We start from the raw sequence: 72089 nt of genomic DNA on the forward strand, positions 1-72089 counted from the left end.
ATCAATTTGGAGTGTAGGGTGTCTTTGATGATGTCCTCCTATTTGGTATTAAAAGGGGTATATGTGTAAAATTTTGGTGTGAGTTTGAAGGATTTTTGGTCTGTTTTATTGTTAGGGTATTTGTTTCTTTTGTCTTCCTCTCTGCTAGGGTTAGGTCTTTTGCTTTTCAAATTCATCAGAGTTCTTCTATTTCGATTTGGCTCGTTGACTTTTCTCGGAACTTAGCCAATGTCTTCGATTTTGTAGCAATGATAGTTTTCTGGAACTTCCCAAGGTGGAGCCCACTTTTTAGTGCATGTAGGTGGACTTCTGGTTTGAGGTTAGGTATCTCCATGGTTGCCTTTGCGAATCTTGTCATGTGGTCTTTAAGGCTTTCATGTTGTCTTTGCTTTATGGTGCTGAGGTAGTTTGAGTCATGCACATAGATTTTTAATGCGACAAAGTTGTTGACAAATAGGTCGGCCAGCTTATCAAAACTTGATATAGATCCTGCAGGCAAGTTAGAAAACCAGATCAAGACAGCACCATCTAAAAAGGTAGGAAATGTATGACAAAATATTGGATCGGATGCACCATTCATGAACATCATTGTATGGAACTTGGTGACATGTATATTAGGGTCGCCGATTCTGTCATAAGATTTCAGCGTTGTTGGCAGGATAACATCTTTTGGCATTTGAAAGTTCATAATGTCTTTTGAAAATGGATTAGTCCTTTTCACTAGGCTTCGGGGTGGTTGTCACCACGGGTTTAGCCTCCAACGGGTGCTCATCCTCGTCATCTTTGTTTTCAGGATTTTTTTGCTCTTCCGCCTTGCCTCGGCTATTTTGTCGCTGATTTAATAAGTCGGCCATCTGCTTGTTCTTTACTCGTAGAGATTCGTTGATGGCCATTAGCTTGGCTTGAATTAGGGGAGGAGTAGGGTTGCTCCGCTCTTCTTCCATAAGTTGTAACCTGTAAAAAAGAGGTGAGAGTAGGATAGAAGAGATGATGGTGGGGTTAGTTTAAAACTTCGGCCTCACGGTGGTTGCCAAATATTCCTACATAGATAGCCGGCTTCAAGGTAAAGCTCATCCTGCTTAGTACTTAAACTCGCTTTTCCTTGGACAGAATGAGGTATACGTCGGCTTCTTAAGAACGACGGCAGTGGGCACCTACAAAGGCACTAAAACGCTCAAGTTAAAAAGAGAATGAGATAAGTATATTGCAATTCAGAGTGAATAGCGTACCTGGATATCCTTGGGTTTCTTCCTTTATAGATTTTTAATTTGAATGTGCTATAATGCCGTTATGTTACTGGCCTATTTTTTAGGTGATTCTCGTAAGGTTTTACCGAAAACGTGGTATCTTTCTATAACTAAAATGTGCACGTGCTTTGTGTGCCGATTTATAGGGAGTGTTTCGGTCGAATTGTATGAAACGGTCAGGTTTGATGCTTTTGATTTAGCCTTCTTGAAGTGAACCTAAGTGTACTTTGATTTATTATCTACAAATGTTAAAAAATATCTATAACCTTCAGGGGATAAAACGGAGATAGGACCCCATATGTCTACGTGAATTAACTCCAAACAAACAGATGAAATTTTATTGTTTGCTGTAAATTAGGAGTGTTTAAATTTAAAACAATCCAAATAAAATTGTTCATACAATCTAATCTAAACCGAAAATCAATCAAACCCACGTTAATTTATATTAGATCGGATTCTATTTGCAACAAAACCACATGGATCGGATTCAATCAGATTTCGAATCCACTTCTTAAAATTAAACCGATCTAATCCAAATTGTAAAATGTGATATGATATTGTTATTTTATTATTAAATTTAAAGTTTATATATAATATACATAATTTGACATATATTCTTATATTATTATTATTATTATTATTATTATTATTATTATTATATAAAATGAGATTCATTTATTTATTTGCTTTACCAACTTAAAGTTATTTCTATTTTTAATAATAAAATCCTAAAATTTTGTTTTTTTTTTAAATTGAACCAGTCCAAATCGAAACACTTTGGATAATTTAAACACAAAATCAAATCAATTCAACCTGAATTGCAACAAATTATATACTTTGAATCGAATTGATTTTTCTTTTAAAATTGATCAAAACTGTACTGCGAACATTCTTAAAGCAAATGAGTTTTACCATTCTTACTACTTAAAAAGTTATAAAATTTTACACAATTATCTAATCAAATTAAGGTAGTTAAATTTTTTTTAAGTTGTAAATTTTAAAATTATTTAATTTTGTTTATGTAATAAACAATAATATACAATTAGTTATCTATTAGGAATTTAATTTTAATGTAATATCATTGTAAAATTGTTTTACACTTGCATTTAATTATATAACATCATATTAACAGAAATAATTACCTTTTAAATAGTTATCCAAAAGAACAGTTGTGATTATACGATTGTATAAAATATTTTACATTGTCAATGCTTTAAAATTAAACTCTCCTTTAATTATTTATATTTTCAATAAAATTTAATAATTCTCTTAATAGTTAATACTACATCAAATCGGCAGCCTATTACGGCCGATGATAAAGTCTGAAAGGGACAAAACATTTTCCATTGACTTTATCCTTCTTTACTTCAATGTGCTTCTTTTGCTAGCTATATCCCTCTATATATATATATATAGCCCATTACTATAATTATCGCTCTGAATATAACATTAGTAGGAAAATGAGCAAGTTCTTAGTGATATTATATGTTGTATGTTTAGCTGCTTCTGGGTTTGTTAATGGATCTATCATCAAGAAGGAGAAAGACCAAATTAGGGTCTTTGAATTAAAGAAGGGTGACCTTACTTTGAAGGTCACCAACTGGGGTGCCACACTTATTTCCTTATTACTTCCTGACAAATACGGTATGCTTCTATATTTGTGTGTGTCTTATTTTTAATCTTCAAAAGAACTATTATAATTAAATCTTTTGGAATCAATTTGGGTTGGTCAAATGATCAACTCTTCGACTTAAATAAGTGTTGGGAGTTTGAATCTTATTTTGTACAAGCAGTAATTTATTACAGACTTTTAAATTGATTTCAGATTCGCAATTAATTAATTTTTGACCTGTCAGACCGAAGATTTCACGGGGCAACCAAAATAATTAAATCTTCTGGGTTTCTATATGTATTGTGCTTCATTATTCTTTCAAATGCTTTTCACTAACACTTCATTTTTCTTTTCCTGTAATGTTGTTTGTTTCAGGAAAGTTGGGAGACATTGTTCTTGGATATGACTCTCCCACGGCATACACTGTAAGTCCATTAATATAAGTCTATTTTTTTTTTAATATATGATTAAATTGTTTCTTCGGTTATAATGTCTGTTGTTTGATTTCTGAAAAGATATATAAATTAAAACCAAAAACAGTATAAATAAAATTTTATTTGTTTATTATTATTTCATAATGAATATAAGTAACAATGAAAGCATGTTTCAGCTTTCACAAAAAGAACACGCCTAAAGATTTCTCTGCCTTCTTCCTTTCATTTTCTGGGAAAATTATCAAGCTAGGAGGGAGGAAAGTTCTCAATAAAAATTTGAGATTTTTGCTTTTAATAAACTAAAAGATCTAAACTATTCGAATAATGGAAAAAAATTAGATTTAATAAAATAAACACAACATGCATATTTTTTTAAGGAGTAACCACAAATTCAATTAGGGAAAGTATGAGAAACCAATGGAATATTTGTACAATGTGTACAATGGAGGTTTATGGAGTATTAGAGATATAACTATTAGTGTTACATTTTTTTATCAGCTGAAGCTTTTGGAATGAGTGGTATCATAACATGGTATTAGAGTACTAAATCTGAAAGGTTATGAATTTGATCCTTGGTGAATTCCAAAATCAGTTTAATCTTTTGGAAAGATGTTTATTATCCTTAGTACTCGGATGGTTATTTTAGATAATATGAAGGATGTTTATTTTATAACTCTAACCTATTATACACATTGTACAAATAGTCAATTGTTTCTCTAAGAGGATCCATTTAATTATTATGAAATATGAAAATCATTGATTTTTTAATTGATAATTCAATGTTATATTTTACTCTCTAAGTATGAGAAGCCCAATTTGGACTGTGACAAGCATGTGATAGCTAATAATAAGATCTGGACTGTAGTTTACTATTATTTTGTCACTTAGCTTTGTCGCCAGCTTACTCTTCTTCTCACATGTTCTGTTACTCTGGATTATTTTAATTTATAAATAAAATAAATATTTTCTTTGTTAATATGTGTAATTGTATATTGGTGTTTGTTATGGTGCCTAAAAGGTATTATTTAATTACTAAAATAGATAAAATAATTAATTCTAAATTTAAAAATATAAAAGTTAAAAAATTTTAAATATTTTAAAGTTACTATTAAAGATAATTTAGACAAAAGTTAGACACCAAACAAAAAACACCATAAAATTGCCCTGGTGTATTATTAAGTGTATTATATTTTTACAGTATTATTACTGAGTGTATTTAGTGTTTACACTTATTATTATTATTATTATTATTATATACTCGAGATGTGTAACGCTTAAAATATATATATTTCAGATATGCACTTAGAATATATTTTTTTTAAAGGTATTACATATCTCAGATGTACAATATTTAATTTTCATGCTTTTGTCTTGTACCATGTATACTCAATATGTGTAATAATAGTATAAAAATAATAATATAAATATTTGATACGTTACATATTTTAATAAATAAAATATTTAAATAATTTAAATTAAAAAGTCCCAGTTACTCTATAGAATAGTTAGTCGACAACCAATCCCTTACGGCATAGTTGCATTATTTTTTTGGTAATTGCATAGTTGCATTATATATAACTAGTATATTAATTTATTTTTTATTTATTAGTTAAACGTGTATAATAATAATAATAATAATAATAATAATAATAATAATAATAATAAATAAATAAATAAATAAATAAAAATAATAATATTTTATATTCTAACCAATGAATAATAGCTCAAATAGCATAGTCTCCCCATATTTATCTAAGAAGACGCGGATGTGAGTTTTCCTATCTTTAGTAATAAAAAAATCTTATATTTTAACTAAAAGATCTTGGATTTAGGCCATCAATATATCTAGGAATTAAGTTTTAAAAATATAGGATGATCGAAGAATAGGGATAAAATAAATGATAAATTTCCTCAAAAAGGGCCAGACAAGTGAATGATAGAAATATGGGGTACACCTTTTTCTCAGGCAACCTTTCTCTGGGCTGAACTGCAATTTCGCAATTGCGAAAAAAAACACCATTTCTTTCGGCCTATTTCATACGTCACGAAAAGTGTATTTTATTTTATTTGAGTTTGATATTTTGCAGATTGTGAATTTTTTTTTTAAATTTAAAAGAAAGTCTTGGTTATAAAACGTTTAAACGTGTTGTTTCTTCAACATTGTAATTTCACCGTGAGTGTGGGTGTGTTAACAAAAAAATTCTGAAGGGGTACTATGTTGCTTCTGAAGTTCTGAGTAGCATACTGCTTCTGAAGTTGTCTTCTTTACTCATCATAACTTTTGAAGTTATATACTTTAATATGGTGAGAACTCATATGAAGTCGACTTTACATTTACATGAAGTTGATACCTGAGAATTGTTAGATAAAAATTTAGTCAAATCAGTTAATGGTTCTCAGGTATCAACTTTATGTAAAGTCAATTTTAGCTCAATTTCCACCCTTTAATATTTAGACTTTTTTAATTTCAAAAGACACTTAGTTTGCTTAACCGTCTAATTTTTTTCTTTTATCATAAAACAATTTACATATAGACTCAAGATCGAAACTCTATGCATATATGTGGTCTCAATGAGTTTGCATATTAAGTGAAGACAATTTGAGGAACCAAACCATAAACAATGTCAACTTGAAGAATTTGATTTCATTTTTATAAGGACAACATTGTCTGTGGTGATTAATTATCCGGATCGACAATATTAATGCAAAAATTGTTAGCTATTTTAATTTGCAGAATGATACACAATATTTTGGAGCTACCGTTGGCAGGGTCGCTAACAGAATCGGAGGAGCTCAGTTTACATTAAATGGAATCCATTACAAGTTAATTGCTAATGAAGGAAACAATACACTTCATGGTAAATATATACTAATACTAGTACTATATGTGTCTAATTAATTTTCCTAAATAAACACATATAGTTCTAATTTAATTGATTTCCGTGATGGGTGCAAACAAAGATCTGATGAATAAACATGTCACATAGAAAGATTATCTCATAATTTTGCTTGTCCTCAACTTAGGCGGACCTAGAGGATTTAGTGATGTGCTTTGGAAAGTGGTAAAGTATCAAAGAGATGGTGACAGACCCAAAATCAAATTCAGCTACAACAGTTTTGATGGTGAAGAAGGTAAAGTTTGAGACGTTGTCATGATTTCTAATTGGTGAATTTCATTAACTATATATACACACACTGTGTTCCCATATTTTAATTAATTTGATCCCACGCTAATATAAAATTTAAATTATGTTATTTTTTATTATACATGTTTAATAGTTTTTGTCCCATTTAATTGGTGACTACTGACTAGTGCAGAACATTTTGATCAGGAAGGCAAAAAGAGTATGGGTTTGTTTGGATGAACTTTTAAAAAAATATTTTTTTGAATTATTTTTTTTTATTTTTATGAAAAAGTAAAAGTAATTTTATGTTTGGATATTTTATACAAAAATATTTTTTATTTATTAATTATGTTTAGATATAATAATATAAAAATATTTTTGTTTATTTATTATATAAAAAATATCTTTTTTTAAAAAAATATTTAAAAAAAAGATGTAAATTACAATTTTTCAAAAAAAAGATATTTTTTATTTTTCTAGTGTTTTTATTTTTACTATTAAAAATTTACTAAACACACTAAAAATAAAAAAAAATTATTAAAATAATGACACCTAAATAAACACTATATACAAACCTCAAAAGGTTTTTCTCAGTTTTTATCTTAGTGTAGAGTCAAATTAATTTAATTAAGAGAGCTTAACACGGTAACAAATCTTCCATGAAAATAGTTAAAGTCGTCTTCATGCAAGAATATAAATTTAAATATCGAAACGTGTCATATAATTGGTTCAATAATTAAAAAGTATAATGGTTCAATTAAACCAAGATATAATTAAGAAAAAAACTAATCGATAATTTATAAAAAATAAACTGAATATGTTTCCCTTAAATAGATCATAAAATGCGTGTCAATACAATATTTAAACTTGTACGAGAATTTTTATATAAATTTTTATGCAAAATATATAACACTATTAATAAAAGAAAAAACTTAAAAGATTTATTAGAATATATTATTTTTTACTATTAATTAATTATTAATATTTAAAAATTTAAATTAAAATATATTATTGAATTATTAAAAAATATTAAATTAATAACTAAAAATAATAATTAAAAATAATAAATTCTAATATAGTTCTATAATATTTGACTATTTTACTTTTTATATAAAAATGGCCGCTGAGACGGTTAGAAAATTTGATAATATTTAACTAAATTATTTAACATAGTATATTAGAATATCTTGTTAAATGAGTTATAATTCAAATGATATAGTTTTTTTATACTCACTCAAGAGATTGTGAGTTCGAATCTCTCATCTTTAGTTTAAAAAAAAAAATATCTTAATAGCCATGAATAACTGCGTTAATAAAATTTCAAATTAAAATATTGAAAATTTGTGTTTCAGGATTTCCGGGTGACCTATTGGTAACAGTGAGCTACATCCTAAGTGAAGAAGGGAGTTTGAGCATAGTCATGAAAGCAAAAGCCTTAAACAAAGCAACACCAGTGAACCTCGTTAACCATGCATATTGGAACCTAGGAAACCACAACAGCGGCAACATCCTTAATCAAGTTGTTCAAATCTTCGGATCCAAATTCACACCGCTCAACGACCAGCTCATTCCCTTCGGAAACTTCTCGTCCGTAAAAGGAACCCCATATGATTTTCTTAAACCACAAGTTGTTGGCTCTAGGATTGACCAATTAACCAAGACCAATGGCTATAACGTAAATTATGTTCTTGATAAGAATAAGAATGACGACAACGAGGTTAAGGTTGCGGCTATTGTGACGGATAAGAGGTCAGGGAGAGTGATGAAGATTGCGACGAATCAACCGGGTTTGCAATTCTACACTGCGAATTATGTGAAGAATGAGAAGGGGAAAGACGGGTTTGTGTATCAGCCACGATCGGCGTTGTGTTTGGAGACTCAAGCGTTCCCTGACTCCGTCAACCATCCCAATTTTCCGTCAACTATTGTCACGCCGGAAAAGCCTTACAACCATCTTCTCTTCTTCAAATTCTCCACTACCCATGCTCCACATGGTTTTTAACGGTCTTAATAACTAATAAGTACTTCAGTTTGGTTATTATGAGTGTATTAGCATGCATGCATCTGTTTATTCAAAAATATTTAAAAGATAATAAAAAATTAATCTAAAATAAATTATTGTTGAAATAATTGAGTAATATTAAAAATAATAAATGTGTAATTATGAATATTACATATATAAAATTATAAATATTTAGTTAAATAAAATAATTTTACTTTATTATTTTTCAAACATGACCGTTAATTTTACTACTTGCATAACTCTTTGATGCGGGACTCCATCGGTTAGAATCCCTGACTCTGCCACTTCAGCTATATATTATTCTCTAAAGCATTGTAGTAACTAAAATTAATTAGATTATAATTCACTTTCATTATGTTTCACGTATAATTACATGATTATGCCATGAGAAAATGGATACGCAGTATGCTATGGTACACTAATGTTAGACTTTTTTGATATGCTATTATTGGAGCATAGGATACACTACGGTCTTGTATGATATACTCTAGTGTTCAATAAACACTAGAGTCGCCTAAGAACTTTTCAGGGAAAAGGAGAGAAAGAGAGAATGGAAGTAAAACCGAATATAAAGTGTATTTGATATTAACTGTTTAGAGTTATAAATATTCTGCTATTTATAATAAAGGTTCTTATACACTACAACAAAAACGGCAGACAGTGCTGGTAGTTTTGCAGCGATTGTAAATACCTGTCGCAGTTTGTAAAATAACGGTGGTTGATGCGGCAACTAAGTGTGGTGTTGTTATTCATTTACCATTTAGCAGCGGTTTTTAAAAGGACTTAATGATGAGAATGTCTGCCATCTGCTCCGAATCCAGGACATGAGTTATTACCACCAATTCTGTCATGAAAAATGGGATTATATGTAAAAGGAATAGTTGAGATATTATCACAGAACACAATAAGTAGAATCTTGTAAGGCTGATACAATTTATATAAAAATATTTCAGTCCATATTAATTTTATCAAGCTTCTACTTACAGTTGGTTGTTTGACACATTTTCAAGACAATTAAATTTAAACCAAAGTAGACTTGACCTAAACTTGATCGTCGATCATTTATGTCTGTAGTCCAATTCGAATATGAAAAGGTAGTTAAATGTAGATTATTAGATTTATAGAATTACAAATGTAAGATTACTAGTTCCTGCCAGATATCTCAAAACTCTCTTGGCTGCTATCCAATAATATTGTCTTGAGTTCACCATGAATTGACTTAGATTGTTCACTCAGAAAGAAAAATATAGACGAGTGATGGTCTCATATTGTAAACCCTCCTCCACTATTGAGTGAAATAGTATGGGGTCTTCAAATGGAGCACCTGCATTAGCAATTAATCTAAAAGAACTAACCATTGGAGTAATTACATGCTTAGCTTTATGCATTCCAGCTTTAATTAATATTTTTTTAATATACTTATTTTGATTTAAAGAAATTAAAGTGTCAGAGTATGTTATGGCTTCTATTCTAAGAAAAAAATTTTAAATAATCTAATTCTTTGAGAAGAAAGGTAGAGTGTAATTTCTTCATAATGCTATCAATTTCATTCTTATTATCACTTGTAATCAGCATATCATCAATATAGATTAAAATGTACATAATAGAATTAGGAGTGAATCTTGTAAACAAAGATGGGTCTACTTTGTGCAATTAAATCAAATTCTTTTAGTGCTGCAGTAATAATAGTTAGTTACTATGTCCTTGGGCCTTGTTTAGGGCCATATATAGCTTTATTAAATTTACAAACTAATTGAGAATTGACATGAGCGAAACTGGTGGTTTAGACATATACATAATCTGATAGAGAGGCGCCTACTACTAATAAGTTTCAGCTGTTACAAAAGGAGAGGTAAGTAGTGGTTAAATAGCTAGGTTATAGTTAGTTTAGAGGAGTGTATTTTTCTGTTATGAATTCTGTTAGAAGTTGGAGAGAATTTCTCCCCCTATGTTGGTAGTTCCAACTGTGTAGAACCTTTTAGGGAGTGCTAATTGGCTATCCCTGTGCATCAATAAAGCTCAACCGTTCTTCTATTGCTGGTCCTATGAACTGGTATCAGAGCTTGAGGATCCTGATGCTGAAAGGTGCAATCGAGTCAAGGAAAATGAAGACACGATTTGACACAATCGAGTCACGCATGGAGGAGATGTTCCGATCGATGCAAGAGACGCTGCAGCGCTTCGATTTCTGAATGGATTCGTTCGAAAATCGCGCACCTAATTGGAACGAGCGTGGTTTACTGGGATTGCACCTAGCTGCAGGCTTGTTGGCTAGAAGCCACGACGCGCCAGAGCAATGGCAAAAGATGGAACTTTCGATCTTCTACGGAGATGACGCAGTGGGTTGGATTGAATGCATGGAGCAATTCTTCTTGCTGCACTCAGTGCCAAGGAGGAATGGCTCATGTTTGCCACCTTCGCAATGGAAGGAAGGGCGTTCACGTGGTTCAGGTGGTGGGAGGCGATACCACTGGTGCTGCAGTGGCGGTTCCTCAATGCAGCGCTGCTACGACATTTTCAATCGGAACGGCTGCAGAGTCCATATCAGGCGCTGCTGAAGTTGAAACAGACAAACTCGGTATAAGACTACATTGATTAGTTTGGGCTTCACGTGTGACCCCTTCATGGAATTGCACCGGAATGGATAATGGACTCTTCCTGAATGGGCTGAAACCGGAAGTGGGGGAAGAATGTAAACTGTTCCCATACCAGTCAGTTGACGAGTTAATGGAACTGGCACAAAAGGTAGAAAACTGAAATGTTGCCTTGTGGGAGCATTAGGACACAGTAAACCACTGGCTCCCAACTTCGTCATTGCTAATTTAACTGCCACCAAAGCAGTGCACCCTGCTACAGCATCCAACTCTGGGCAAGCAACGACGCGGAGTTGACGAAGGATCCTTTGCGATGGTGCGGATTGAGACATCTTAGCAACGAGAAGTATAGGGCAAAGCGCGCCAGGGGGAATGCTTCCTCTGTGATGAACCGTACACCGCAGATCACATTTGTAAGAATAGAGAGTTCAAGCTTTTAATCATGGAGCCAGACTTTGAAGCGGATTGGTTACATCATGAGGCGGTTCCAGAAACAGGAGAGCAGGGACAATCGGAACTCAAAGTTATGACCTTGAGTGGACATCACAAGTCAATCAAAGCTTGGGCAGAGATAAATGGCCATCGTGTATGCATTCTCTAGATTGTGGAGCTTCGGACAACTTTGCGACACCGAAAATCGTCATCGAGTTGGGCCAAAGGATTGACAACACCCCTAAGTTCCAGGTCAAGGTAGCGGACAACAGCAATAAAGAGGGACAAGGAAGGTGTATGGGCGTCACTCTCCAATTCAAGGAATTGGCGATCAAGGAAGACTTATTCATCTTCCCAACTGACAAAGCTGAGTTTGTCCTGGAGTTGGCGTGGCTAGATAAGTTGGGAGACGTCATCACAAACATCAAAAATCATGCCTTTGATTTCGGAATAGGGACAACATGGTTACTTCGCAGGGAGACCCAGAGCTGTGCTATCGAGGCATGTACCTTCAATCTGCAGTTTTGACCATTCAAGAAGGGGGAGAAGGATTTATGGTCCAGCTATGGTCCATGACTTTGCAAGTGGCCGCTATTTTGTAGGTGCCGCAGGTGATACAATTGGTGTTAACTTCTCATGCTAAGGTGTTTCAGACATTACCAGGCTTGCCACCACACCGTTGCCATGATCATGCCATTCCACTGAGAGAGGAGCTGCAACCCCGAATATAAGACCTTATCGTTACCCGCACCATCAGAAATCAGTAATTGAACAAATGGTGCGAGAAATGCTGGCCTCAGGGATAATTCGGCCAAGCTCTAGCCCTATGCTAGCCCGATATTGTTGGTGAAGAAAAATGACGGCAGTTGGATATTTTGTGTCGATTATAGAGAGTTAAATGGTATTATGGTGCTGGATAAATTTTCTATCCCTGTTATTGATGAGCTACTCGATGAATTGGCAGGAGCTGCAGTTTTCTTTAAACTGGACTTGAAATCGAGGTACCACCAAATTCGAATGAGGGATCAAGACATCCACAAGACTACCTTTAGCACTCATGATGGCCATTATGAGTTCCTAATCATGCCCTTCGGCTTGACCAACGCTCCTAGCTCCTTCCAAACCTTGATGAATGACATTCTTAAGCCTCTATTGTGGAAATTTGTCTTAGTCTTTTTCGATGATATTCTCATCTATAGTTAGGATATGGCGAGCCATGCCTTTCACCTCTAACAAGTCTTCAAGATTTTAATAGAGAACCAGCTGGTGTTGAATGAGAAAAAATGCACATTTATAGTGAGGTCGGTGGAATATTTAGGTCACATTGTCTCGGCGCAAGAGGTCTCGGTTGATCCTGACAAAACCACAACGATACTAGAGTAGCCGACGCCTACGGACTAGCAGGATTTACGGGGGTTCTTGGGCCTTACCGGCTATCATAGGCATTTTGTGCAAGAATATGGGGTGATTGCCAAGCCGTTGATGGAGTTGACAAAGCTTAATACATTTGAATGGAATGACAAGGCTCAAGAGGCTTTTGAGAGATTGAAGAGGCTAATGGCAGACCTACCAATTCTAGTAGTCCTAGATTTCAATCGAGACTTTGTATTGGAAACTGATGCATCGAGTGAGGGATTGGGTGTGGTGCTGTCCCAGCAATACAGACCGATAGCATTCCTAAGGCAAGCACTATCTCCAAGGGCTCGACAAAAATCTGCATATTGATGGCCATTGTCTTTGCTGTCCAAAAGTGGCGGCATTACTTGTTGGGTCACCATTTTATTGTTCTCACAAATCAACGGAGTCTGAAATTCCTCGCGGACCAGTAACTCATGGACCCAGCTTACTTGAAGTGGACCACTAAATTGTTAGGCTTGGATTTTGAGATCCGATACCGGCCAGGCCTTGAGAATAAGGCAGCAGATACATTGTCACGACAAATGATGGTAAGGGCAATCTCGGTAGTACATATGAACCTCTAGAAAATGGTCGAAGAGGAGGTGGCTCGCGACCAAGAGCTACAAAATATCGTAGTCGCCCTGCAGTAGGGGCTGGATGACTATCCCAGGTATTCCCTACACAAGAGTCGGCTGTTTTATCAAGGGAAAGCAGTGTTGCTCGCAAATTCTTTTCAGATATCACTTTTGCCGGATTAGTCCCTTGATAGTGGGGCAGGAGGACATTCAGACTTCTTTCAAACCTATAAGCGGCTAGCAGCAGCGATTCATTTGTGCGGCATGAGATAGCGGATCAAAGATTATGTTGTGGGCTACCACACGTTCCAGCAAAACAAGCATGCCGCGATGAAACCGGCAAAGCTGTTGCAACCCCTACCAGTTTCGGAGAGAGTTTGGGAGCACGTTACCATACATTTAGTGGCGGCATTGCCAAAATCTAAAGGCATGGACACTATCCTGGTAGTGGTCGATCAGTTAACTAAATACGCTCACTTCATCCCCCTAGCTCATCCATTTTTATCCAAGGAGGTGGCCCTAGCCTTTATTAAGGAGGTGGTTAAACTATACAAGTTTCCCAAGTCAATCATATCGAATAGGCATAGGGTGTTCATGAGTAAGTTTTAGTCCGAACTATTCTAAGCCGTAGGGACAAAGTTGAAGTATAGCACGACATTTCATTCTCAAACCGATGGCCAAACCAAAGTGGTGAATTGCTGTTTCGAGACTTATTTGCGATGCTTTGTGAGGGGCTACCCAAAGAAATGGTTGGAGTGATTACCGTGGGTGGAGTTTTGGTTTAATACCTCCTAATACCTCATCCCAAACAACTCCATTTCAGGCACTTTATGGTGTTCCAGCACCCGTTCTTTTCCATGGAGAGACATTTCCATCGCATGTTGAGGAGGTGGCAGTGTTGACATAGCCAGGGATGCGGTATTGGCAGAGTTAAAGACGTACTTGGTGCAGACTAAGCAGCGGATGAAACAAGCTGCAGATGGGCATCAAAGGGATGTGGAGTTCAAGCCTGGGTATTGGGTTTATTTGAAAATGCAACCTTATCGGATGCTAAGCCCTTTTCACTATGGACCGTTTGAAGTGGTTGAGAAGATAGGGGTAGTGGCATGCAGGTTAGCATTGCCTCAAGGGTGCAGACTCCACCCGGTCTTCCATGTTAGCAAGTTGATAAAGGCCGTTCTACCGCAGCAGTAGGTATAGACACTTCCACCGAGGCTGGCTGAGGATGGTTAGCTGGTGATGCATCCGTCTCAGATCGTGCCATCGCGAACCGCAAAGGACGAGGCTTTGGAGTATTTGGTGTGCTGGGTGGGTCTCTCTCCTTGTGAGGACAGCTGGGAGCGAGCGGTGACATCGCGGACCACCTTTTCGATGTTCCACCTTGAGCACAAGATGGTTGTGCAAGGGAGAAGTATTGATAGAAGTGCCTACTACTAATAGGTTTGGGTTGTGTTACAAAAGGAGAGGTAAGTAGCGGTTAAGTAACAATTAGTTTTAGGAATTGGTTGCATGTCCAACTGCCTGATAGGTTGTTAGATTCTATTACTCACTGCCTATAAATAGCTAGGTTATAGTTAGTTTAGGGGAGTGTATTTTCTGTTATGAATTTTGTTAGAAGTTGGAGAGAATCTCTCCTCCTAATTTGGTAGTTCCAATTGTGTAGAACCTTCTAGAGAGTGCTAATTGGCCATCCCTATGTATCAATAAAGATCAGCTGGTTTGCTATTGCTGGTCTTATCATAATTTCATGCAAAGTCACATTAAGAAATGCCAATTGGAGTATAATCCTGATGGTAACAAGTTTAATCATTGGAGAGAAGACTTGGTCGAAGTCCACTCTAACTGTTTGAGTGAAACCACGAGCAACAAGTCTGGCTTTATGCCTAACAACTTGTCTTTGAACATTTTTTTTACTGTAAAAATCCATTTGCAGCTCACAACTTTCTCATTTGAAGGAAATTCCACCAATATCCAAGTTTTATGATAGAGAAGTGCTTTGTATTCTTCCACATTGCCTCTTTCCAATGAGGAATTTTTAGTGTAAGTTGGAATATTTTGGCAATTGGTGAGAATTATCCAATTGAAAAAGTTTGTGATAGCTTGAAAAGCCTTAGACTTCAAGAAACCTGTTTTAGAATGAGTTCTCATATATATGGTGTTGGTTCTTTGTAGTTAGAGGAATAGTTGGTAAGGTTGAAGGAAGAGGTGCTTCTGTATTAATAGATGAAGAATCATGATCATGTATAAAAATATTGTTGAGGTTTAGATTGGGTTGCATGAGTATTGACATCACTAGTGGTATTAGGAGCTACAGAATTAGGTAGAAGGATATGCATAATTATCTTCATGAAACACCACGTCTATGGATATAGTCAGTTTTCTAGAAGCATGCAAGAATTTATAAACATTTTATTCATTATATTAACCTAAGAAAATGCATGGTTGAGATCTCAATTCCAATTTATATTGACTATAAGGTCTGATTTTTAGGAAACACAAACAACTAAAGATGCTAAACAAACTTATTAGGAGCACAATGAAATAAGATAGAGTATATGGTCATCTATGTGATTTGGTCATGCAGCAAAATTGACAATATTGAGAACAATTAGAATCTTTAAAAATAGAATTAGTAGGTAAGCCACTTTATTAAGAATGGATTTTGCAATTTGTAAGGAGGAATGTCCAAATTTCCTATATTACATATCCCATGACACATTTGTCACAACAAGCCTAATATGGATAGATACAATTTTGGAAATATTAACTTTCTTAAATTTATACATGCGCTTTTCAACTTTTCCTCGGAGAAACACCGTCTTGGTATCTTATAATTTTACGAAGCAAAAATCAAGCCAAAATGAGAAGTATACATGATTGTCCTTTGCAAATGAGAGACACTTACTAAATTCTGAGTAATTGAGAGAAACAACACGCACAAACTATACAATTCATATTTTCTAGGAATGCAAGAACAATGTAATAGAGAATTACCAACACGTTGAATATACATACCTGAGCCATTACCAACATATACATGTTCATGTCCAGTATAGTCATAGGATTGTTGAAGATTATTTGGGTTTAGTGTATAGTGATGAGTGGCTCTTTTGTCTACAATATCAGGATTGATCGGCTACTAATGACAGGGTGGCAACCATAGCACGTGGATTGTGAAAGGAAGGTGGTGGTGAGAGAGCATTATGCATGAAAGTGGCAGGGGTATGGTGTTTTTCTGTGCATGATTGTATGCTTAATTAAACATGAAATAACAATAGCTTGCGACATGGTTAAGTTTGCCACAAATTTAACATTGTGGTCTATTCATCCCTTAGCTTGTGTTCTTCCAAGAAAGTTTCCATTTGCAAAAGAATAATGAAGCTTGTGAGAGGTGAACTTGTACTACGGATGCATATGGCTTCTTGAATCTCTCAACTATTTCTTCTTGAGCCATTAAAAGGTCAAAAATGATGTATGGTGGGTCATTTATTTGCAGTGATCATTATTGTGATAAAAGAATGATATTCTTCACTCAACCCATCAAGAATCACATTGGTGCGTTCTGAATTAGAGAGAGGTGCGCCTATAACTGCTAGTGATCAACGAGCTTCTTGATCTTAAGAAGATACTCTGATGCAAAACAAACTTTCTTGATGATTTTCAATTGAAGTTCGTACTTTTGTTTGTGAAGCAAAGTATATGTGAATTCTGTCCCACACTTGGTATGCAAATTGATAGCCAATGACTCTGTGTTTGAATGAGGCGTCCATTGATGCAAAAAGTCAAGAATTGACATTGATTGCTTTGTCTCAATTCCCATGAATTCACCGGCGATAGTGGCGAATCTAATTGGAACCTTCTCTTTCACCAAGTGATCTTGGCATTCTTGACCAACAATGATGAGCATAGTGAGATGTAAAGTGTATTGATGTTAAGTGTTTTTAGTTATAACTTATAAGTACTCTACTATCTATAATAAAGGTGTTCCCCCTTTACTTTGGGCGCCACTCACATAAAGACACAATAAACAACTTTTTTTAAAGATATATTAATTCTACCAATTAATGTTTGACATGTAGCATTGGTCAAATTAAAATACGGTCCACCTTTAACGGTTTTTTTTATTTGGTTATAACCAATTTTTTCATGGTTTTTCCCTCACCGGCATGCTCCTCCGCTCTTACTGCCACCGTCTCTCTCTCTCTCACAATTTCACCACAAAATCGTCGTCTTCCCGCATCTGAGGGATAAAGTAGAACCGTTGCCTTCCCTCGTTGTAGCCTGAACGACGCCGCCTCCAGCTCGGTCTTCATCGCCGCTGCAGAAGCATCTTCGCTGGTCTTAGTTGCAGCTCGTTCGTCAGCCTCTTCACGGCTCTTCCTTTCGGTAGTCTTCTGTGATTTTATTTAGTGTGTGTGTCTTCTGACCTTGATGGAGTGTGGTAATTGAAGACCAAGAAATGATGATGAAGAAGATTGGAACCATTGTTATAGCAAGAATGTTATTGAGAGTGCTGATTAGTTTTAGTGATTAATGATAATGATGATGAGATGATTGTGGGTGTTGTTGATGAAGAAGCACTTATTTGTATTGTTTTCAAATAAAGTTAAGGATGATTAAACAAAATGGCTCAGTGTATGTGCCTCTTATGCCATTGAATTTGAATTACAAAATTAGTGAGCTGTTGTAAACAACTAATCTTATGCCATTGTTGAATTTGAATTTATTGTTGACATGCATATTTGTATCTTGAAGTTTTTGTATATGCAATGTAGATATTAAAGAAAAACTTGCAGCAATCCATATGATTTGGTGTTGCATTGACTCATTTTAATATCTTTATTTTAATTATGTTTTTTTTTTTTAGTTGGTTCTTTTAAAAAAGACCAGTACTAATGTTGTTATTATAATTGAACCAAGTAGAAAAAGAAAAAGGAAAAGAAACCACCGGCTATTATGGTGGAAAGAGCTAAGGAAATGGAAACAGAGCAGGCCTTAGTGGTGGTAAGAACAGATGAAATGGAACCACGGCAGGCATTGGTGGTTAGTGAGAAAAAGTTAATATTTTACCATCAAGTTGGTGTAAGATGGAAGATGGTGCTCCCTTGTTGTTATAAACTTGTGTCTATCATGATGTAGTGCATGAAGAAGATAGGTTGCAGTTCCTATATTCTTTAACTGTAGGAAAGCATTGAGTAGCACTTTGTTTCTAGTTTGTATTTCTAAACTTGTACCTCTGATTTATTCCATCATCAATTTTTTTGTGCTTAATTTGTGACATGTTATGATATTTTGGTTTTGAAGTATTAAAGCAAAAAAAAAATGATTCACGAGTGTAACAGGAATAGTCTCACAATCTGAATTATGTAACAAAATTTATTTATCAATTAGTGCTTCTTCATTTTGAATACACTTATCTGGTGAATGAGCTAAATATTATTTCAATCACTGCATTGGACTTCATCTTAACCTTTTTGTATGTTCTTTTGTTTGCAGGAAAGAAGCTTTGCACCTTTACACGCGCAAGATGAAAGCAAGAGTGATTATTGAACTAACTATAGATAATTGTATTCTAAATAAAAAGCTCTAGAGTATTCAAGTAAAATGGCCTTGGAAAATAAGTTTAATTATAATTGCTTTATTTACTTGAAGTTGACTGACACAAAGTGACTTTTACTATGTTGATTTCTTAAAATTGAAAGTGATCAGGAAATGCACTAGGCATTGAAGAAGTAGTAAGGGAAAGGTACATACTGGTTGTTTGGGTATGATTACTTTACTTTAACACTTTCTTTTCCTTAAGTAAAACAAATCCTTTTCTTTTGATACTTAGTCATCGGCCTTACTTTTCTTTTGTTATCAAAATTAATGAGACTTGATGTAAAATACAAGAAATATTTGCATACACCTAAAGCTGTTATGAAAATATTCATAGCCAAATAAGACAATAAACCTGTCATGACAATTGAAAAGTTAAAGAAAATGAATTAGTTGAGCAAAGGCAGGGAAATAAATATAGATGGAGATGAGAGGCATGAACTGAAGCAGATAGGTCCCTGCCGCTCACAAAGACATAACTCAGTATGAAATTCATAACCATGAAAATTCAGTGTCTAACAGGTTTGTTTTCTTCAGATGGTCAGGCAAAATTTAAAGTCTAGCATCATGTACAACCACGATACAAAGTCTATCAGTAAAACTATTGTAATTCAAAATCCATAAATTGCAATAAATTTTCTGAAAACTTTAAGCTATAGAAGCTCAAGGCCAAGTTCTGATGGCTTCAACCCATTCCTTATCCAGTAGTTGTAAAGATAATAATGAAGCTTCCCATCACCTAGTCCAAATTTTAGTTCTTTCAAAAAGATTTCATTCTGCATGACATCCAATGCATTGGTGACACTGTAGCCCTTCTGTTTTGCTACAATGAGAGCATCATTCATCAGTTGAAGCAAGGGGTCTTGTTTGACCTCTGACAAGGGAGTTGGAGCTTCAATAGGGCCTTCAGGCAAACTGGTGTCCCTTACATCCTTGAACTGTCCGACATGTTGGGTTTCCCAAAATTTATACCTTCTTTTAAGGGAGAGGGATTCTTGAACTTTTTGTGCTAGATTGTCCAGTGCAAGATCATTTTTCTAAAATTCAACTCAGCAACAAAAGGATTTAGCTAAGTAATTATTTGAGTAGAACAGCAACACATTCAAAATTCAGTGAATGTTATCAATACCAAATTCATACAAAATGATTTTTCAGCAACAAAAAAAAACTTGCTCAGTGAATTTTTATCAACAAATTATTTAACAAATTCAACTCGGTGATTATTTTCAGTGATGAAAAGATATAGCTAAGTAATTATTTGAGTAGAACAACAATAAATTCAAAATTCAGATTAATAACAAATTTATTTCAATGATTTTTCGTCAACAAAAAAACTAGCTTAGTGAATTTTCATCAATAAATTATTCAAGGTTCATAATCAATGTGATTATTTTGAGCAACAAAGAGACTTATTAATTGATATTTTCAGCAAAACAATCAAAGACAGCAACAAAATAGAAAATGGAAGAACAGGAAAATTTGTTGAAACTCACCAAATTGGGACCAGGTTGTGCGAAGGAAGCCGACGACGGGGAGGAAGCTGATGGCGAGAGTTGCTGAAGACGAGGATGAAGTCCCGGGACCTGCTGCTTCTGTCTCCGGCGACGACGGGCGCAACGACAGCGTGAGACTGACTGCGAGGCAGTGACAAGACAGGGAGCGATGACGGCGTCCAGTCCCGGGAGCTGCTGCTATTGCCGCCGGCGATGACGAGGACAGGGAAGGAGCGCGAGACCGGAGATCGTAGGAGAGCGACGACGAGCTTGTTGGAGACAGTGAGAGAGACCGATGCCGAAAGAGGGAGAGAACTTGAGTTCGAGAGTAATGCGACACAGATGCACAGTGAGAGATGAGAGCTGCTGTGACAGTAATGTTGAGGGAGGAGAAGAGGTCGGTAAAACAACGTAGTATCATAGATTTAATGGAAAAAAAAAATGATTAGGATCGATTTATTTAAATCAGACAGATCGAACCAAAGATTAAAGTACCTAGTTTAAAGACAGATTTCATTAACCGATACACGTCAGCAACTTAAAAAAACTTGTTTTGGACATTTTTACATGAGTCTTCCCCTCCACTTTAACTAACCAATTATAATATATATAGCTTAGTATCGCTCTTTATTTCTATTTTTTTCAAGTTTTTTTGGTTCAAATATAAGCTTTTATTATTTTGATTAATATCACAATTATTATTTTTTACACATTTAATAAATAAAATAATAAATTACTGTAATTATTAATATATTAGTATTAAAATGTAGATACAATTGTGTAGTGGTATTTATAAGGGCTAAGTCAGGTCGAATTTTGTTAAGATTTAAATTTGATTATAATATTTTATTAGATGCATTTTAAAAAGTTAAATTGAATCATAAAATAAAAATAAATTAGGTTATTAAATTGAGTCAATTCGATATATAATTTTATAAATTTTATGTAATAAATTAATAAAATATAATATTTATATCAAACTAAATTATTTTAAAACAAAAATAAAATTATATAATAATATAAAATTATTACTATTATAAAATATAATTTTCGACCTAAATTCAATTTACCCGTAATATAACTCAAAAATATACTTGGAATCCAGACACAGGTATATAAAATGGCCACAGCCTATTACAACTGATGAATAAGTCTGAAAGCCACGCACATTTTACATTGACCAATTTGTCCTTCTTCCTTACTTCAATGTTCTTCTTTTGCTAGTTATATCCTTCTCTATAGCCCATTATTATTATTGTAATTATAATCAGTCTGAATATAACATTAATAGGAAAATGAGCAAGTTCTTAGTGATATTATATGTTGTATGGTTAGCTGCTTCTGGGTATGTTAATGGATCTATCATCAAGAAGGAGAAAGACCAAATTAGGGTCTTTGAATTAAAGAAGGGTGACCTTACTTTGAAGGTCACTAACTGGGGTGCCACACTTGTTTCCTTAGTACTCCCGGACAAATATGGTACATATGCTTCAATCTCTCTTCAGTGTGTGTGTGTTAGTTTTCACTTTTCATCTTCAAAAGAACTATAATTAAATCTTCCAGGTTTCTATGTGTTGCTTCGTTATTTTTTCAAAAGCCTTTCACTAACTTCATTATTTTTCTTTTCCTGCAATGTTGTTTGTTTTAGGAAAGTTGGGAGACATTCTTCTTGGATATGATTCTCCCGAGGCATACACTGTAAGCCTATTGTTTTAATAAATTATTTCTTTAATTATCAACAAAAATATTATCTTTACGTAAAAATTTAACTACTAACTTATATATATATATATTACCATACATATTTTTAATATTTTTATATTATTTTAATATGTATTTATACAAATAATTAATTTAGTAGTTAATTATATATTTATGCTTGTTTGTGAAAATATGTCTTATTTTTTTAATATTTTTTATTTTATTAATATAAATAGCAGTGAAAGTATGTTTTCACTAAAACAACAGTCCTAAAGATTTCTCTCTCTTCTTCCTTTCATCTCCTGTAAAAATTATTAAGTTAGGAGAGCCAAAGAATAACATGAATGATTATATATTTAAGTATTCTCTTAAAAAAAATTTTTTTTAAGTTTGTTTGATATTTTGTTTAGAATTTTTTTTATTTGTTTTATGTTATTTTTTTTAGATTCACTAATACAAAAATTAAATTCTAAATTTTTGAAACAAAATTTTAATACTATGTCATAATCCTATTTCTTTTAAAAGTTTAAATTTATAAAAAAAATAAAATAAAAGATTATATCTCTAATAATTCTCAATAAAAGTTTGAGATTGTTTTGCTTTTAATAAACTAAAATATCTAAACTATTCTCTTGATGGAAAAGAATGATTAAATTTAGAGTTAATGAACTATAAACACAACATGCATAATTATTTTTAAAGGAGTAGTTACCACATATACTAAATTATTATAAAATATTTAAATCGTTGATTTTTTAATTGATAATTCATTGTTGTATTTTTTCTCTCTAAATTGGAGAAGCCCAATGATGAATCGAACTGTATTATATTCATCTGTTGATAGCAAAATAATTTGGACTGTGACAAAACACAAACACAAACATGTGATAGCTAACATTTGTACTGTATAGTTTACCACTTGTCACACTTATTAGCTTTGTCGCTAGCTTACTTTTCTTGTCATCACGTGCTCTGTTACTCCATAAAATAGTTAGTTGACAACCAACCCCATGTATAGTTGCATTATATATATAACTAGCATATTAATTTTTTTATTTATTAGTTAAACGTGTATAATAAAAATGATAAATTAGTTATTAAAATAATAAACATCTTATATTCTAACTAAAAAATTATTGGATTTAGGTCATCAAGATATCTTAGAATTAAATCTTAAAATTATATGATGATTGATGAATAGTTTTAGTTAAAAAAATGCTAGAAGATCAATATTTTTAATGAAAAAAATAGAAAATTGGCTAAATTAAGTTGATTATTCATAAAATTACTTTCACTATGTTTACGTAAAATTTCTCTTATATTAAAGGAAGGAAGCCAAAAGAAAAATCCATAAAAAAATCTGACAATAAAAAAAAAACAGACATTTTCACAGCTGTACCGGAAAATGATTACTGGCAGATACTTTCATGTGGTACAATAATTGCATGCAATGTACTATTTTGTTCCAAAAACAATAAAAAAATAAAATATATTATATATTAATTAAAATCAACTGTTAAAATTAATTTTTTTTACAGTATATATATATATATATACAAGCAACGTTGCTCTCATTTGTAAAGTAAGATTCACCACTACATGATTGAATAAATAATTCAATATATATCTTTAAAGCATTTCTATGTACAAAATCAATAACTATATGTTTAATTTGCAGAACGATACAACATATTTTGGAGCTACTATTGGCAGAGTTGCTAACAGAATTGGAGGAGCTCAGTTTACATTAAATGGAATCCATTACAAATTAATTGCTAATGAAGGAAACAATACACTTCATGGTACATATATACTAGTGCTAGTACTATATATGTCTACTTTATTTCCCTAACTAAACACATATAATTCTAATTTAATTAATTTCTATTACTGCTAACAAGATCTGATGAAGAAAAACATGTCACATAGAAAGATTATCTCATAATTGTGCTTGTCCTCAACTTAGGTGGACCTAGAGGATTTAGTGATGTGCTTTGGAAAGTGATAAAGTATCAAAGAGACGGTGATAGACCCATAATCAAATTCAGCTACCACAGTTTTGATGGTGAAGAAGGTAATAAAACGAATGTTTTTCACTTGAATCATTATATAATTGTGATAATATTTAAACTTTTATGAGTATTTTTATATGAATTTCACTTACAATATATAACACAATTAATAATAAAAAATGGTCGTTGCACTGATATGAATATGTCTTTCTCTGTAAATATGACTTAAGAATCGTCAAATAGTTTATTATGTTTATTAATTAATATAATATCTATTAATATCTTAGTAATTATTTTCGGCGCAAAGACATCCTCAACCGATCTTGATAAAATTTCTAATGAGAATATTGAAAATTTATGTTTTAGGATTTCCGGGTGACGTATTGGTAACGGTGAGCTACATCCTAAGTGAAGAATGGAGTTTGAGCATAGTCATGAAAGCAAAAGCCTTAAACAAAGCAACACCAGTGAGCCTGGTTAACCATGCATATTGGAACCTAGGAAACCACAACAGCGGCAACATCCTTAACCAAGTTGTTCAAATCTTCGGATCCAAATTCACACCGGTCGATGACAACCTCATTCCCACTGGAAACTTCTCGTCCGTCCAAGGAACCCCATACGATTTCCTTAAGCCACAAGTTGTTGGCTCTAGGATTGACCAGTTATCCAAGACCAATGGCTATGACATAAATTATGTTCTTGACAATGACGAGGATGAGATTAGGGTTGCGGCTATTGTGACGGATAAGAGGTCAGGGAGAGTGATGAAGATTGCGACGAATCAACCGGGTTTGCAATTCTACACTGCGAATTATGTGAAGAATGAGAAGGGGAAAGACGGGTTTGTGTATCAGCCACGATCGGCGTTGTGTTTGGAGACTCAAGCGTTCCCTGACTCCGTCAACCATCCCAATTTTCCGTCAACTATTGTCACGCCGGAAAAGCCTTACAACCATCTTCTCTTCTTCAAATTCTCCACTACCCATGCTCCACATGGTTTTTTATTATTACTATTTGCATAACTCTTTGATGCGGGACTTAATCGGTTAGAATCCGTGAATGCGCTACTTTACCTATTATTTTTGAATGGGTAAAGTAATAAATTGATCCTATAAACGTAATTCTGTTTTAATCTTTAAAGTTTAAAGTGTTCTATTTGAATTCTATAAAGTTTCATTTAATATCAATTTAGTCCCACAGTGAGGTCAAACTTAAATAAATAACGGAACATAACAATAGTACAAGAACAAAATTGATAATTTGGAGAACAAGTACAAGCTCCAGAGGCACAAAATCAATCGTTGATACATCAAGTATAAGCTCTAGAGGCACAAAATCAACCGTTGATATTTTGATGTATCAACGGTTGATTTTTTTGTCTCTGGAACTTGTACTTGTTCTCCAAATTATCAATTTTATTTTTGTACTGTTGTTATGTAGGAGATTCCGTTAATTATTTAAATTTGACCTCATTGTAGGACTAAATTGATGCTAAATAAAACTTTTTTGAATTCAAATAGGACACTTTAAATCTTAAAGACTAAAAGAGAATTACGCCCAAACATAAGACAAATTTAATACTTTACCTTTTTGAAAAAAAATGCTAACTGTAGATTAAAATTATATATTAATATATTTATATATAAATATGTATATTATTTAATTTATTTTTAATATATATTTATATTTTATATTAATAATTAATTTTAATATATATTTAATATGATTGATTTTTAAATTGCATATTCTACTTTACTAATGTCATAGCTTTGTCTTATATAATATACTAACAATAAAAAATATATTATGTAAATATTATAAAACAATTACTATATATTTGTATATTAATATATATTACTTAAGTTTTTTAAATATATATTTTATAGATATAACTAATTTAATTACTGATATTTAATATATACATATTATAATTGTATTCTGTACTGGTAGCCCTGTTTTATTTTTTTTCATTCAATGTCTTTTAATTAAAATATAAGGTAAGGTATATGTCATTTTGATTAATTTTATGATTATTATATTTAATAAATTATTTTACTTGTTAGTACACTAAGTATATAAAAGCAGACACAATTGTATCTTTTTTAATTTTTTTTCTTTATTTGAATATCAGATGCAGTAGTTGTAACTAATTATATAAGAAAATGATAAAATAAAATCTTAAAACTTAATTTTGAATCAAAATTAGTTACGTCAGGCTTTATAGCCTTATAGGTATCTTACATGACTCACTAACTAACACTAACTGACTCAGCAAGTATAACTAACTTAAGCAGCTCCTTGTAACCAATTTACTAACTGTAACTAACAACTTGTACTCTCTGCAGCTATATATGTATGTATGTGGACTTCTCTTCTTCTACTGAGGGTCTGATCATATTCTCTTTCATGTGGAATGAGGTGAAGTTAGTTAGAAAGCTAGTGACGTGGGACACCAGTTTGTTTCGGTTTGTTACTGTTAGTTAGATAGTAGTCTCTGCATGCAATTATATGCAGTAGTTTCACGTGTTATATATGTGAAGCTACTATAAATAGCTAGCTTGTAGTTCAATCAAGCACCAAATTCAGTCATAATGAGAGTCACCAATTCTCTCACAAACCATTCTCTATGTTCTCTCTCTCATTCTCTCATTATTATTACACTACCCCCAAAGTCACCAAAAATTAAATTACCATAAATTAAGAGATCCGAATTTTTTCAGTATATAAATATAACCAAGATCCTAAGTCAATTTCTTCTCAGTCATGTATTAATGAGAGCTTTAAACAACTAAACGATTTTGCGTGGCTTCATAAGCTTGGTAGGTCAATATTCTAAACAATTTTTTTTGGGGTAGCGATAGAGTAAAGAAAAAAGAAAAGGACAAAGAAAGAAAGAAAAAAAAAAAGAAATAGAAAAAACCCAAGCTAAATGATGATCACAAAAGGGCCACCGCTTTCATGGTCACACGCTCTCGAACCTCATCCAGATAAACCATTCCATAGAGTCAACTGAGCCATTAACCCTTAATCTAGTAAGATTATCAGCCACATAATTTAACTTCTTAAGAACAACATTGAAATGAACCCACCCACTCCAAATGAATAAGATCAACAATTCGTGTTAGAATATCAGTGGTATTTGACCGACTTGTTTCGACAATTTGAGAAGAAATCAAGATGAATGCGTTAAAGCTATCAATTTCACAAAACACCCGCTACTAGAAAACTACTTATTATTATATATTAATATTTTTTGACAGATTTTATTTCATAGAGAAAGAGAGATTTTGCAAGGAAATTTTCGTCAAAACCAAAGAAAAATGAATTAGTATGAATTATAGACAAAAAAAATCTAATCTATCGATAATTCTATCCAAAAAATTAGTACTTTTGTGAGAAATGATTATCGATAGAAAATTCATCTGTATTTAAATGAATAAAATACTGTATTTTATTTAATTATTATAGATAAAAAATCTGTCTGTAATATAAAATATTCCGTCGAAAAATATAGAGTTAAATCTAACTTAACCCCACTCTCTCGATTTCCATTCATACTCCACACAAATAAAACACGAGCTTCTTCCTCTCTTCGTCGCAGGGCTGCTTCTTCTCTCCGTTGCACGAGCTTTTCCCGCCGATATCGCGGCTCGTATTGCACGTTCTCTTTTTGTCATCCCTTGCATCGCACAAGCCACTTCCGATTCGTTGCCGTTCTCATCGGGTTTGCTTCCTTCATCGCCATCGTTATAGAACTCTCTACGCCGCTCTTGTCGTGTCTGCTCCCTTCATCGCCATCTTCACAGAACTCTCTTCATTGCCGCTTTCGTTGCGTCTGCTCCCTTCGTGAATTTCAGGTATACTCTAATTTTTGTGATTCTATTGCTTATGGCTCAATTTTTTGTGTGCCAATTTTAGGTTTATTAATTTTTCTTTACAGTTTCTATCTTCTTGTTTCTGTTGATGCTGATTGAGCTTCTTGTTCCTATTGTAGCTTCTATCATATGCTGGTATCTCAAAATAGATGGTAGTTTTATCCTTTTCATTCTCTTTCTTCTGTTTAAATGTTTCTAATTTTTAGCTTAGAGATTCGATCACCTATTCTAAACTTCCATAATTTTACTCTATTTGTGATTTTTTTTATGTGGATAAATGCATTTGTTTTAGTTTGAAATGAACAATTTTTTATCTTAATTTGAGCTTGAACTATTTATATCAAACTATTACATGTATAATTGTAATTAGAATTCTTATTTCTTTAGTTGCTACTCTAAATTCTTAGTTCAGTTTATTGGTACTTGGAATTTATTGCAATTTTTTAGTATATGAATTTGTGAATTTGTGAATTTGATAAGTGTAGGCTCTAGATTGAGTTTGCTGATTCAAGTGTAGCTAAATTCTACGATTTTAGGTGAATTTTCAAGTTCGATAATGTTGGTTTTAACTACTAAATCAAGGAATAAGTGATTATTTTATAAGATTCCAAGATTTTGAAATTATCTAACTTTTACTTCAAATAGTATTAGGAGGATGTTTATGATTTTTTTTAAGATGCTATATTATTGTTCTTTATTTTATTATCGTTTTAACATATTTAGGTAGCATTATACTAATATTACAATGATTTTTCTGCCTATAGCTGTAAGAAGATTGTAGAATTGGTTTATCTGCTTTCTGTTTTTTATTCAAATATGTAAGTAACTATATATACATGGACAGGTCAAGTTGTTTGCTGAAGAGAGGAATGTTTGTAATTTGATATTTAAAGGCTTTGATTCACTTGCTGAACAGTATTTTGCTGAGATGACTATAAACAGTATCTCCATGCTACTTGGTATTGGTGAAGCAAATACCAAAATTATTAAAATATTTAGACTCGTATGAAACAATGTTACATCTTCATTTAGAGGTGTGGTTCCATTTACTAAAATTGTATATTTGGAATTCAAGTCAATGATTCTATTAAAGTTCAAACTTCAAAGTACTTGTCTTCTCTTAGCTATGTGCTTCATAAAGGAATTCATGTAGGAACTTTGGGTTCCATAAGGATTTTCTGTGCTATGAACAGATCAATAGAGAAAAAAAAGAGGTGAGATTAAGCATAGTTGTTTCCTATTTGCAAAGTTCTGCTAATAGGCTGTTGGATATCTAATAAGGTGTTGCTTGAAAATAATAAATTAATTTTAAAAAATATGAAAAAAATAAAGAAAGAATACAGGAATTGATTTGTTAATAGTCTCTCAAAGATTATCACTACTTTTGCAATTCATAAAAAAAACTCTGTTTTTCAAGTTGATAACCAAAACTTTAATGAGAAAGTTCTTTAATTTTTTGCCCTTTGTCCCAAGCACTATGTAGTAGTTTATGATTGATGAGTTTGAAAAACTCCATATTAATTTGATGATGATCAAATATTATTAAAACAATTAATTACAAAATTATTAATTTGATTTTTAATCCACACTTATTAATTAATAATTTTGTTATATGCAGATTTTATTAATGGACACAAAAAAATGCATGAAGCCCAATTTGATTGACAAAAATAATCAGTTTTATGCAAAATATTAATATAAGTGGCTGATTTATTAAAATGATAATTGGGCCAAAAATTTAAGAAGCAAGCCCAATTAAAATCCTTGCAAGATCAACAAGGGTTAGGTCCAAAATTGAAAATAAAGAGAAAGCAAAAGATGAATGCTTGCTTCCCACGGACACCAACTCATTCCATGGTTGGAATTCAAATTTTGAATTAAATAGATTTAATGAATGTCTTGGTATATGGAAAGAAAAAATCTGATTTGATGGCATTTATTGAGTTGGGCACGTTACAAGGCAAAAGCATGAGAATTTGATTTTAATTGATAACATTCATTGCTTCCATAGCTTTGCTTTTCTTTCTACTCTATCTTCTCTCTCTTTGCATTTGGTCACCTCACTGTCAGAGAAGAAGATGGTAGAAGCAAGTAATCTGAAGAAGGAAGCAGAGGCTAGGCATGGGTAATATAAATCTAACTCATTTTCATTTTCTTCTTTAATTACATTGCAAGTTTTTCTCTGTTCTCTCTCCTCTCTCTTTCGGTCTTGTCTAGCAGGAAAGGAGGGATGAAGCAAGCTATCAGTAAAAATCAAGATGAAGCTAGAAGCAAGCTACAAGACCATCAAAATGATGGCAAGAAAAAGCAAACAAAAAGTATACTGTGACTAAGATTCTCATTTACTTGTGGTAAGATTTGGTGATGAGATCTTGGCTTCTTCATACCAAAAATGGTTGAAGAAGATTTCGGCCAGAAAAGAGAAAATCTTTAGAGGGATGGCTTGTCTCTAATCTTGCTCAACCACCATAGGAGGTAGCTACAGTGGCTATGTAATGGAAGAGGCAGAGATAGGAACAGATGAAACTATCATCATTATGAAGCATCAAGGGCCAGAAGTTCATCTTGGAGAGCAAGGAAAGTTGAAGGGCTCGGGTTGATGAAGATTGGTGACTAAGGAAGGACTAGAGGTAATTGCATGTTGGATTTTGCATGGGTTATCTCTTCTCTCTCTCTGGCCGAACCGGTTCTGTTTTTTGAAGAAGAAGAAGTTTAGCTTGGTTTGTTTGGTTTCAACCGTGGAGGCTTCTTCCTATAAATAAGGGAGAACAGCCAGGGCTTGAAGTAAGGAAGAAGAGTGAGAGTGCAAGGCACAGAATTCTCAGAGCTACCTAAGCTAACAGATTTTCTTCTCCTTCAATATATTCTATTTTATAATTTTTCTGTTTAATTTTGTCATGTCTTGAGTCTCATGAAAACAGGCAAACAGTGAAATTTGTATGAAAAAGCCATAGAGTGGAAAAAGGCAGAGAGTGCAAAATTAAAAGAAAAAGCCATGGATGTCCTTAGAGTTCTTTTGTTCATCTATGTTGTGTTTTATGATTCTGTGGGAATCCCCTTGTAAGTTGGGTTAGCACTTTACAATTGAAATCTTGGCAGTGACCAAGTCAAGTTCAGTTTGGGATTAGATTCTGGACTTGTCCCAGATAGGAAGGGTAGTTCCTAGGGAGAATTGGTGCTTGTAATCAAGAATGATTATAGTGAAATTCCATCATCTTTGTGATGAAGACTGGATGTAGGGTGCACTGCACTTAGCAGTTGAACCAGGATATATTTGGGTGTAATTTTCTCTCTCTTTTACTCTATTTCTATTTCTGCTGCATAGAAGATAAAATCGAAAAATATCTCGTGCTAAGTGACGAGACAAAAAAAAAAGTCTCGTGGTTAGGGACGAGAAAAAAATAAAAAAGTCTCCAGAAAGTATTACAAAGACCAGCAAGTGTTCAGAAGTGAAAAAGAGGCTAAGATTCAACCCCCCTTCTCTTAGCCACTGAAACCATCAATGATGAATCAAATTTTTTTAATTAATTACTGTTTTTTACATATGCAGTCTCTTAAGATGGTATCCACTAGCATGGCCAAAGAATTCATTGGCATAAATGCATGACGGATATGATATGATATTTGGGATATCATCGAGAATGATTGACCTTGTTTTAATCACTTTTTCTGTGCATTTTTGTAAAAATTTCAATAAAATTTTGATAATTAATTTGGTACTATTGTCTTTGTTCTTGATACATTGTAAAAATCAAACATCGTGTTTGGTTCTATTGTTAATCTTAAATACTGATTCTTTTGAAATACATTGAATGTTTGAATACAAGTTAGATGAAAATTAGATGAAAATTTATATTTATTTTGTATGAAAATAAGTTTATTTTACAATGAAAAAATCTAAAAAAAATTATGTTTTATTTTAGTGACAGATTTATAGACGGATTTTTCGTCTGTATTCAGAGTTAGAATGCTTTTCCAAGGCTCCAATTATTGACAGAAGATTTGTCAAAAAATCTAACGCTAGTTACCAATGAAAAATCTGTCGAAAAAGTCGGACGGTTTAAGTGAAATGGAAGTGACGATTATCAAGAAAAAATCTGTCTGTAATAGATCATAGAAAAAAATTTGTTGATAAATTATCGACAGAAAATCTGATAGTTTTTTAGTGAAATAAGGGACCATTACCGAAAAAAATTATATCGATAACAGAAAAAAATATATCGGTAAATAATTTTTGACGAAATTTTTACAGAATAATAAAATCTATCAGTAATTTTGTCAATAACCAAAAATCCATTTGCAATAAAGACCAAATACTGTAATAAGCAATTTTTTAGTTTAATCTAAATATATATAATATCATATCCCTGGAATAGTATGATATTATTAGTATTTTAATTTTCTTTGTCCTATATTGACAAAATCAAAATTTATCTTCTAAGATATTCTTATGAAAGCAATGCGTTTACACTTCATATTTATTTTATGTTTTTTTTATTATTCTATTTCAATTTATGGCAAATTAATGATCATAAACTTATAGAAACCAATTGTTGATAATAAGGATTATATTTTTCACTTTTGACGTTTGTTTAAGATTTTGTAGTTTTTTAAATTGAAGTAATTAGTTTTTGAAATACATGATTAGATATATATTAATTAAATATTAAGTTGACATAATTATACAAATAAAAAAATAATTCAAATTTTGAATCGATATAATATAAAGAGAAATAATATTAATAGTTAATTAGTAAAAGAAAAACTCAATAATTAATTTTATTTTTATATTATAATAAATTTATTTATTTTTATAAAATTTAATTAAAATTTGTCTTAAAAGTTATCGATTGAAAATGATAATAAAAAAATATAAATTAATATTAATTAAAATATTATAATTTTATTATTTGGAGATATATAGGCATTTTTTTCGGTTATAATCTTAGAGAAAAACAATAACATATAGAAACAATCTAAATCCTGTGGCTAATATTTTAGTTTTTTTTGTGCAACAAAAGTCGGCTTCAAGTTAACCGCACTATCAACTTCAAACCATGTTTCTATTTAGAAAAATTATTCAAACTAAGCTATATATGATATTTTGGTAAGTGTTTAATTTTATCGTGTCTTCCGTTGAAAATGATATAATTGAAGTAATTTTTTTTAGGAATAAGTAGTGTTTTGGTCCCTAAAATTTAGGGTCAAAATCGAAATTGTCCCTCTTCTAATTTTGGATTTAAAATTATCCTTAATGTTTTTTTTGTATTAAAATTGTCTTTTTTATTAAAATTTTTAATTTAATTCCTAAACTACCCTTATTCCTATTTTAATAATAAAAATTATAAAATTAAAAAAAATAAAACGCGCGTTTGGGGAAGGGGAAGAAAACGCGTGGGTGGGAGGTTATACGAAGGTGCAGGGGCAGGGAAGGGGGAGGGGGATGACGCCGGGAAGGGAGCAGCTCGCTGCTGCTCGCGTTGCTTCCGTCAGACCCTGTCGCCGCCGTTCGTGCTTCAGTCGCCGCCACCATCGCGCCGTTTGCGTCGTGCCATCGTGAGCAGAACCACGAAGAGAGATGGATCGCAAGTGAGGGGGTCACGGGCTTAGAGCCGCCGTGCCTTCATCACCACCGCGTCCTCACCGCGTTGCCGCCGTCGTCCTCACCACGCTACCGGGGAGTGGAGAGCGAAAGAAGGGGGAGAAACAGGGAGGTCGCCGCCGTGACCTCCTCATCGTCGTCGGCTTCCGCTCCACTGTTGGTCGCCGCCTCGCCGCCTCTGCTTCTTGCTTCGATTTCTGTTTCTGCTTCGTCTTCTGCTTCTTGATTTGTTGAATCTTTGATTTGTTGAATCATTGTTGGATTTGAGTTGTTGATTTTCTTGATTTTTGAATTTCTTGATTTCTGAATTGTTGTTTGCCGTTGATGGAAGAAGTTTGTTAATTGATATCTGTTTGTTGTTTGCTGTGGTGGTGGTGATGGTGGTGGTGGTGTTGGTTGGTGGCGGTGGCGGTGGCGGCGGTGGTGGTGGTGTTGGTGTTGATGTTGGTGTTGGTGTTGGTGTTGGTGTTGGTTGGTGGCGGTGGTGGTAGAGGAGGTAATTGTGTTGGTAGTGGTGAGGGTATTTTTGTTCAAAAAAAATTATAAGGACGATTTTAATACAAAAAAAAAACATTAAGGATGATTTTAAATCCAAAATTAGAAGATGGACGATTTCAATTCTGATCCTAAACTTTAGAGACCAAAACAGTACTTACACATTTTTTTTAGTCTATGTGTTACATGTATTTTTTAATAAAATAATAATAGAATTTTTTTATGAGTAGAATCGAATTGAAGAATTTAGCAAATAGTGATCTTTAATTTCATCCGCGCATGACATGGATATTCTGCTAATATAAATACATAGATACACACATTATAATGATATTTATTTTTTTAGATAATTATTTATATCGTTAATATAAAAAAGTAATTACTTTTACTAACGTATCATTACGTAATTAAATGTATATATATAAAATTATTTTATGACCGTGCATAAAAATTAAATTATATATACAATTTTAATTTAATGCACTATTGATATAAATAAATTTACGTGTACATTCAATTACATAGTGATATTTCAATAAAAATATTTTTTTATTAATAAAATCATTTAAAAAAGCGAATATAATTAAATAATTATATAAATATTGTTACATCATTAAAATATGATATTTTATAATTTAAAAATGAATTTAATTTTGATATATTATTAATTTAAAATTATTTTACAAATGCATTAAATTATATCTAATACTATATCATCAATAAAATAATTATCTTTTATATTAATCGTAAAAATAATTATCTAAAAAAATATATTTTTTATTTTATATGTATATATTATTAATATATTAAAATTAAATTTAAAAAAATTATTTTTTTACTATTTATTAGTATATAATTATTTATGTATTTTTTTATTAACTAAATTTAAAAAAAAGTTTTTGATGATAGATCAATGCAATAGACAAATCTCATCAAAATTATTTGAGCATAGTATTACATTTTACTAATTAATTAAATTGATGAAAAAATAATAATAAAATATTTAAATTGATCGATAATTAAAACATGTCAATTATAAATGTTTCGAGTGCCTTAGTGTCTTTTGTTATCAAAAGAATGTCTTTAATGTCTTTATGAAAAAGAAAAAAAATTATGTATGTCTAAAAGTTAAATATATTAAACGGATACCTTTTCTTAAAAAAATATATACAGTCAAAGTGATACTTAATGAATTTTCGATAAGACATTTTAGATTCTAGTAAATCTTTATAACTCTAGAAGTCTCTTAAATATTATTTTGTCGCACAGTTGGATCCCATTATTATTTATAATAAAATATTTAATATACATGTTGAACAAATACGATCTTAATAAATTTTTTAAATATAATTAAATTTTTAACAAATATCATTATAAGGTAAATTGGTCCACAAAGATCAATTCATCTTAAAAAATTTTAAAATAATAAAAATTAATTAAGAATTGAAGTATCTAATTTAAAATTTCTTAGAACTAATTTAAATCTTTATTCTAAAAAAAATAAAAGCAATTGTGAACAAATCCACTCAATAATTATGAAGGTTATATTCTGACAAAATAAATATTCTTAGAAGTTTCTTCATCTCAATCTAAAATCATAATAATAATAAATAGAAGAATATGATTATAATTTTCGAGTATTATTTGCAATAATTTATTATAAGGTAACCTTTTTTAAAAAGTTGAAACTTGAAAGCAAAGTTTTATAAAACGTAAGACTAATTACTGTGCCAGAAATTAATGAGTTTGAAAGTATTTAATTTAGAGTAATAAATAGTTCAATTTTTTATTATATCATATTTTCACTTAATATATAAAATAAAAAATTATTATAAGACAGTGTCATGATGTCATTTTTTTAAAAACTTTAAACGGATAGAAATAGATAATATAAATAATTATATTTTTATATATTTTTTAAATTAATTTTTTTTAGAAATACTTGATTTTTTGTATAGATTTTTTTTATTTGTCTGATACTATTATTTTTCTTATTTTTAAAATTCATGAAAGATTAAATTTTAAATTTTTTGAATATAAAATTTTGATACTATATATGTTATAATATCACTTTTTCTAAAAATTTAAATTAATAAAAAATATAAATAATTATATTTCTAATATATAAATATAGATATATATTATATTTATTATATTATTATTTAATCTCAATTTATAATACACTGAATTTCAAGTTAAATAAAATATATATAGCAATAGTAGTTCAAACAATTAATTAAAATAGTCTTATTAAATAAATAGACTTATTACTTATCATTACCATCTATTATATATCTCTAATTTTATAATTAAAATATATTATATATCACTTTTTTTATTATATTAAAATTAAGTTTTTTTCTCCAAAATTAAGGAATCCTTCTCTCATCCTTACTAATTTTACAACCAAAATGTGTCATATGTCACTCCCTCATTGCAATTGAAATTAAATCTTTCTCTCCAAAATTAAAGAGTTCTTCCCTCCTCTCTCTTCCTTTTTCTATTTCTCTCATTCCTTCAACTATTCTATCTATTTTGTATATCATTATCAATATCAATGGCTAATTACTAATTTGACAATCAAAATATGCAACATGACATTCTTTAATTACATTAAAATTAAAATGAAAATTGAAATATATTTATATTATGTATCATATATTACTATCTAATTTAATAATTAAATGTGTCACGTGACACTCTCTTATTAAAATTGAGAGAAAATATTTTTTTCAAAATTAATAAACTTCTTTCTTAAATTCTCTCATCTATCTACCTCTCTCCAATTTTCTATTTCTCTCTACTATTTTTACTCATATATAATTTATATTTTATATTAGTAATTTGATAAATCAAAATATGTCATCCGATATTTCTTTAAAATTAAAATAATTTTTTTTCTTCCAAAATTAACAAATTTTCACTCTCACTCTCATTCTTCTTTATCTTTCTCCCTCTTTTCTCTCATTCTCTATTTTTTCTATCTTTCTCTTCTAAAAAAAATAAAATTAACAAAAGAATATAATTTAAATAAAAAATATTATTATTATTGTTATTATATATATAATATTTTAGTTTTTTATTTAGTTTTAAATTTTCACCGCTTATCTTTCTAATTTACATTTTTATTTCTCTTTTTTCAAATATTTATTATATATAATTTGGAGAGAATACTAATGTTATAATTAAAAATTAGAATCAAGATTCAATTGTTTAAAAAAATTATTTTTGAGTTAATTTTATAACTATCAGTATAATTTTTTTTACTAATATCTAATTATAGTTTTATATACATAGAGAGAAAAAATATCATTTTTAAATAACAAGTATACAAATTAATTATTTCTATTTGTACAACAGACTTAACAGTTAACATCTAATTAAATATAAAAATATACACGTTAAATTGTTTTAAATTTTAGATAATAAATGTTAAAATTAATTATTAATAAAAAATTAGACTTTTTCAGATAAAAATAATAACTAAAAACCTTATTATTTGATTTTTTATTTACAAGTACCTTAATCTTCTTAGTCAGAAACTTTTGTCAATTTATAAATTTTTTTAAAAAATAGTTTGATTTATAAATCTTTTATACCATACATAATTTATACTGTCAAAATAAAATGGACTATAATTTTAAAAAGTTTATATTCCCAAAATATTATTACAGATAAAAATATTAGTATACATAAAATTTCAACCCAGAAAAATCTCAAAAAGATGTTAACATGCCTAAACAAGCTGTTCTCTTGGGTTTTCATCATTCATGTCTGCAACATGCGTATGTTCCTTTAGTTTCTAGTTTGTTGGCAGTGCCTGTTTCTAGTGTCTTTGTCTTCGCCATTTTCATTCATACATTTTACCTTTTTTGCTAAATTTATTCATATATTTATTTTATTCATGAACTTGTTTTCTTTCTTTTAAAAAATGTTTTCATTCTTTTTTAATAGCACTTAATGTTAAGTGAATTTTTTAATATCTATAATTTAGTGTCTAATTTTTGTTTAATTTATTTTTTATGATAAATTTTAAATATTAATTTTTAAGTTTTTTAATAAATTAGACGATTTTTTTTATGTATCATAGCAATCACCTTGTTAATTCACTGTAGCAACTCAATTTATTTTGTCCTTTTATCCTCGTCTTTCTCTCTCCTTCTTTAATATTTTTATTTCTGCGTAATTTTTCGAAGTTTTAAATTAAAAGGATAAAGAACTATTTTGGTTTTTTAATATTTAGATTAAAATATTAAATTTTAATTTATTCTTTAACATTTTAAATATTTTATTTTTTATTCAAAAAATTTTAAACAATTTTAATATTGTTCTAATATCGTTAAATTTAACACTAATAGTTAATAGAATAAATAATATAAACATTAACAACTTACTAGTTAAGTTATATTTTCTTTTTATATATTAAAAAAATATAACTAAAATTTTTTGTAACACTTCTCAATTTTTTTTGTACAAAACTTCAAATCTTAACAATTAATTATCAACGCTTTAAAATTAAAAAAAAATTTATATTAATAATTATTGATAGATCAATTTTATTTACTATATACTAAAATTGAATGCTATTATTTCTTAAAAATGCAAATTATTTATATCAAATTTAATAGTGAAACAACATTAAAACCACTTAAAATTTTTTAAAATAGAAATAAAATATTTATAAAAATTTTTAGAACTAAAATAAAATATTTAAAATATTAAAAACCAAATTAAAATTTAACCTAAACATTAAAAAACTAAAATAACACTTTATCCTAAATTAAATTACATGCATTCTAAAATCCTTCTTCCTTATAATATTCTTTTTCCAGCCATTATAGACGTGTGATGGGCACATGGTTTTGATAGGTAAATTGGCTTACGGATTAATATTGTCCTATTTCAATTAGAAAAAAAAATAAACTGATTTAATATTTTTCTATTATTAAATTTAACATAAATAATATTATATTGAAGACCCAATAATATTCAATTTTAGTATATATTTAAGTAAAATCGATTCACCAATGATCACTAATATAAAAATTTTGAAGTGTTAGTTGATTGTTAGGATTTTAAATTTTATACCAAAAAAATAAAAAAAAAGTGTTACAAAAAGATTTTAATTATATTTTTCTAACACATAAAAAAAGATATGACTTAACTTATAATATTATTAATATTCACATAATTCATTTCATTAACTATTAATGTCAATCTAACTGTAGAATAATATTAAATTTATTTAAAAAATTTTTAAGACAAAAATAAAATATTTAAAATATTATAGACTAAATTAAAACTTAACCCAAATATAGGTGACTAAAATAATACTTTATTACTTAAAAAAAATTGTAACTTTTTTTAAAAAAAATGTCTCTTATTTTTCTGATATTTTTATTTTCACTTAAAATATTTTATCAAACACAATTAAATTTTAAAAAATATTTTTATAGTTAATTTCTTAACTAATAATAATTAAATTTTTATCATAAATTTTAAATCATAAGCTTTCAAAAAATGAAAGTTAAAAAATTAAATTTTATAATAAAAAATTTAACTAATATTAACAAATTAAAAATTACTCTTCCATGCTTAAAACTTATTTGGGTAAGTTGTTAATAAGTATTTTTTTTTAAACGATATCTAAAACAATAAAAAAATTAATATTTAGATGTCTCGTAAAAAATATATTTTTATTTAATAATTTTGTTTTTATACAACAATACAAAAATATTTTTAATTTTTTTATTATATTAAAATATTTTTTTAAATTAAAAATATTTTAAAAAAATGAGAATCATAAATTTTTAAAAAAAATTGAATTTTTGAATTTTTTTTACTTTTACTTAAAAAATTCATCAAACACACAAAATTTTTTTAAGAAATCTTTTCTATCAAAAAAATATTTTTCTTACCACTACTTAATCACATCCATCCTAACACTTATTCTTTCATAACCGTTGACTAGATATTATTAGAACTCATGTTTGAGTTTTTAGTATTTTGAAAAGAACAATATTATAATATCAACAAAATAATATTTTATTTCTCTCTAATAATTAAGCAATTTTCACTTATATTAAAAAAAAGTTCTAGATATTTTTCCGTTTTCTCTCTCTCCTTTTCATATATTTTTTTCTCTCTCTCATTTAACTCATCCTAATACTGACAAGACTTTCCTTAGACCACAGTAATTGTTTTAATTTAATTACATCCATTTCTTTCATACACTCGTCAATGGTGGGAGCTTATTACAGATTCCATTTCCCTCAATAATTGTCTCTCATTTCGACTCAACCTCACTTTGGTGATGCTCTTTCCTATCTATCCATTTATGTTTTATTTTTCATATGAATATTTAACCCATAATGTTTTTATGTTTGGTTACTCTTAAGTCTTAATGATTGATGGGTGCACTTTTTCATTCTTGGTTTAATTTGTTCTATTTTTTTTAATTATTTTTTTATGTCTTTGATTTTGGGTGGATATGAAGACATGGCAAGTTTCAAGGAACTCTCAATGGGTGGAGTAGTCTTGAATAATTCAAGAAGAAATTCATCAAAGGAAAGAAAGAAGAAAGGTGATGAAGATGATTTAGGGCTTAAAAGAAAACTCAAACTTTGGTTTGGTTGCGTGACACTGATCTTGAGATCAAAAGCAAAAGATTCTGCGACTGATCACAAATATAAATCAGATGGTATTCTTCTAAATTTCTTTCTTTTTCTTTTTTTCTTTCTATTTTTTAAAGTTGGCATATATATGATTCACTAAATAAAACCCAAAAGAGGTGATGTGCTTTTTTTTTTCATATCTTGTAAAATCAATTTCTTTCTATGTCTCTCCATTTTTCCAGTTTTATCAAACTAATAAAATATTAAATATAAAAATACTTAAATATTCTATTTTTATTGATGTCTTCAACAGTTCAACCTCATTTGACTTATTTCAAAGTAACATATATAATGTGACACAATTATTTTAATATTAAATATTATTTTAGTTCTTAATATTTAATTTAAAAAATTAAAATTATGGTTGATTTTTTAATTAGTATAATATTGATGATAATTAATTATAGTAGGAATAAATAAAAAGTACATACGATTAATTATACATTTTTTTGTAATTTTTTATTTTTATTCATTTAAAATTTTTAAAATGAGAAAAATTAATTTTTTTTCTTAAAAAAATTTTATATTAACCTTACATATGTATTTCTATTATAATTAATTATCATCAATATTAAATTAATAAAAAATTAATCTAGATAACAGTTATAAAATATATATGTTTATTTTTTTCTATCTAATTCACAACTACTCTTCTTCTTCTCTAAACCTTCTTTTTGTTCTCTTTCTTTTAATCATTCATCCTTTCTAAACCCTAAAAACAACTCAGAACCATTGCTGGCATCCCCTAATTAACTTAAGCAAATCCATCTTTGAATCTGTAGCAATATAATGCTGGCAGTGTTGTTGGATTAGTTTGTGATATATAAAGATCATTTTTAATTAGCACAAATACTAACACCAAAAAATAGTTCATTCTTGTTTTTAATAAATAAATATTATTTATATTCACTTTTAATAATTCGATCTCTCATAAAATAAATCCAGGAATAGAGGAGAAAAGTATTGGTCCCATATCATCAACTCCAAGCAATTCACCAATTTTTCATGGGCCTGGTGGATCAAGCATCACTACTTCTATAGTAATAATTGATGAAGAAAGCGTGGTTAATCCAAAAAGTTTTACATACAAACAGTTAAAGTTGGCAACAAAAAATTTTAAGAGAGAGCATTTTCTTGGTGAGGGAGGATTTGGAAGTGTCTTCAAAGGATGGCTTAGTAGAGATGATGCTATGACTCCAACAAAACCTGGAATGGGAATCCCTGTTGCCATTAAATCCCTTAATCAATTTGGTCTTCAAGGCCATCAAGAATGGCTCGTATGATCACCATCAACCAACTCAATTATATATTTTTCATTTCAATTTATATTATCTTCATCATCAATCATTTGAATAAGTATACGGAATCAAGTTTTAATTAGTCAATATTAATTTTTTTTAATATAAAATCAATTTTTAAATTTTTTTGAAGATTTATAAATTTTAATATAGAATTTAAAATTTAGAATAAAAAAATTATTTTAAAAATTAATCAAAAAAATAATTTCCTAATCAAAATAAATTTTTTGTCTCATATATGCATACACTTCTGTATATATATATCTCCATGCTTTCAATTTGTATTTGAGTTTTCCCCATAAAAAGCACCTAAGAAATTTTTCTTTTTATTTTTTATTCTTTCATTTATAGTGTTGCAAAATGTTTATGATATATAATATATGTTTTTAAACTATGAGAGTGTTTTGAGTGATAGATGGTTCATGGTTGTGTACATGGCAGGCTGAAGTAAACTATCTGAGTCAGCTAAAGCACCCAAATTTAGTGAAACTAATTGGATTTTGCAATGAAGATGATAAGATGCTGCTTGTTTATGAGTTCATGCCTCGTGGAAGCCTTGAATCCCATCTCTTTAGGAGTAAGTCTATATATTATTATTATTATTATTAAAGAGTTGTTTGTTTCTCATCTATCTATATATAATACATGTTTGATTTATTATTTGCATGCTAATTACCTTATTTCTTTAGATTATTTATCGAACATACTGATTATATTGGCTTCGATTTATTTTGTTTAACTATATATATAAGATTTCTTGAATAAAATTAAAGTATCTTTAACTACTATCTCTCTTTTCATCGAGACTTAACACTTAATAGCTATCTAATTATAAAAAAAATAAAAAAAAAAGAGTGTGTATATATATAGAAGTTCATTTTATTTTTTAAAATCTTTTCCTTTTTTTTTAACTCAAATCAAACTAAAATTTATGAACAAACCATTATTGGTAATTTTAATCTCATGACAATAAGGAGTTTGTTATTTCAGCACATGTTCATTTTAAGATACTAAAAAAATCTACACTATTGGAGTGCAGAGAAAAAGAATTATGATCATTATTGTCTCTTTTTTTTTTTTTTGTTTCTTTAACTCCAAGAACTAATGCAGCTTTGATGTCACATCTTAATATCGAAATTTTGATGTGTTCATAAAACTTCTATTCCTGTTATAGCCATGTAAATGTATATACATCTTGTATGTAGCACTTTTCATAATTCTTTAATTGTATAATTCTAATCAATCTTTTACTTATTCAAATGCTTAAATATCATAAATAGATAATATATATTGTACATATATGTATATTTGTTAGGTACTTCATAAATATTAATTTCCTTTTATATATACACTATGATTTGCGTTTTATTTAAGATAGAGTAAAAATTAAAAGTAAATCTTAGCTTATCATTCTTTATATAAAATAAAAATTATTAAGTAGTATTATTTCCTCCTCTAAGAAAAAAAGCTAATAACACTCCTCCCTAACCTATTGAGAATGAGAAACACACTCTTTGTCCTTGTGATAGCATACAAATATGAAATATTATTACATTAATTTTTGTAAAACTGAAATTCATAGTTTTCTGCAAATCAAATGTAAATTTATGTTTATGAGGTTGTTATATGTTAATAACTTAATTCAGATAGATATATACCTTGTTGATAATATGTGGATTGAAAATTGTAAGGGCTTCAGTTAATGTTAATGTATATATGTAGCATATAATATAATTATCACTTCTATGAATTTATTAATTAGAACTCTTTTAAAACCTGTTTCCAAACTTTTCTTGTGGTACAATAAATTTTCCTCCTTTTCTTGTTGTTTCACAATATACATGAAATAAAGAGTATAATAGTAATAAGTAATTAGTAATTTATTGTTAATAAGTTCTACCGTGATTTTTAAAATTAACAGTACATCAAGTTAATTTCTTATATTCTAATTTCACTATTTTATATTTTTTAAATTCGAAAAAATGCATCAAGTTAATCTTAACTCCTTTTTCATTAAATGTGATATATTGCTTTGAGGAACTAATTAACTTAGTGTGTATTTTTTTTAATTTGAGCAATTAAAATAGTATAATTAGAATCTCAAAAATTAAATTGGTGCAAAACGTTAATCTCAAATACCATGTTGAAGTTTAACTGTTACTAATTTAGACTTAAGTAGTTCTACAATAGTTTTTTAAATTAACTGTGCATCAAGTTGATTTTTAATATTTTAATTGTATTATTTTATTTTTTTTAGATTAAAAAAATACATTAAATTAGTCCTAATTCCTTTTTCGTTACATGTGATATATTGCTCGAAAAATTAATTTAGTGCATTTTTTAAAAATTGAGAAATTAAAATAGTGTAATTAGAATAATAGAATCTTAAGAATTAAATTAGTGTAAAATGTGAATCTCAATACATTGGGACTTAACTGTTAGCAATTTAATTAATTGAGAATATAATGTTTATTTATATGCATGATCCATCATCAGGAGCTGTGGTGTTTCCATGGTCCATCAGAGTGAGAATAATGCTTGATGCTGCAAAGGGACTTGCATATCTTCATGAGAAGACTCAGAATAAGAATGCAGTCATATTTCGAGACTTCAAGACTTCTAATATTCTCTTGGATAAGGTAAATATATATATATCAATCAATAATTATATATTTGTATTTAATCCACACAACAACTCATATGTTTAATTTCCTTTTAATTTTAAGGAGTTCCATGCAAAGCTATCCGACTTTGGTTTCGCAAGGGATGGACCTGAGGGAGATAAAACTCACATATCAACCAGAGTCATGGGAACCCATGGCTATGCTGCCCCAGAATATGTCATGAATGGTTAGTTACCTTATTCTATTTACACGAGTTTTACACACAAAAAATATATAATTTATACTTATATTTAACAAAATTTATACATATGAATCAATATAATTTGCATCTATATTTTTTAGAATTTGTACATATGAATTAATAAAATTTATTTATTAAAGATAATTTAATATCTGTATTAGTCAAATAATAACAAAAAATATTAAAATGTTGACTTTCAAAAATTTTTCTTAACAAAATTAAGGACATTCCAGATGCACTTAGTTTACATTTTTCTTTTTATAATTTAACAAAAGAAAAATAAATAGTAGATGAAAATAAAAAAGAGAAAGTTTAAAGAGTCGGCATTTTTATTAAAATTTGACCAGCATGTAACTAGTAAAAGAAAAGTGAGTAATCTCACACTATTAGATAAAATCTCATACCATTAAAAATATCATTGATGACTACTTGATGGCTATAAATCACAAAAACTTACTCGCCCCTAGCATTTCTCAATAAAAAATAAAGAGATATGTTAAGTGTATATTAAAATCAACTACTAATTAGACTTATACGTACAGGGCACTTGAGTGCGAAGAGTGATGTGTATAGTTTTGGAGTGGTGATGCTGGAGATGGTGACAGGAAGGAAGGTGATAGACAGACAAAGGGCACATAGTGAGATGAACTTGGTGAGATGGGCACTGCCCTTAATAAGGGACAATGGAAGGAACAGCCATATACTCCTCATTGACCCAAGGCTTCATGGCCATTACTCCCCAAAGGCTTCCCTTAAGGCACTTAAGTTGGCCTCTCGCTGCCTCCGCTTCAACCCTTCCATGAGACCTACCATGGATTCAGTTGTTCAATCCATCATCAACTTCCCTCAAGAAGCCTCTCCTCTTCCAATTCCTCCTCCTCCTCATCTTAATACTGACTCCAACAAGTATGGTCTTGTTTCTTCTGCTTCTGCTTCCAGGACCGACGTGCCGACTCGCTTTCAGGCTTCCCCTTGCCACCTCAACCACCACCACCAAGCTCATGTTGCTTCAACTTCATCAACACCAGCAAGGCCTAATGTTACAATTGATCAAAGACGTTGAATAAAAATAACTGCAGGGAGTCGCCTTATATTATTATATATAGAAAATAATAAATAATAAATAGAGAAAAGGATAAATAAATTTTTGTTTTTTATTTCGAAAACAAATAAATTTTTTATCAAATTTAATCATAAATAAATCTCTAACTTTTGTGATTCGGAGGCACATAAATTCTTTCGTACAAGATTAATTTATCACTAAAAAAGTTTGTGTCTCTTAATATTTACAAAAGTCAGAATTATTTATATTTTAATTTTGTAAAAGGTTTATTTTGTTTTCATGATAAATAAAAAATAAAAGATTTATTTATCTTTTTCTCTAATAATAAATATAGGAATAACTCAATAAGGACCTCAGAAATTTCTAGGACTGTGGTTTTAACCAAAGACTTTTTGATTTGTTATTTGTCGTTCATTTATCTATACCCAAAGACTGATGATGATATGGGATTTTCTTTAATTTCTTGGTGTCGTTTGATTAAGTGTTTTTAAACATGGAGTTGTTATTTGTGCTTTCTTACTCTTAGACACTGCATCAATTCATTCTATCTCCTCCACTATTGGATAAGATATAGATGAATTGGGAGAGCAAGTTCAGTTTCTATTTTTTGAAATGCATTGAAAAACTTGACTTTTAAAATGTTTTCTCTAGTTTCTCTAGCTTATGCATCTTTCTTTTATCTAACATTGTTTTGTAAACATAATAAACGTTTTAATTAGGCAGATTTTACACTTACTCTGGAAATTTATATGTCGTCGGTGTTTTCTACATTTGTTTCTCTCATTAAACTTTAAACACAATATAACTATCATCTATGCGGTATATTAGTATAAAATATATTTTAGAATATAAAATATACATTAAAAATAAATTAAACAACACGTATTTATATAAGCTGATTTTAGTATACAGATAGCATTTTTGTATAAATATATATGATACTCGTAAATTAAAATCAATAAATAAATAAAAACGAGCTTCTAGTTTCAGGCTTAAGATACACTTTTTCTAAGAAATTATTTACTAACACATTTTTTTGTAACACTAAAATCATGATGATTGATGAAGGTATAAAGCATGTAATAGTCCTGTAACAATCTGTTAACTCTCAGATTCATAACACTCTTGATCAAGGCCTGAACCGTTCGATGTCTTGGAACTCAGAGGTGCACCCTTTCGCTGCTTGGTTCGCCACCCGGCAAAACCAATTGCTTCTAGTTCCTCCCCTGCTGATGATAATGTAACAACAAAAAATTCACAAAGGGAATGAAAAACCATCATTTCATTCATTTGAATATGAATACATTGTTTATTTGTTTCAGATCTCAACTATGAATTCTTGAATCTCTATTCCTGTATGCCGAGCCCCTCCTTGCACTCGTAACAGAATTTCGTCTCCGACTTTGAGTGATGTCACCGGAACAGCTGTTTTTGACAGGGCTTCACCTAGATAGGGCAGCAGAAAACATTTTAGGGTGGGAAATAAAAATAAGAAACAAAAGATAGAAAAAGAAAAACGAAAACAAACTGAATTACATTGCGGCGGACAAATCAAGGCTACGGTTTCTGCATTCTGCAAAAGGATGCTGACAGTTTGACTATCCGAGTCTCTCTGGAACAGCGCAATCGTTTACCATATCAATGTCTTGGCGCAGTATCAGAAACAGAAACTAAAGAATCATAAGATAGCTTAATAATGCTCTTTTCTTTAAGCATGGGGCCTTAAAGGCGAGATTTTTTCCGTCTATTTATGTCAAAATTTTGCATTTGAGTTGTTCAAATGACACAATTGAAGCTTTTTGCAACTCGTTGCCACACAGTGAATAACCATAATTTGGAATATACCTAAAGACAGTTAAATGACATAGCTAATACATACCCATTCTATAAAAAACCATACTAAAATTAGACACCAAAATCAGCCTCCAATATAGAATATACATTAAAATACAAAATACACATTAAAAATGAATTTAACTACACATATATTTATACACAAATACTTAGTGGCTGATTTTAGTATACAAACAACATTTTTGTTCTACAAAATATAAGTATACATAATTAGATATTCTACTTAACTAGTGTAGTTGTAATGTAACTACTATTTACTCTGCTGTGAATGATAATCATCTCTTCCACTCAACTAATGCCTTTTAAAAAGGTTTGTGCTTTGAGTGCTTGTCTTCACTTATTCTAAATTTCTAATGTTAGTTCAAATTTCAGGAAGTTTTTGACCCAAAAGAGAAGTTTTAGTGTTATATTTTGTGACCAATATATCGCAAGAAAAAAAAAAGAATAGTGATTGTATCTTCAACTTCTGAGTTTTCATATATGGATCTATCAGTGCAATGAATCGTGGTTATAGATATCAAATATTTCCCAAATGGAAGACAGCACTAAATGCAGATTTCACATTGAATATCCAATCTTTTATTTTTATTATTTTTTTAATGCTACTCATTAAGGCTATCTTTCAGATTTTTATTAATGGCTATGAAAGCGGGATAAGTAATGAGAAACTCATAGTAACAGTATAGTATACATGTAATCGTTTATAAAGTATAGTTTGTATAAAACAATTATCAATCAGCTATTTGAAAATTAAAGTGGAACTGTGTCTTCTGTTAAGATCTATGATCGAAAGAAAGATTGAGGCTGAACAAGTAATTAAGTGATGATGCAATTTTAAATAGGCTACCAACAATTAAAGGCTTCAAAGATGGTTCCTTAAAACAGTCACAAACTCATTAAAGAAATTGCAGTCGAAACATTATAAGAAAAACTGCAAACCTTTGCCTCCACGAGGATTAGCGGTCTAGTCTCTATCTTAACACGCCCGACAATTGCGACTCGTTGCCGGCCCTGCTGATCAACTACAATAACTTCTTTTCCTGATTTCAGTTCTGACAGGTAGCACGTTCTTCCTCCAGGAACAGCAACATAGGCATGTACTGGTCCCTGTTATGCGAATTAATTGGTTAAAACGATTCCACAAAACTAGTTTCGAATCACAGTTAACATTTTAAACCGGAGACTGAAACACATTAAGCATACGTATGCTGATTTTAGTGAACAAAATGAGGCATGAAACATTTGAATAGTTTCAGCTACCAGATGAATAACTAACTTATCTCCTATCAGTTTCTTTTTATTAACACTTCCTGAACACATAAGTTAAATTCAAATATCATGAGAAAGGGGAAAGAAATCGATCAAAACTTAAATACAGTTGGAATAAAAGTTTCACCAAAATCTTCTTTGAAAAGTAAATGAACTGATTTAGTCCAAAGAAAAATAGATATTACCAAATTCAAAATTTACAAGAAAAGAAAAATTAACAAACTCTGAAGTTCCATCTATGAAAAAACCTTTACAAGCATGTGCATAGCAATAAATATAATCTACATGCATTTCCAATGCTTTCAAATCACTAAACCTATTTCGGATTTATGCTTATTAACTTCTATAAATAAGTTAACGAAATACTAGATCCAGTTATTCACATTTCAGTGTAAATGGTGATAATTACAGACATCGTGACAGAAACCTTTTCCCAATCAGGTTTAATCGTTGATTTCGCATCGCCGCTCCATTATTGCAAATTTTGGTTATAGGTAGTTAATCTTATCCAAGGTCTAAGGTGAGGAATACATTTTTTCCAAGCTTAAAAAGCGACTTACAGCATTCACCCGAAAAGGCCTGCTTGCAATATAATTTGATTCCAAGCATTCTGAGTGAACAAGAAATAATCCTCTAGCGAAAGATCCAACCTGCAAAAGATATTTTACCAATAAGAAAGGCCGCCACACTAGACTAGCCAAAAAAATTATTTTACAGCGGAAATGGATGCATACCATAAGTCCTTCACCAGGTTTCATAAGACTGCAAAGATCTACACAAACACGATCCCCCATTCCAGCCACCTGAATGCGTGTCACGGTGGCTTTGGTCAAGCTCAGTAGATTGCTTTCTTCGGCTCTTTTGTCAAAATATTCCTGCAGTTCCAAGCTGATATAAGAGGTCAAGCTGCATGACTCAAGTCAAGAAACTTCACCTGTGTGTAGATTACCTTTAGCTCAAGAACATGTTCGACATCTTCTACTTTTAAGACTATTCCATCTAAACCATGTTCAAGTGCCTACAAAGTTCAAAGGGTGCAACTATAAGGAGAAAGCAGGAAGAAAAGCAAGAGTACTATACATTATCTGGTTACATGAGCTTTGACAATTAAAAAAGTATACTTCATTAGTCTCCCAAGTATATTACCTACCTCAAGAAAAATCTTGGCTTCGGATGTACTATTGGAGATCGCAAACACTCTCTTCTGGCTGTTATGAAATGCGGCGATTATATTCTCTGCAGGTATCACCTAATTGCATTCAAGGAAAATTAGCATTTATATGTTATTAATAATAAATGTCAATTATTGATTATAGAAAACAAATTACAAACTATTATTATGCATTTAAAAGATAGTATGGGGCCATGCAGAAACATATCATGCTATCTTGCAAAGCTAATCAGCATATGAACAATAGAGAAAATGGTCAATGGATGAAGAGATGCTTGGAAACAATACATTTCATCAAAATTCTTCGAGAAGAATGCAAAAACAAACATACCTGCCAATCCAACAGATTAACTACAATGTTCTCTGATTGCTCATCCTCAGGTCTAAGGCGCTCTAGTTCCTCTGGAGTCGAAACATCAATGACTGAGGCTACCCTTTTACCTTGTCCATCCAAAATCTCTCCTTCACCAACAAAAAGGGGGAATATTACTGCAACGGCTGTACCTCCAGCATGGCCAAAATTCAAAATTCATCAAATTAGACATGTCATCGATATCCACTTCACCATAACTCAAACTCCATTGTACTCACCACCAACAACATACAAAACAATTACGGTAATCTTCTGGATCAAAGCATAAACAAAGCAGAAAGAGAACTAATTTCAATCAAAACGTTTTTCTACAAAACCATCTGAGTACGTATTCAGGGCAAGCCTCTGAACTACAGAAAAGTTGATGCTGCTTCGTGACGGGAAGGTGGAAAGTTTAAATTATCTTAGAAACAACATCTCAGATTGCAGGGAAAGGCTGCATACTATTCTAGGAAATTACAACAACTCTGCTACAATCCAATTTGTCAGAAATCTTGCTAAAGCGTATATATTCTTGCTACAATCCAATCGTAACGACTAAATCAACCTAATATCAAACTATAAATCAATAGAAAATTAGTAAAAGATATACTTAGATAGTAGGGTATTATTCAGGTGATATGAAGTGCAATTGGTAAAACCCTAAAAAAAGAGAAGACGTACAGGACCAATGGTGAGCAAGGTTTTGATGGGGAGAGGAGAAGAGGAAAGTGTTCCATCCTCTCTCAAGAGCAGAAGTCATGACGTGCTGGGTAGTGGTCCATATCCACACGGTCTTTGAGTTCTTCATTGAGGTTGAAGGAACAATGGCAGTTGCAGTTGCAGTTGCAGATGTATTTTTATTATTTGGGATTGTGAGAAATGAAGAGAATTGATGAATGGGGCGATGTAGAGGAACAAGTGATGAAGTGAAACAACACACTGAAGCCATCGCACATTTTCTTCTTCTTCCTCAGCACTAGCTTAGCTTCTTGCTAGTGGCTCCAACACCACTCCAAAGAAAATTATTTTTTTATTTTTAAAAAATCATAAATTAAAAAAAAATATTTATTATATATTTATTTTCTCTCAAATAACCTATCAATTTCTATTTAACATTGTACTGGTAAAAAACGAAAAATGGTCATTTTTATCATAAAAATTTAGAATAATGATAAATTTATACATAAATAAAAGAATAATGATTCAAATCCATTTTTGAAATTTTTAAAATTAGACACTTTAATTTTAAAAATTTTTAAATTTATAAAATAATTTCTAATATTTATTTTTGTTAGTCAATATAATTTTTTGTTAGTCACTAACGATGATTGTTGGCATTAAACATTAACTCGCATACGTAGTCATTGAATATCTACAATTTAAACAAATCAATCCATATGATAAAGTACAAAATAGTAAAAAATTTAAAAAGTTTCAAAAAATCCCTAAAAAAAATTAAAAATTACAAAATACTCCTTTTAAACTATTTATAGATAATTATTTTTAAATTAACAAATTTTAATTTCTAATATTTTCAGTCTATTATCTTAAATTTAATTATTTATATACAAATATTTTATATATTTTTAAAATAATTATAAATTAATTTTAAAAAGACACTATTTTCAAAATAAAATTATTTAAAATAAATGAGCCCATATTTTTTTATCATGCAAGATATTAATTTAATTTATAGGTCTCATATTTAATGATTATTTTTTAATGATGAATAAAAAAATAAGCTAGTGTTGTTTGAAGAAATACGAGAAGAGGTAAGCTTCTCAAAGTAGTCCCTCAAATTATATTCGAATCTCATAATAGTCCATAAATTCATATATATCCCTAAAGTTGCACTCTGAAACTCAAAGTCGTTCTTCAAGCATTTTCTGTTAACTAGACACCATCGAAAAGCTGAAGTGAACTAGCTCCCTTTTAACACTTTGGCAAAATAATCGATAAGTGATGTGGAGGAGGAAATATTTTGATGGCAATTTAGTTCCTGAATCAATTTTAAAAATTCTAACCCCAAAATTGAAGACCGTTATCTACATCTATTTTCTTCTCTTCTCTAACCTCGCAAACCTTCTCCTTTCCATCTTCAAATTTAATGGCTATAGCTAGTTCGAGCAACGCATCTGGGAGCTCAAAAAATCTATAATCTAATCAATACTCTATAAGTTTTACAGATGATCAAGTGATGCTGGCTTGGAGCTGGAGGAGATTTGCAGCAACGGCTATGTAGGAAGTAGAAGAGGCAATAATAATAAAGCAGAAGCTACGATGAAAGTGGAGGAAACAACATTAGTGACAACAGTGATAACAACAATAATGAAATCCAAAGTACCAATTTCACAACAATCACCCCAATCCAAACAATATAATATATATTGAATTCGAAAACTTGCAACGGTAAGAATAGGTGAAAATATATAGGAATTCTTATCGATATTAAGATGAATCCATAAATCAATTTGTAAATATTGAAAACATATAGTCACTAACTGTAAGTATAGGTGCTCTACCTAATTCTTTTTTTTGCAAACGACGACGACGACGAAAAAATCAACTGTCGAGATCAGTTGAGTTTTGAAGGAAGATGTTGCAACAATGTCACTCAGAGCAAGCGCTAATTAAGAGAGAGTATTGAAGAAAAAAATTTGTGTTTCTGTTTTAGAAGGGAGAGAAAATATTGAGTGAATGATTCATAAGCTTCTGCCCATAAAACGGCGTCGTTTGGCCCAAATTAGGCACCAAACCAAATATTATGTCGTTATGGGCTTGCCAACATGTCAAAAGGGATTCCACCTCAGCTTTCCAATGGCGCTTAGTTGACAGAAAATGCTTGAAGGACGACTTTGAATTCCAAAGTAGAATTTCAGGGATGCATATGAGTAACTATTAATTTCAGGGACTATTATAAAATTCGAGTGTAACTTGAAGGACCACTTTAAGACTTACCTTGATACAAAAACTTCCATTTAACATCAAAATTTTTTATATAAACAATTGAACATATTTGTACAAATGTGTATAAAAACAATACTATGAAATTTGTATGCAATACAAACCAAGTTAACTATGAATTTAAATTTGTAAGTTTTGGTTAACTATGAGGTCAATATAGATAATTTACAAAATCTCAATGTAAAATTTTTAATACTTTGCAATATTTAAAGAAAAAACGTCTTGACAAATTCAAGTATTTTGTTTCGATTTTTTAAAAAATTTTAAAATTTAATAATTGTAATATTGTACAAAATAGACTTGCAATTAAAATTTTTTATACTATGTAAATTAGTACTTATGTCAAGCAAAAATATATCATTTTTACTTAAGAATATTTTTTTAAATTTATTTTTTATTTGTTATTATTATAATCTCTACATCATCTCAATATAAATATTATAAATTAATGATTAAATAATTTTATTTTTTATGATATTTTAATGATAATAAATAAAATTATTGTTTAATTTAAATTTTGTTATTTTTGTATTCTTTATTTATTATATATTTTCTAATAATATTTTATTATTATGATTAATAAAAATATTACAAGATTTTTGAAAACGATTAAAAATATTAGAAGGAATTGCTTTAAAATTTTTAAAATATTTCAAAAACTATTTTAAGATTGTTTAAATTTTTTTAGGATTATTTTATATTTTATTTTAAGAATTAATTTGTCTAATTTACACATATAGACACATAACAACTATGTGTACAAATTAACGTTCTAGATTAGTAGTCTTCGTTAATTAATAATAAAAAAAATTTTATTATCTAATAGAAAAAATAAACGTTAGAAATTTATTTGTATATTTTAAAATATAAAAAATTAAAATAACAAATTTTAAAAATTTTAATAACTAATTTAAATAATTATTCTAAATAAAATTAATATTTATATATTTTTATGACATAAAAACTAACAAAATTATCTTTCGTAAATATAAAATTAATTTTATTTATTTATAGTTAAATTTATCGGTGTTTTATAGTTTTTTGATTAAAAAATAATAGTTTAATCGTCTCTCTCTGTCTTTATAATGTGACTACCGACTAGTGCCTAAAAGGCTAAAAGAATAAAGAAGACTGTCACCTAAACCATTTTTTTAAGGGGGCATCTAGTGTACAGATGCATTTGTAAAGATTTTTGTCTTTTATGGTTATTTGTTGATTTTAAAAGCGTATCACTAAAAGTGTTGCTTAAAGAGAAAGTGTTACCCTTAATCGTTAACTTGGCTCTGATACCAATTTTTAAAATGTAATTTCTTTTTCAAAATTATTAACTCTTCATATTTTGCTTCGAATGAATTTATAATTTGTATAGATTTGGTTGGTGGTACTTTATAATTTGTAATTTCATAATCAAAAGTATTGAGCATTTCTACTATTACTAATTCTGATTTCATTTTTATAGTTTTTCAATCTTGTTTTAGTTTATAATATTCTTTTTTGCTTTGATTATTGTATATAAAATCTTTTATCTGTTTGTCTTTTTCTTTAATATAATTTTTCAAATCCTCCAAAACTTCTTTTATTTCTACACTTTCTGTTGTTTCTAAATATCTTTTTAATTTTTCAACTTCATTTTCCATTTTTTCTTTCAACAGCTTTAATTCTTTTAAGTCATAATATGGTGTTCCAGGCATTTATAAAATTTTTAAGTTTAGCTCCAACTTGTTTATATTTGTTCTTATTTCTATCCTTTTTATTATAAGGTCATTAATTTCGAACTGAAGATTATTTAATTCCCTTTTATACTCCTTTATTTTACTTTTTAACTTTTTCGCCCTTTTTCTTTTTATTTTGTTTTCTGGTCTTTCAATCTTTGTATACTTCATTATTTATCTTAGAATTTCTGCAAATTCTATCATCGATTCATCACTATTTTCTAGAGATTCTATTAATTTTTCTAACTCTTCAACTTCTCCTTTCAATTTGTCATAGATTATTTTTAGAGCTTTAAATGCTCTTTGATTTATTTCAGAAAACTGTAAATAATTCAACCGATTTTCTCTTTCAAAGAGCTCTTGTTTCTTATCTTGATAGGTTACATATATTTTCTCTTTATTTATTGTCATAACTTAGTGTTTAGGGTTTCATTTAATTTTTCGACCTTTTTTGTTAATTCTTTTATTTCAGAATTTTCTTCTTTAATCTTTAACTTAGATAAACTTAAAGGGCTATTAATTTTGGATTCTCTTATTTGGAAATTTGATGAAACTAATTTTCCTGATGGTTCTTTTAGTAAAAGAACTGGGTTTTCAATAGCTTTATATTTTGGTATTTCTGTTTTTACAATTTTCTGAAATAATTCATCGACATAAATTCTTTCTCTGTTTTTAAATATTATACTATGATGGCTATTTGTTAAAGCATAATTTATTGCATATGTAATTGAAAATGGTTCATCGTCTTGTTCCATTAGATTCTTTCTGTGAAATTTATAAGCCAAACTTATAGATCTTCCAAGATTTTCAGTTGATAAAGGTATAGCATATCCAAGATGGGCATTGAATTTAACATTTACGTTTGCCAAGTTTCCATGAACAATTCCAATTATTTGATCTATTGGGTCATCAGTAATTCTTTTGTCACAGATTGCTAAGCTTATTGGTGAATTAATTCCTTTCATATATGTAGATTTGATTAAGACTTGTATAGTACTAATATGAATCCATCCAATTTTAGATCTTTTTTGTTGATCCTTAATTTTCTCAATCTGTTTACTCAATTCTTCATCATTTATCAAAGCTATTTCAAGTTCTCCATTAGCAGATTTTATCTTTATAGGGGCTTCAAGTTGAATTTTTCTATAGTATATTATATTTTTTCTATTAAAGACTTCTTTTAAAAGATTTTGTTTATTAAAATTTTCATTTGATTTGAGTTTTAATTCTGTTTTTAGAACAGCCTGTTTTTCATTATCTAATAAGGCAGATAATCTATAATAATCAGATTCTTCCGTTAATTCTAAACTTTCTAAATAATTCATAACTATGAGATTAAGATAAAGGCGTACCTTTTTGGAGAAAAACTTCCTTTATTTAGAATATTTTACATAAGATGCTTTTATCTCCAGAGGGGAGATTGTAGATACTAACTCCAGAGGGGAGTTTAGAATTGTTTTTTCCTAAGGGAATTCTTCTTCAAACTATAGAATTGCCTCGGCCGCTTCCTCCTTGCTCTCCTAGCATATGAGTACTCTTAGCCTTCTGCTTTCTATTGTTTGATGCCTTTTACAATTGCCTAAGCAACCTATTTATAATGGTTGGGTCTGATGGACAATTCCCATCCTTACCCTTCTTATGACGTCATTGCTTACGTCATTGTTTATTATCTTGCACCAGCTACATTGTTGGTGCTCTATGATCTAAGTGCTTACGTCACTATGCAATAATGTTGAGAGATGCTTCAGATGTGCTGTCCTCCTCTTTCATTATGTGACCTTCAGATGCGTTGTCTTCTTCCTTTATCATGTGGGTTGATTCCGTTTCATTATTGCTTTCTTCAGATAACTCTGAGACACATAGCTGGCACTTGTGGTCTTCTCTGTCTTTTATCAAATAGCAGAGATTCCTCTTTATCCCTTCGGGGAGCTTTTCTAAGAGTCCAGATAAGTTGTAGAATGCTGATTCAAAGTCTACTAAGAGTCTCATCTCTCTTTCTTCAATTTCATTTCTTTTACTGGACACAAGCAAAGTATTTCTGCTTTTATAATTGATTCTTGTGTGAGATTCTCTTGTTATCTTTTGAGTTCTTTCGAAGACCCTTGCTAGAGTGCTGGCTAGTCTTCCTTCATGACTGTAGATTGTTAAATCTTGAACTTGATCAATTGGTTGAAAATTTCCTGGGAAGACGGACATGAAGATTACTTGATGTGCTGGAACCAAGCATTCTTCTTCTTCATTAAAAATAGGTTGACTATTCGTAAATTTTAGGGATATATCCCTTGGATTTACGTTGTCAATCATATTTTTAAATCTCTTTACTGCATCAACGAATCCTGCAGGAAACTCACTAATAATTTTTAAATCATTAAAAATTAAAATTGTATCAATTAATCCATACTGGAAAAACTGATAGGTGTCAGATGGGGAAGCATCTGGAAATATAACCAGCTTTGTTAGCTGTTCTTTGGCAATAGGATAATATCCCAATATTGCCCTTTTTTCTTCAGTCCAATTTAGGACTATGTTAAGGGTTTCTCTGAGATTTGATCTACAGACCCTTTTCTTTTCCTTGATTTCAGCCCTTGTAGGAATGTTTCTTATTATCCCTGTTCTCTGGGTTTGAATTGGAGCTTTATCTACTCTTTTTAGGGTTTGCTCTGGATGAAGAGTTTCATATTCCCTGAAAGATTCTTTTGCTTCTTCCAGTGTTAAAAACCCTCCTTTATGAATTATCCTTGATTGATGTGTAAATGGTGCTGCTTTTTTCCAGGCATCTTATACTCCTTTCATGGGGTCATTATAAATTACATAATATTTTTTATCTTGAGTGGATTTTTTGATAATTTCAGCAATTGTTTTATTTTCTGGAATTTTTTCTTCACCTGATTTGTCCACCACGCTTAGCTGGCTAAACTCTGATGGTTTTGGTTGTTGTGTTGATTTCATTGCTTCGATGGCCTTCTTGAGGGATTGGATCTGTATTCTTATTTGCTGACAATGCTTGCACTTTTCGAGTTCTTGTTCGTATTTTTGAATTTCTTGATCTAATGCGTTGTAAACGAACTCCATTCTCTTGTTAATGTATCTGCAATAACATTTTTGTCACCCTTAATATATTCAATTTTTATTGGATATTGTAACAAAAATAATTGCCATCTTACCAATCGTCCATGATTATAGTCAACTTTTAAATTATATCGTATAAAACCTGTTAGGTAACTTGAATCTGTCCTTAATGTAAATTCTTTGGGTAGTAGATCAATTTTCCATTTCTTAAGAGATTTAATTGCTGCCAGAGTTTCCTTTTCATGAGTGGTATATTTCTGTTCTGTTGGAGTAAAAGTTCCTGAAATATACCTGCAAAGTAATTCCTTTGGGGGATATTTAGAATCTAGTGATTCTTTTTCTTGTTCCAAGCTTTTTATAGCTTTCTTAGCTTTTAGACATCCTGACCAGGTTATGTCTGAGGCATCTGTTTCTACTATTAAGTAGTCATTTTCTTCTGGAATATAAAGTTCTGGAAGTCTTTCACATAATTCTTTAATTCTTTGAATTTGCATACTATCTTTTTCATCCCATTTCCATTCTTTTTTAGTACTTATTTTTGGAAATAAGCTTTTAGTATATTCTGTTATATTCTTTAAGAATCCTTGATCAGAAATATAATTTATACACCCTAAAAATCTTTGTAATTGTTTTCTATCTTCTATTTTATTAGGAAATAAATTTACTTTTTCTAGAACATTTGGTTGAAGTTTTAGCTTTCCTTGAGTGGATAAAATTAATCCAAGAAACTCTATTTCTTGTTTTTCTATTCTTGCTTTCTTTTTGCTAAGAACTAATCCTTTTTCTTTACATCTTTCTAAAACTATTAATAATTTTTGAAGATGATCTTCTTTATCCTGTTTTGTAAAAATTAGTATATCATCAATGTACACTAAAACAAATTCATTTAACTCCTTTAGATTTTCTTCCATAAATCTTTGATAAATACCTGGGGCTTGTTTTAATCCGAATGGTAATACATTCCATTCATAGAGCAACACACTTGTTGATTCTTTTGTTGGGCAAGTAAAAGCAGTTAATTTCTTTGTTTCTTCATCTAAACGAAGTTGCCAATATCCTGATTTTGCATCAAGAGATGAAAACCAAGTTGCTCCTTTGATTTTTTCTAAAATAGAATCTTTTCTTGGAAGTTTATGAGTATCACCAATAGTTGCTTCATTCATTTTCTTATAGTTTATTACCATTCTTCGTTTTCCCCTTTTAATTTCATTATTGTTTTCAACGTAAAAAGCTGGAGCCGCATGAGGACTTTTACTTAATCTTATAATTCCTTTTTCCAAAAGATCTTTACATTATAGTGAGAACTCTTCTCTATCTCTTGCGGAATAAGGAATTTTATTTGGAACATTTATCTCTTTTGTGGGATCTTTTAATTTAATGCTTACTAATTCGTTATTTGTATTTTTAATATCTAAAGGATTTTCAGCACAAATTTCATCCAAAAGTTCTTCTATCTTTATTTCAAGATTATTTTTTGGAATATTTATCTGAAAGTATAGATTTAAATAACATGTTTCTAATATAGAAAATATTTTAAATTTTAAGATCTTATCTATAGTAGTAGTTGGTATTTTTATACGTTTTGATTTTTGATTTATTGAAGAATCGTGTGGAGCTTTTAAAACTATATATGTTAATTCTTGAATGAATGGATGATACAGCTTTAAAAAGTTATTTCCTATGATAAAATCCATTCCAGAATCTAACATATATATAGATGGAACAATGAACCTATAATTTTGAATAAAAATTTCAACCATCTCTGCTTTTTGGTCAATTTTATGTATTGATTTGTCAGCTATTCTAACTCTTAATGGTTTCTTTAATTTTTTCCAATCAAGTTTTATATTTGAACTAGCAAAGCATTGTGTTGCTCCAGAATCTATGAAAGCATTTATAAATTTTTCTGTTATTTTTATAGTAATAAATGTAGCATTATTACTCAGTCTCTGAGTCTGTTTCTGAGACATATTCAAAAATATAGTCTAAGTTATCATCAGATTCTTCTAATGGTTCCATGAAACAAGACTTAGCAATTTCTATTTGTTTAGTAAGATCCTTTTTATCTTTCTTTTTTGGGCATTCATTTGCGTAGTGTCCTTCTTCTTGGCAATACCAACATTTACAATTTTCTTTTTTATTCGGGCAATAGTTATTTCTTTGTCTTTTGTTTTTATTGTTATTTTCTTTCCTAAAATATCTCTTTTTTCTCCAGTTTGGATAGTATTTTCTTCTTCTAAATTGATATTTTCTTTTTCTTTGAAAATTTTTATTAAGACTATATTTTTGAGGTATCTCTTCATTATCCTGACAGCAAATTCTAATTATATTTGCAAATCTTTTTTGAGTTGCTTCTTGCATACAACGTTCTTTTATTTCCTCTCTTATTGCAGAGGTTGCTCCACCAAAATTATTTTCAATTGTTCCTCTATTTATTTCTCTTATAAATCTTCCTATTATAAATTCATTAGCAGGATATGGAAGTTTTGTTATATACATACTAAGATAATGATTTTTGTCTTCTTCTTTTAATTTGTAATAATGTATTCTATATTCACATATATAAGACTCCACATTACATAAATCATATATCTGAATATTAGCTAAATGATTTTTTGTTTCTTGATATTCTTTATTATAGACTTCTTGTCTATGATCTATAATATTTTTTCCAAAAAATTCTTTATATAGAATCATCATTATATATAGTATCTTATCATAAGCTGTTGTTTTTGTTTCTAATTCTTCTATTATTTGGTTTTCTATTGATGTCATATAATCTCTTATAGTTCCTTTAGTATGAAATCCTATGTAATTCCAAATGTCTCTTCCAGACAATTCACTAAGTTTTGGATTAGTAAAGGCTTCTAATAAGAAGGAATTCAACCAGTTTTCAAAAATTTCTTTTTCGTTCTTTTTGCAGTCTAAATCGAGCATTCTTTCTCCTTCCATTTCCTGGATTTTAGGAACGTATTTTGATGGTATTTTTGTATATTTTGAATCTTTATTTATAAATCCTTTTTTTTAAAGCATAATTATCAAAACCTGTTTCCCATTTAAATTGAGATTGATTATCCTTAGATGTTCCAGCTTCATTTTTTACTTGTATTGGAATTGCTGGTTCTTCGTCACTTGAATAATCTAAAATGTGTTCTTCATTTTCTATATTTTCAGCATTTACTAATTCTTCTTCTATTTGAAAGCCATGTTCCATAATATTATTTTCTTGAGCCATTTTTAATTGTTTAAAAAGCATTGTGACTTCTTCTAATTTTTCTTCAATATTCATAATTTCAATGGTGGTTTTACTTTTAAGTCTGTTATGTTGATTATATTTTGAATTTTTTCTTCTTTGGGATTCTCTTTTTCCTTATTTCTTTGAAATTTTATAGATACTAATATTTCTTCAAGTATATCTACTATAGAATTTATTTGTGGGTTAAAAGTATGATGAAAATGTGGGGAATCATTTCCATGGTAGCATTTTTTAGAAATTCCATGTGAAAAATAAGTTTTTTCAGGTTTTTGAAGTCCTTCAATAAAACTTATAGTAAAATAAAGATTTTGAGAAAAATCATTTTATATTGATTTTAAGAATTCAGTGTCATTACAATTAACATTGGTTAAAATCATTAATTTTTGATCTATTAGTTTTGATAATTTAATTATTTCTTCTCTTAAATCTTCTAATTTACTTTTTTCCATTAGGTGACGCTTTTCTTTGTGAAAAGTTACGGTTTTAAGTTAAAAGTGTGGTTTTAGAATGTATGATTTAGATTTTGCCACGTAAGCACATCTTTAAAACATCTTTACCATATATTTCTCCTTAAACACCAATATATATATATATGTATTTTGCAACTTGATTTCAAAGAAATAGAATATACAAATTGAATGTATAATCAGTCACTTTTATAAATAAGTCTTAGCAACACTTCATAACCGCTGAAATGTAACCATTATTAATTTATTATGATATTTTGACATATAAATTATATATTAATAAACTAAATTTAAGTTTAATTTATATATATTTAAATAAATTTAAAATAAACAATTTAACTAGCAAATAGAAATTCATCAGTTAAATTAATAATTAAATAGTTTAATATCTTAACTGAATTAATTATAGATTTAGTTTTAGTAACTACTATTAATTACAAAAAAACTATTAGTAACCTCTTTTTTATAAATTTTAGTGTAACTTTTTTTTTTAGTCGGATAGATTTGAATGCTTCCAATTTTAAGCATTATATCACCACATTTCTTTGTTTTTCAATAACTATTTTTCACCAAATATTTTTTATTTCATAATGGTTAAACATTAAGTAGTTAAAAACAAAAAATCAAAGGGAAGAGATCCAAGCAAAAAACAAAAAGCATAACACCAAAATCTATTTGATATGAAATGTAATAAGATAGAAAATCAAAAGAAAGGAATTTCTCTACTTCAATTTAATTTCTTGATGCAATAGCTAAGAAAATTATTCTATTTCTCTTGTTCACATTTAAATTTCTCAAAAAAATTCAAAAAAATTTTCATTCATTAAAATTAAAAAAAATAGCTATAAAGTTTTAGAGATTTTTATATTTCTTAAATTAAAGTCCTAACTCATGAGTTCACTAAAATAAAAATGAGTCAAATCATAATTGGGCCTAAAACAAACAAAACAAAATAAGATAAAATAAACATAAAATAAGTTTTAAAATAAATATTAAAAAAGTGATGCCTATTTAATTCAACTTGACTAACGAGAGTTTTCAATACAACTTATAAATAGTAAGACGTTTGACTTTCTATAATCGTTAACCATTATCTTCCCAATTCTTGATGCATCTCTTGAAAAAATAATTTAGCTACGTTTGCAATTCTTTTATTCTCTTAGTTGTTGCTCTTGTAATTAAACGAATTGATATATGACAATTTTCAGTTTGTCCCATAGAGCTCGTATCATTTCCTCACTCCTGAAAAAGATTCGTCTGCATCCAAATCAAAAGGAAGAATCAGAGACATTAAAAGTAGCTGACACATTATACTCACCTGAAAGGTTAATCTTGTAAACATTGTTATTGATCCTTTCGAGCACCTAAAATAGACCATCACCTCTAGGGTCTAACTTGGATTTTTTTTGGATAGGAAACATCTTCTTTCTCAAATGAACCCATACCCAGTCAACAGGTTTAAAGACAAGTTGTCTTCGACCTTTATTCACCCTTTGAGCTGGTAATCTATTTTTCTTTTCAATCAACTTACGTACTTTTAAGTACATTGCTTTAACATTTTCATCTTTACCTTCTATATCCAAGTTAACAAGATCACTCAAAGACAAAGGTAATAAGTCCAAAATAGTTAAAGGATTAAAATCATACACAAGTTCAAAAAGAGAAAAACCTGTAGAAGAATGAATTGTTCTATTATAAGCAAACTCAATAAAAGGTAAACAATCTTCCTAAATTTTCAGATTCTTACTAACAACAACATCTATTAAGGTCTCTAATGTTCTATTTACTACTTCAGTTTAACCATCAGTCTAAGGATGACAAGTAATAGAGTATAATAGTTTTGTGCCCAATTTATCCCATAACACTTTCCTAAAATGACTCAAATTTTCCATCATGATCAGAAGCAATAATTGGTGAATACCATGCAAGCGCACAACCTCTCTAAAGAACAGATCAACAATATTTGTGGATCATCAATTTTATAGTATGCAATGAAATGAGACATTTTACTAAACCTGTCTACCACAACAAAAATGCTATCTCTACCTTTCCTAGTTCGAGGCAAACCAAGAACAAAATCCATAAAAATATCAACCTACGGATGCACAGGAACAGGTAAGGGGTATACAAACTATGTGGTAAAGACTTAGATTTAGCCTATTTACATATAATACACTTAAGACAAAATTTTTCAACATTCCTACGCATATGTGTCTAGTAAAAATATTCAGATAACACATTTAATGTCTTATACACACTAAAATAACCCATCAAACCCTCCATTATGTGATTTTAGAACAAGTAAGTCTCTAAGGTAGCGTTTGTTTTTAAAGATAGAACATAATTTGACACTGACACAGAGGCAATAGGACAGAGACATTAAAAATTATTTTTTGTGTATTGTGTTTAGATATGATGTACAAGACACTAAATGTAATGTCCAGTATTATGTTTGGATATACAAGGACAATACTAAAATATTATATGAAATGACTGAAATAGCCATGTGATTCCAAATTTTCTGCATCAAGTACAAACTAATTTAATAGAAAATGAGAGTAGAACTTGAAAAAAAATGTTTGAAGGACCAAAAATTTTAATAAAAAATTATATAATAATATTTATATTAAAATAAAATTTATAATATAATTATTTTATTTTTAAATTTATTATTAATATGTAGAAATACATATGGTTAATATTAACAAAAAAATAAATCTAAATTTGATTAATAAATAATTTCGTTTAGGTTAATAAGCTAAATTAATTTTAAATAAAAAATTAGTTTTAAAAAAGAATCCATTTTTACATGAAAAAAAATTAGTTTTTGCACATAAAAATCTATTTTTATTTAAAAAACTATTTTTTTTCTAAAAATTGATTTTTCTTTTTAAAAAACTGATTTTTTTTAAATTATATAAAATCAATTACAACTTATAAATTATTTTTAATATTTTAAAAGATCAATTTTATCTTTGATAATATTTATCTTTCAAAAATTTTAAAATTAATTATTTTTGTTATTATTTTTATTACAAATCAAATAATATAATACAAGGTTAAAATGATATTGAAGTAAGAACGATAAGAAGGAATGAATTATCTAACCCAATAAAAAATTCTATAAAAAAGAAAGAGTACCTGAAAAAAAAAAAGAAAGAAGAAGAACGTAGAGATAGAGAAAAAGAGCATGGAGAAGAAAGTATGTTTCCGAGAACAACGCAATTAGAAAAAATAAGAAGGGTAACAGTGGAATAATAAAAAATATCTATGGACAAAAAAATTCATGAAAAAAGTCTGTGTCCTTCTTCCGAATTTCGTGTCTATCATTGTCCTTCGTAAAAGAGTAGACATAATTATGAAAAATTGTCTCAGTGACAATGTGTTCAATGTCCATGTCTCTGCTTTTAAACACTTTTTAAAGATGTGCTATCCATGTCTCTGTGTCCTGTCTCTAAAAACAAACGCTACCTAACAGAACAAACATGCACACAAGTGGTCATTCAAACAAGTGTTATAAATGAGAATATCATCAAAATAAATAATAACAAATTTATCCAAAATTCTTACAAAACATGGTTCATTAGACTCATAAAAGTACTAGGTGTATTAGTTAATTCAAAAGGCATTACTAACCACTCATATAACCCATGTTTGGTTTTAAATGTAGTCTTTCATTAATCTCTGGATTTCATTCTAATTTGATGATACCCACTTTTCAAATCAATTTTAATGAATATACATGCACCATGTAATTCATCAAGCATGTCATCTAACTTAGAGATAGGATAATTGACAAAGTGACGGCATGGATAAGGCTAGCTGGGCTTCTGATTGAACTATATGATAGAAGCATTCTAAGACAAATTAAAAACCTTGTTGAAAAGACGGTAGGGTAGATAACAACATGGCTGAATTGTGCAGGGAAAAATTTTCTAGACTCTGTGTAGAAGTAGATTTAAAAAAGCCTCTACTAGAAAGATATCTCATTAATGGGAGGGAATATATAATGAAATACGAGGACACTTATCAAATATGCTTCAGTTGCGGGAAGGTGGACCATGATAAAAATATTGCCCAAATAAAAAGAAATCAGTCAATGAAAATGGTGCTTAAAGCAATACTAACAAAGAAAAAATAAATGAAATGTCTGGAGAAATGAATCAAGAAAATTGCCAGGGAGAAGGAATAAAAAAAGGAAGAAACTGGAAAGGGGAAGCAGATTGCAACAGTTACACATGATAAGTTTGGAGAATGGATGATGGTCCAAAAGCCCAAAAAAAAAGGAAGATTCCAAAGGATGGTGATAACCAAAATAAAGCAGCGATGAGTAAAGCAAGGGAAAAGAAAACAAGATCAGATAACTGATCAAAGTTCATTGTTCTACAAATAGAGAAAATATCACATGAAGAACTAGAGCAACAAAAGGAAAAAGATAGCAACAATAACAAAGGAAAGGAGACCATTGGTCAACGTAGAGGCAAAGAAAGAGCACAAAATGATTCATCTAAAGGAGCAAGAACCACAACAGCAAATAGGAAAGGAAAAGAGGTGGTAATAGACAACACAAAAGTAAACAAAAATCATAACATACCAGCGCAAATAGAACCAAGAGCAAGGATCCAAACAAGAAGCACCAAAGATACAACAACCACAGAAGAACCTCAACAGATCATAGGAAAGAAGAATGTCACTTTGAGAAAAATTGGATGGTAGAAGAAAATACAGCTCCTACCTTCATAGAGGAATACATTGAATCCTCAATTCAAGACCCACACAACAAGGACAAACCACCTGATTCGATGCCAAGTGAAATGGAGACAGAGGGGGAAGGTATGGACCCTGTATAAAAACTTGTAGAAAGAATAGGCTTCACGACGCCACAAATCAGTGTCATAAATGATACTGATATGAATATGGACTAAGTTTTTTTTTATTTTCTCTGGCTATGTTTTATTCTCTGATGGTTTTATTTTAGTTGTTAGTTTCTTTCCTTTTCCTTTTTTGTTTAATGAATTGCTTAATTTGAAATGTTACGGAAGCAGCAAGCAATACTTTTAGGAGAACTTTCAAAGATGTGTATAGGCATCATAGGCTAAATTTAGTTATTTTACTTGAGACTAAATGCAGTGAAAGTATTGCTACTACAGTTATACAATAACTCGGTTTCAAGTATCACATCGTAGAGGAGGCACGAGAATTCGTGGGTGGCATATGGGTCTGCTGAAATAGGGATGACCTTTATATCAATTCCATAAGGAACCATGACCAATATATACATGTCAAAGTTCAAGAGCCCAATGTTAGAGAGTAGTATTTTACGGCTGTTTATGCTAGCCCTCATAGTCAAATCAGGAGGGATGTTTGGACGAAGCTCGGGAATATTGCAAACTCAATGGAGGGAGAGTGGCTCATAGCAAGAGACTTCAATAAAATAAAAGACACTACTGAAAAGAAATGAGAGGCAGCAACAGATAGGATAGCCTGTAATTTTTTTGCTAATTGGATTAATAGCTGTGGGCTTATTAATCTAGGTTTCGTGGGATCTAGATACACTTGGCGAGGACCCAAGTGGGATGGGAAGGATAGAATTTTCAAGAGGCTTGACAGAGCTCTATTTAACTCATTTTGGAGAACTAAATTTAGCGAAGTCAAAGTAAAGGTACTTCCTAGAACTAATTTGGATCACTATCCTCTTCTTATTAAGATGGCCAACGACCCTAATAGTAGGAGAGATAGGCCGTTCATATTTGAGGTTATGTGGACATCTCACCTAGAATTCAGGCGATGTGTAACACCCTACCATACAGAGTCTTATGCTTAAGTCATAATTCAGAGATGGCAAGGTATTACGACCTCTAAAATAAAAATTTAGTACGTATAGTAGTATGAATGATTGATTATAACTAGGAGCCTTTGTAGAAAAAGGGGTAAACAAAAACCGCAACTCGAAAGCGCAACACTCCGATCGATAGCGTAACGAACAAGGATAAACAACGCGTGATTATATATATACAAAGGAGAGTCAAAAACAGGAATATCAAGACTCAAAATCCGGCTGCGAAGATAACCGGTCCGAGCATAACAATATATACATATGATAAAATAAGGAAAACCCCAAAGGGACACAAATACATAAAACCTATTCTCCAAAATCTCCCATAAGAGGAGTCATCACAGTTTGTATTATTTAATGGAGATAAAAGTAACTAAGCAAAACATATAAACCAAAACATAGCCCCGAGAACAAAGGATCTTCGCAAATCTAGAAGTCTCCAGCATGCCTCAGCGAGAAACCTCACGTCCTGAATCTGAAAACCACAAAATCTGCATGGGTGAGAACTAGAGGTCCCCAGCATGGTAACAGCTTCCACATATATAATACATAATAATGGAGGAAAGCCGAAGGCAATCCTAGAACTTCCTCCAAATAATATCAAAGCTTATAAACGAACTAAACCATAAAGGGCATCTGACTAAAGATTCTTCAGTCTAACTAATACTTCCCTTTCCAATTCCTTCAGACCTCCCAACCACCAGCAGGAGTATAATATAGCAAACACAGTTATATCAAGCAAGAAATATACAATTAGAAACAAGTAAGGCACTTAGACAATTAGCAAGTAATATGCATTCAAATAGGCAATCTCAAACAATTCATATAGTATGCATATGATGAATGCCTGTCCCTAGTGGCTGATGATATTATCTGTCGGTTATAGAGCCAACCCGACAAGTCCTGGCAGTTAACCATTGGACTGTCCCTCTGTCACGCATCCCCAACTCGAGTTATACTCATCATAAACTTGATCATAATCATGATCTATATCCATCACCTTCACTGGTGAATATTTACGGGGGCGAGTTCATCCGGGTATTTCACAGTGCCTGGCCACACTTATGACTAGGGTCAAAAGAGTATCAAGTCTCAACCTGGAGCACGTGGTGGCTAGCCACTGCTACTACCCAGGGAAACTCGTATCTCCGATAGTGGAAGTGCAAATCACAATCATCAATAATTCAGCATAAACATGCATGAATTCTCATCCATGGATCAACATCCATATCAGCCATCCGGCTCACGGTTAAATCCATAACCAGCCAATATTCATAGCATACACAGCTATTCCGGCTCACGGTTCAATCCAGAACCAGCCAATTCATAAACAATTACGGCCCTTCGGCCAATGGCATAACAAGCACTTCCACCACCATCCTCCACATCTCACATAATCATCGATAATCCTCATTGATTATTCATTTTCCCTTGCTTCACTCGCAAGTTACCACATCCACTAGCTCCTTCTCTCATAGCTAGGCATATCATAATGATTTAAGATATAAGTGGTGAGATCGGAGGCTTAGAGTATGAAATTTGGCTTTTAAAACTCAAAATCAACTTTGGGATGAAAACAGGCCCGCGCGTACGCGCACTCCACGCGCACGCGTGGATGGCCTCAAAAACTTCATCGACGCGCAAGCGTCATGCACGCAAACGCGTGGATTAAAAACTTGCCAAACGACGCGCACGCGTCAACCACGCGTACGCGTGGGTGTTCTCGTGCCCCAGGCACAACACTGGCACAGTTCTGGCATAACTCTCTGGAAAATGGCTGGGCATTGGGTGCAGCACAATCGGCGCGCCCGCGCACATCACGCGCACGCGTGGATGGCATTTTCGGGAAGAACGGCGCGCACGCGCCAAGTGCGCCCACGCGCAAGGGGTCATTCTGCTAAAAATTTTCTAAGTTAAAAGCTGCAGAATTCACCAATTTAAACCCCAATCTTCCAACGGACATAACTTTCTCATTTTAAATTGTTTTTCACCCGTTCTTCGAACGGCATGGACATCCCGGATCCAATTTCATTTCTAAATAGATTTGGCATAAAACAGAGATCCGTAGTCCAAGTTATGTTCCACCAAAGTATGCCCAAAAACCATGTTTTTTATAAAAACCACAAAATGCCATTTTCAAAACAAGCCATTTCCAACTCTTTTCAAAATCAATCAAAACATGTCATTTTCATCCCTTTCCTTTGAAATCAATCAAAATACATCATTTTCAACATCAAGCCTCCTCAACTCACACATTGACACTTTACCACAATATACAAAATCACTATCTCATCATTCTAACCCACTTCACCCAAGTGGCTCAAACTCAAATATATTGACGTATCATATACTCTTACTCATGCCAATTCTCAACAACACCAATTCCAATAAATCATCATTGTACACAATCAATATCATACTCACCATCAACATGGTCCAACCCACAATTCAACCATAACCAATCATCAAGCATATATCACAACATGCATATTTCTCATACATCATACCATCAAGGCATCATTAATCATCATCACATATATGACCACATCATATATCTCAATCATTCAACAACATCAACATTTCAATGCCTATCTTAGGGCCTCTAGCCTAAGTATTTCCTACCACATTACATATTAGATACGGGAAACCGAAACCATACCTTAGCCGATTTTCCCAAACTCAACCGGAGCACTTCCAAACCACTTATCTACAAGCTCTTAAGGCCTCAACACCTCCAAGAACAGATTTTTCACCACCAAACCCTTTCCAAGCTTTTCAAAATCACCAAATCAAGCTCCAATATTCACATATACACAACCTAAGCCACAATCATCATACCCATACACAACATCTCAAAACCCAAACATCATAAAACAACAAAATACACTAGGATTGAGAATCTTACCACACCCAAGGTCCAAGGAGACAAGATTAACCTTCTCCTTCAAGAGAGTTGGGTCCTATAACATCAAAGAACCCAAAATCTCAACATTTCACCCATGAAACTCGAAAATAAGGGCTGAGATTTCGAACAGCAACACGTGACTTACCTCAAGATTGGTTGTATGGGTTTTGTAGAGCTCTCCGCGGTGAACGCGTGGCCGCAAACGGAGCGGCAATCGGAGCTCTAGATCAAAAGTTATGGTGGTTTGAAGATCAACCAAAGGAGAGAACTTGAAAGAGTGTTCTTCCTCCCTTTCTCTCTAATTTCAGCTTGTGTGTGTAACAAATGAGAAGAGAGAGTGCTGAAAACTAGGGTTTTGGTTAAGTTATGTTGGGCCAAGGGCCCATTTTGGGTCCAATTGGCCCGGTTTGGCCCGTTTGGTCCAATCTTGGTCCGAATTCTATAAAATTGGTACCAAAATTCTCGTCTCAATCTCCTCTACCACATTTAGCCATAAAAATCACATTTTAGGCTTTCTAAAATAAATTCTCATTTATGGGTTAATTAGCCGTTAATTAACCGGGTTTTACACGATGCTTGGAAGGTAGTTGAGTGAACAATAATCCACTCTTGAACACTCTTGATAATTTGAGAAATGATTTGATTGAATGGAACAAAACCTATTTTGGAAATATTTTCAGGATAAAGAGAAGAATCTTAAACAGAATTGCGGGCGTTTAGAGAAGCAGGAATTATGGGAAGAATCCTTATCTTGATGAACTTGAACAAAATCTCAATAAGGAATTAAACAAGATTCTAGACAAAGAGAAAATTTTTGGCTCCAAAAGCTTAAAAAATATGGATTGTAGAGAGAGATAGGAATACAGAGTTCTATCATACTAAAATAATCATTATCAGAAGGGAAAAGAATAGAATCTAAAGCTTAAAGACAATAATGGAAGATGAATTGAAGAAGAGGAAGAACTAAGAAATCATGTCATTAATCATTTCAAAGATCTTTACCAAGATGAGGTAATGATTGTTCCCTTTAATCTATTACAGTTTTCTCTCCCTAATTTTAGCCTCTTTGAATGCAGGAATCTTAGCAAAATCCTAGATGAGGCTGAGATTAG

General features: G+C 30.4%; 5 protein-coding genes and 1 long non-coding RNA gene across 7 annotated transcripts; 4 read left to right on the top strand and 2 right to left on the bottom strand.

Annotated features, from left to right (window-relative positions):
- Window positions 1-175: 175 nt before the first annotated feature.
- LOC112717913 (uncharacterized) lies at window positions 176-688 on the bottom strand. The gene has a single exon (XM_025769836.1). The coding sequence runs from the start codon at window positions 686-688 to the stop codon at window positions 176-178; it is 513 nt and encodes a 170-aa protein (XP_025625621.1).
- Window positions 689-2549: 1861 nt separating this feature from the next.
- LOC112716377 (uncharacterized) lies at window positions 2550-8545 on the top strand. The gene is made up of 5 exons (XM_025768284.3): window positions 2550-2891; window positions 3235-3284; window positions 6028-6151; window positions 6318-6425; window positions 7771-8545. Exons 1-5 carry the CDS (start codon window positions 2708-2710, stop codon window positions 8418-8420), a joined length of 1116 nt encoding a protein of 371 aa, XP_025624069.1. The 5' UTR covers window positions 2550-2707; the 3' UTR covers window positions 8421-8545.
- Window positions 8546-21635: 13090 nt separating this feature from the next.
- LOC112716376 (uncharacterized) lies at window positions 21636-25387 on the top strand. The gene is made up of 5 exons (XM_025768283.3): window positions 21636-22010; window positions 22180-22229; window positions 23911-24034; window positions 24199-24306; window positions 24611-25387. Exons 1-5 carry the CDS (start codon window positions 21827-21829, stop codon window positions 25267-25269), a joined length of 1125 nt encoding a protein of 374 aa, XP_025624068.1. The 5' UTR covers window positions 21636-21826; the 3' UTR covers window positions 25270-25387.
- A 2345-nt stretch (window positions 25388-27732) lies between these two features.
- Window positions 27733-29231, top strand: LOC140175898 (uncharacterized). The gene is made up of 2 exons (XR_011866902.1): window positions 27733-28104; window positions 28967-29231. It is a non-coding gene; the product is annotated as an uncharacterized lncRNA (long non-coding RNA).
- An 11486-nt stretch (window positions 29232-40717) lies between these two features.
- LOC112717914 (serine/threonine-protein kinase BIK1-like) lies at window positions 40718-46128 on the top strand. The gene is made up of 6 exons (XM_025769837.3): window positions 40718-40919; window positions 41839-42170; window positions 42633-42768; window positions 44688-44830; window positions 44918-45041; window positions 45599-46128. The coding sequence occupies exons 1-6, from the start codon at window positions 40718-40720 to the stop codon at window positions 46117-46119; spliced, it is 1458 nt and encodes a 485-aa protein (XP_025625622.2). The 3' UTR covers window positions 46120-46128.
- Window positions 46129-46986: 858 nt separating this feature from the next.
- Window positions 46987-51811, bottom strand: LOC112716378 (uncharacterized). 2 transcript variants are annotated; one of them, XM_025768286.3, is made up of 10 exons: window positions 51450-51811; window positions 50745-50911; window positions 50393-50491; window positions 50192-50260; window positions 49977-50117; window positions 49803-49892; window positions 48913-49080; window positions 47656-47731; window positions 47450-47565; window positions 46987-47345 (listed from the first exon to the last, which is right to left on the bottom strand). In XM_025768286.3, exons 1-10 carry the CDS (start codon window positions 51715-51717, stop codon window positions 47334-47336), a joined length of 1206 nt encoding a protein of 401 aa, XP_025624071.1. In that variant the 5' UTR covers window positions 51718-51811; the 3' UTR covers window positions 46987-47333. The 2 variants fall into 2 exon arrangements, with proteins under 2 accessions (XP_025624071.1, XP_025624070.1); XM_025768285.3 differs by having other exon boundaries at window positions 46987-47348.
- Window positions 51812-72089: the final 20278 nt, after the last annotated feature.

This window comes from Arachis hypogaea, chromosome 10, assembly GCF_003086295.3.
Source record: "Arachis hypogaea cultivar Tifrunner chromosome 10, arahy.Tifrunner.gnm2.J5K5, whole genome shotgun sequence".
Lineage (NCBI taxonomy): Eukaryota > Viridiplantae > Streptophyta > Magnoliopsida > Fabales > Fabaceae > Arachis > Arachis hypogaea.

Coding starts and splice junctions, on each gene's coding strand:
- LOC112717913 (XM_025769836.1), bottom strand. CDS start 688: ATGAACTTTCAAATGCCAAAAGATGTTATCCTGCCAACAACGCTGAAA.
- LOC112716377 (XM_025768284.3), top strand. CDS start 2,708: ATGAGCAAGTTCTTAGTGATATTATATGTTGTATGTTTAGCTGCTTCT. Junction 2,892..3,234: donor ATTACTTCCTGACAAATACG/GTATGCTTCTAT, acceptor TGTTTGTTTCAG/GAAAGTTGGGAGACATTGTT. Junction 3,285..6,027: donor ACTCTCCCACGGCATACACT/GTAAGTCCATTA, acceptor TTTAATTTGCAG/AATGATACACAATATTTTGG.
- LOC112716376 (XM_025768283.3), top strand. CDS start 21,827: ATGAGCAAGTTCTTAGTGATATTATATGTTGTATGGTTAGCTGCTTCT. Junction 22,011..22,179: donor AGTACTCCCGGACAAATATG/GTACATATGCTT, acceptor TGTTTGTTTTAG/GAAAGTTGGGAGACATTCTT. Junction 24,035..24,198: donor AGGAAACAATACACTTCATG/GTACATATATAC, acceptor TCCTCAACTTAG/GTGGACCTAGAGGATTTAGT.
- LOC112716378 (XM_025768285.3), bottom strand. CDS start 51,717: ATGGCTTCAGTGTGTTGTTTCACTTCATCACTTGTTCCTCTACATCGC. Junction 50,118..50,191: donor AACATGTTCTTGAGCTAAAG/GTAATCTACACA, acceptor TTGGAACTGCAG/GAATATTTTGACAAAAGAGC. Junction 49,081..49,802: donor GGCCTTTTCGGGTGAATGCT/GTAAGTCGCTTT, acceptor TTCGCATAACAG/GGACCAGTACATGCCTATGT.
- LOC112717914 (XM_025769837.3), top strand. CDS start 40,718: ATGGCAAGTTTCAAGGAACTCTCAATGGGTGGAGTAGTCTTGAATAAT. Junction 44,831..44,917: donor CTAATATTCTCTTGGATAAG/GTAAATATATAT, acceptor TTTAATTTTAAG/GAGTTCCATGCAAAGCTATC. Junction 45,042..45,598: donor CCCAGAATATGTCATGAATG/GTTAGTTACCTT, acceptor TTATACGTACAG/GGCACTTGAGTGCGAAGAGT.